This window comes from Bufo bufo, chromosome 3 (assembly GCF_905171765.1).
Source record: "Bufo bufo chromosome 3, aBufBuf1.1, whole genome shotgun sequence".
Taxonomy (NCBI): domain Eukaryota; kingdom Metazoa; phylum Chordata; class Amphibia; order Anura; family Bufonidae; genus Bufo; species Bufo bufo.
In genome coordinates, this window is record NC_053391.1 from 535,342,037 (window position 1) to 535,414,125 (window position 72,089).

A 72,089-nucleotide genomic window follows, 5' to 3' on the forward strand; every position below is an offset into this window, starting at 1 on the left:
AGATGAACAGTTTCCTGGAAAGTGGATTGGTCGTCGTGGGCCACTTGAATGGCCCCCAAGGTCTCCCGATCTGACCCCCTTAGAATTTTATCTTTGGGGTCATCTGAAGGCAATTGTCTATGCTGTGAAGATACGAGATGTGCAGCACCTGAAACTACAGATACTGGAAGCCTGTGCTAGCATTTCTCCTGCAGTGTTGCTATCAGTGTGTGAAGAGTGGGAGAAGAGGGTTGCATTGACAATCCAACACAATCGGCAGCACATTGAACACATTTTATAAGTGGTCAGAAACTTGTAAATAACTCATGAAAGAATAAAGTTACGTTAAAACCAAGCACACCATTGTTTTTCTTGTGAAATTCCCAATAAGTTTGATGTGTCACATGACCCTCTTCCTATTGAAAAAACAAAAGTTGGATTCAAAATGGCCAACTTCAAAATGGCCGCCATGGTCACCACCCATCTTGAAAAGTTTCCCCCTCACATATACTAATGTGCCACAAACAGGAAGTTAATATCACCAACCATTCCCATTTTATTAAGGTTTATCCATATAATTGGCCCACCCTGTACACAGGTCACTCGCATGACCTTGATTCTATGTGGGGTCGAGGACCTCATCATCCTCCACATCATCTTCCACCCAGTCTTCACCCCTGCCCTCCTTGTCGGTCTGCGCACTTTCGAAAGCCCCAGCAGTCGTCATCATTCGAGACGTGCTACGATGGTCCTCCCATGTACTCATCTTGAAACATAAGTGGTTGGGCATCGGTGCACTCAATCTCTTCCACTTCTGGGGCAGGGCTAGGTGGATGGCCCTAGGAAACCCTGCTAACAGAGTAATCAAAAAGCAGAAGAGACTGCTGCATGACTTGGGGCTCAGACTGCTTGGCTGATTTGCAAGGGGGTGAGGTGAAAGACTGATCTTTCAGCAAGAGACTGGGTGGGAGACAATGTGAAGGAACTGGAGGCACTGTCATCAACCCAATCTACTATCACCTGTAATTGTTCTGGCCTCGCCATTCGTAGAGCCGCATTAGGCCAGACCAAGTACCGCTGCAGGTTCTGTCACCTACTCGAAACTGAGGAAGGTGTTTTACTTGTGCGTGTAGCTGGCACAGATCGACCACGTCCTCTCCCTGCAACAGGAGCTCCACAAGCAGCACCACGACCGGGGCCATGTCCCTTATTTCACGCTCTTCTCATTTTCTCAAATTTAGGATCTTGCCCAAAATGGGTGTTTTTCTAATAGCAGAATAGAACCACAGTATCTATAGGGTGTATCGCACACGTACAGATGCAGACTAGGCTGCAATTTGAGATTTTTGCCCAAAATGGGTGTTTTTCTAAAAGCAGAATAGTCCAAAAAAAAGACCGCGCAGCTCAAACTCTTCCCATAGGAGCGTGGATGAATAAGGTAGGTGGATGGTATCTTTAGATGCACTCAATCACTGGATTTGAGGTTCCCTTCACATTCAGATCTCTCACCTCCTGGATGTTAAATTAGAGGACTGAACATAGTGAGGTACCACAACACTTCATTAAACAATTTGTTTTATTATACTCACATAGATAAATAAGTATCATGCATATAAAAGTATAAAATGATGCTCAGAATCGCATGCCCGACCTTGGTTTCGCCTTCGCTTGCTTCGTCAGGGGCTGCTCTGAATACAATTGTTCTCCCCACCCTTTTATACTCAGGTGAGCACTAATTAAATAGACCATTTAAACAATCCCTGAAGTGCAACTCCAAAAATCTCCATAAAATCGGCAATACAAACAAATCTTCTATAAAGTCATCCCCAATCTAAACAAGTAAGATTTGTTTGTTTAAAATCTTTCCCCTCTTTACAATGGCAGACCTGGTTCTGTGCAGGAATTGTTGTGCTTTTATTTCAGGTTCCACTCTTCAGAGGTTTGGATACTGTCTGATCTGTAGACAGCTCTCCATAATGCAGCAGGAAATTACCTTTTTGAAATAGGAGATTTGTAAATTAACCATTAAACAAACTCAGGCTGAGAACATTGCAATGCCACTGCCACAGAGGGCCCCTAGAAATGGAAGATGGGTTACTGTAGGTTCTGGTAGACTGAGAATTGTGGCTAGAAGACATGTCTCACAGTCTGTGGCTCTCCATAATTCATTTGCAGCACTTTCAGAGTGTAAGAGCAACATGGAGGATGGCTCAAGCACAGTGGGTGAGAAACAATCATCTCCCATGCCTAAAGTATGTAAGACTGCAGCCAAAGACAAAAAGGAGAAGGTGAGGATTGATAGTAAGCAGCTGTTGGTGGGCAATTCCATCATAAGAGGTGTGAAGTTTGAGGAGAATGGTGTTGTGAGATGTCTCCCTGGTGCTACCGCTAGCAGGGACAGACGACGGATCCTTAATATTGTTAGGCAAGCAAAGCAGGAAAGGGAAGTGGATGTTATTGTCCATCTTGGGACAAACGATCTGGCTTGAAATGAGGTTTCAAAGGTGAAAGAAGCTTTTCACACACTTGGAAAGGATATATGGTTTCATTCTCTGCAGTTTTGCCTGTGCATAACGTTCTGCATGACAGGAAGATGTGCATTAAGGAATTCAATGTATAGCTTGGTGAATGGTGTCTGAACCAAGGGTTTGGCTTTGTGTCTCATGTTATCTCTTGTTGGAATGGAAAATAACTGTACAAGAAAGATGGTTTGCATATTTCTCTCTAGGGAACTAATGTCCTCGGTGAACAGTTCCAAGTATTTGCTAAGGAGCATTTAAACTAGTAAAGGGGGGCAAAAGAGTGATAATCCAGCAGTCCAACTGCCCCCCAGAACAATGCCAGAAGATGCTAGTAGCACAAAGGTTAAGAAATGACAAGCTCAGATTCTTGTCTACAAATACTCACAGTTTAAGGAATAAGATCAATGAACTTGAGGCTATGATGGCATCTGAGAATATAAATGTAGTGGCTGTTACTGAGACGTGGTTCAAGGGGAGTAATGACTGGGATATATCAATACCAGGGTTCTCTCTATACAGGAAAGACAGAGAAGGCAAGAAGGGGGAGGGATGGCCCTGTATGTGAAAGATAGCATAAAATCGAATTTGATACAAGTTAGCGAGAACAATTTAGAGTCAGTTTGGGTTACCTTGCAGCTTGATAATCATAAAGTCACTCGTGTAGGTGTGATATATAGACCACCTAGCCAAGTCAAATAATTAGATGATCTACTAGTTGAGGAAATAGCTAAAATGACATTGAAGGGGGAAGTTATCATTATGGGAGATTTCAATCTTCCAGATATAAACTGGAAAACCAAAATAGCTAGTTCTGCCAGGAGTACAAATATTCTAAATTCCCTACTGGGATTATCTCCACAGCAAGTAGTTGAGGAGCCAACCCGGAAGTAGGCCATTTTAGATTTAGTATTCACAAATGGGAATTTGGTATATGATATTACTGTAGGGGAAAGCTTGGGATCTAGTGATCACCAGTCAGTGTGGTTTACTACAGGGAGTGCAGAATTATTAGGCAAATGAGTATTTTGACCACATCATCCTCTTTATGCATGTTGTCTTACTCCAAGCTGTATAGGCTTGAAAGCCTACTACCAATTAAGCATAATAGGTGATGTGCATCTCTGTAATGAGAAGGGGTGTGGTCTAATGACATCAACACTCTATATTAGGTGTGCATAATTATTAGGCAACTTCCTTTCCTTTGGCAAAATGGGTCAAAAGGACTTGACAGGCTCAGAAAAGTCAAAAATAGTGAGATATCTTGCAGAGGGATGCAGCACTCTTAAAATTGCAAAACTTCTGAAGCGTGATCATCGAACAATCAAGCGTTTCATTCAAAATAGTCAACAGGGTCGCAAGAAGCGTGTGGAAAAACCAAGGCGCAAAATAACTGCCCATGAACTGAGAAAAGTCAAGCGTGCAGCTGCCAAGATGCCACTTGCCACCAGTTTGGCCATATTTCAGAGCTGCAACATCACTGGAGTGCCCAAAAGCACAAGGTGTGCAATACTCAGAGACATGGCCAAGGTAAGAAAGGCTGAAAGACGACCACCACTGAACAAGACACACAAGCTGAAACGTCAAGACTGGGCCAAGAAGTATCTCAAGACTGATTTTTCTAAGGTTTTATGGACTGATGAAATGAGAGTGAGTCTTGATGGGCCAGATGGATGGGCCCGTGGCTGGATTGGTAAAGGGCAGAGAGCTCCAGTCCGACTCAGACGCCAGCAAGGTGGAGGTGGAGTACTGGTTTGGGCTGGTATCATCAAAGATGAGCTTGTGGGGCCTTTTCGGGTTGAGGATGGAGTCATACTCAACTCCCAGTCCTACTGCCAGTTTCTGGAAGACACCTTCTTCAAGCAGTGGGACAGGAAGAAGTCTGCATCCTTCAAGAAAAACATGATTTTCATGCAGGACAATGCTCCATCACACGCGTCCAAGTACTCCACAGCGTGGCTGGCAAGAAAGGATATAAAAGAAGAAAATCTAATGACATGGCCTCCTTGTTCACCTGATCTGAACCCCATTGAGAACCTGTGGTCCATCATCAAATGTGAGATTTACAAGGAGGGAAAACAGTACACCTCTCTGAACAGTGTCTGGGAGGCTGTGGTTGCTACTGCACGCAATGTTGATGGTGAACAGATCAAAACACTGACAGAATCCATGGATGGCAGGCTTTTGAGTGTCCTTGCAAAGAAAGGTGGCTATATTGGTCACTGATTTGTTTTTGTTTTGTTTTTGAATGTCAGAAATGTATATTTGTGAATGTTGAGATGTTATATTGGTTTCACTGGTAAAAATAAATAATTGAAATGGGTATATATTTGTTTTTTGTTAAGTTGCCTAATAATTATTCACAGTAATAGTCACCTGCACACACAGATATCCCCCTAAAATAGCTAAAACTAAAAACAAACTAAAAACTACTTCCAAAAATATTCAGCTTTGATATTAATGAGTTTTTTGGGTTCATTGAGAACATGGTTGTTGTTCAATAATAAAATTAATCCTCAAAAATACAACTTGCCTAATAATTCTGCACTCCCTGTATAAGTACAGTGACTGAGTCACACCACACAAAAACAAAAGTTTTAGATTTTAGAAAAACTGACTTTTCTAAAATTAGATTAGTGGTATACGAGTCCCTATCAGATTGGAATAGCTTCATTGGAGTCCAGGAGAAATGGGACTACTTAAAAGTGGCACTATTGAAGGAAACAGAAAATTGCATTAGGCTTGTCAGTAAAAGCAAAAAAAGGAAGAGACCACTGTGGTACTCAGCATAAGTGGCCAAAATCATTAAAAACAAAAAGATAGCATTTAGGAATTCTAAAAAAAAAAAAACGAGGATGACAGGCAAATTTATAAGATTAGGCAGAGAGAGGCCAAACAAGTTATAAGAGCTTCTAAAGCACAGGCAGAAGAGAAATTAGCTCAGTCAGGGAAAAAAGGCCGTAAGACATTCTTCAGATACATAAATGAAAAAAGGAAACTAAAACAAGGATTACCAAATTAAAAACAAAAGAAGGAAGGTATATGGAAGAAGATAAATCACTAGCTGACTGCCTCAATGAATACTTCTGTTCAGTTTTTACAAAGGAAAATGAAGGAAAAGGACCTCAGTTAGGAAAGAAGACTAATGAATCTTTTGATGCATGTGTCTTTACAGAGGAAGAGGTTCTAAGTTAGCTGTCTAAAATTAATACAACTAAGTCACAGGGGCCTGATGGGATACACCCAAAGCTATTAAAAGAGCTCAGCGGTGAACTAGCAAAACCATTAACAGATTTATTTAACCAATCACTGGCAACAGGAGTCGTCCCAGAAGATTGAAAATTAGCAAATGTTGTGTCCATTCACAAGAAAGGTAGTAGGTAGGAATCGGGCAACTATAGGCCAGTTAGCCTGACATCAATAGTGGGGAAATTAATGGAAACCATACTTAAGGAGAGGATTGTGGAACATCTAAAATCCCATGGATTGAAAGATGAAAAACATGGTATAATAGAAGAAAATCTAATGACATGGCCTCCTTGTTCACCTGATCTGAACCCCATTGAGAACCTGTGGTCCATCATCAAATGTGAGATTTACATTTGAGTATTCATTGAGGCAGTTTACTTCAGGGAGATCATGTCAAACTAATCTTATAGATTATTTTGATTGGGTGACTAAAATAATAGATGGAGGAGGTGCAGTAGACATCGCTTATCTAGACTTTAGAAAGGCTTTTGATACTGTCCCACATAGAAGGCTTATCAATAAATTGCAGTCTTTGGGCTTGGACTCCCATATTGTTGAATGGATTAGGCTGAGGGACAGGCAACAGAGGGTTGTAGTCAATGGAGGATATTCAGACCATGGTCTTGTTACCAGTGGGGTACCTCAGGGATCTGTTCTGGGACCCATATTGTTTAATATCTTTATCAGCGAAATTGCAGAAGGCCTCGATGGTAAGGTGTGTCTTTTTGCTGATGACACAAAGATTTGTAACAGGGTTGATGTTCCTGGAGGGATACACCAAATGGAAAAGGATTTAGGAAAACTAGAGGAATGGTCAAAAAGATGGCAACTAAAATTTTATGTTGATAAGTGCAAGATAATGCACCGGGGGCGTAAAAACCCAAGAGCAGAATATAAAATCAGTGATACAGTCCTAACCTCAGTATCTGAGGAAAGGGATTTAGGGGTCATTAATTCAGAAGACTTAAAGGTAGGCAGACAATGTCATAGAGCAGCAGGAAATGCTAGCAGAATGCTTGGGTGTATAGGGAGAGGAATTACCAGTAGAAAGAGGGAGGTGCTCATGCCGCTCTACAGAGCACTAGTGAGACCTCATTTGGAGTATTGTGCTCAGCACTGGAGATCATATCTCCAGAAGGATATTGATACTTTGGAGAGAGTTCAGAGAAGAGCTACTAAACGGGTACATGGATTGCAGGATAAAACTTACCAGGGAAGATTAAAGGACCTTAACATGTATATCTTGGAAGAAAGACGAGACAGAGGGGATATGATAGAAACTTTTAAATACATAAAGGGAATCAACAAGGTAAAAGAGGAGAGAATATTTAAAAGAAGAAAAACTGCTACAAGAGGACATAGTTTTAAATTAGAGGGGCAAAGGTTTAAAAGTAATATCAGGAAGTATTACTTTACTGAGAGAGTAGTGAATGCATGGAATAGCCTTCCTGCAGAAGTGGTAGCTGCAAATACAGTGAAGGAGTTTAAGCATGCATGGGATAGGCATAAGGCCATCCTTCATATAAGATAGGGCCAGGGGCTATCCATAGTATTCAGTATATTGGGCAGACTAGATGGGCCAAATGGTTCTTATATGCCGACACATTCTATGTTTCTATATTCTAATATGACAAATAGATTATTTTTCTCCTATCTCAGAATTTACATAGTAGCAAAAAAACGCATTCCTCTTCTCCAGCCCTGTTCACATACAAAAACGCACATAATCTCAACCATGTTCATAAAACCGAAATTTTTGTAAAAGATCTTAACACCCCTTCAGACATATCTTGATATTAGCTTGCAATACAAATAAAGCCGCATTCCTCTTCTTTAGCATTATTCACATAAAAACCGCACATAATTTTCAACCATGTTGATGGAACCGTAGTTATTTTGGGTGTCTTCCATTACCCCTTCAAACATGTCTTGATATCAAATTCTATATTTAACCCATCGGATTGCAGTATACCCAGACGGTAAATACATTCGACCTCTTTTTTATTTATTTTTTTGGTCGGATCCTCCCCTCTCCAATTCATCTGAACCCTTTCCAAGCCCACAAACTTTAAACCCTGTGGGTTTTTATTATGTGCTTTCTTAAAGTGAGCTGAGACACTATGTGTGTCAACTCCTTTTTTGATGTTTCTTAGATGCTCCTGTAAACGAGTTTTCAACTTCCTAAAAGTCCGTCCAACATACTGGAGGCCACATGGGCACTCCAGCATGTAGATGACCCCCATAATTTCACAAGTTAATTCTCCTTGCACAGTGTAGGTTACTCCCTTGCTGTTTGAAGTCAACTCTTCAGTTCTAATTTGTCTGTTTTCTCTTGTGCGCATCTTGCAAACCGCACAGAAACCGCACCAAGTGAATCAATGTTTTTTACTTTTTTGTTGATGTGTAGGCAAACACCAATTTGTCTTTAATATTTGGTGCTTTTTTATATATTAGAGTTGGCTTATCTGGAATTAACCCTCCAAGAACCGGGTCATTCTTTAAAACCGCCCATTTTTTTCTTACTGCATCTTTTATCAAGCTGGCACTATCATTAAACTAAGTGATAAACACCAGCCTCATTTTCTCATTATTTTTCTTGGAGGTAAGGTTGTCACCTTCCTGTTCTTTTATCTTTTGTCTACTTTATTTTGCAACTGCATCTTTACACTCTCTCAAGCGACTTTCTTTATAGCCTTTTTCTAAAAATCTTTTCTCAATCAGTTCACTTTGCCTCTAGTAGTCATTAACTCGTGGTCTTAATATAGGTGTTAACATCTGTGGGCTTGAAATAGGTAGTGGTCTTAAAACTACCCCCCTCTAGGGAGATCGTGAGGTCTAAGAAGTCAACAGAGGTTGCACTTACATTACTGGTAAACTGGAAATTCCATCTGTTATCATTTAAATAAAGAAAAAAAAAATCCAAATCATGTGCATTTCCTCTCCATACAAGCAAGCAATCGTCTATATATCTTTTACAATTATTTGTATATTTGTGTTAGGAATTTTAATAGCAGAATAGAACCACAGTATCTAAAGAGTATATCTCACACGTACAGATCCAGACTAGGCCGCAATTTAACATTTTTGCCCAAAATGGGTGTTTTATTAATAGCAGAATAGAACCACAGTATCTAAAGGGTGTATCTCAAAATGACATATGCAGCAAAGGCTGCAAAAATATTTTTTTTGCCCAAAATGGGTGTTTTTCTAATAGCAGAATAGAACCACAGTATCTAAAGTGTGTATCTCACACGTACAGATGCAGACTAGGCCGCAATTAAAGATTATTGCCCAAAAGGGTGTTTTATTAATAGCAGAATAGAACCACAGTACCTAAAGTATGTATCTCAACGTACAGATGCAGACTAGGCCGCAATTAAAGATTTTTGCCCAAAATGGGTGTTTTATTAATAGAAAAATAGAACCACAGTATGTAAAGGGTGTATCTCACATGTACAGATCCAGACTAGGCCGCAATTAAATATTTTTGCCCAAAAGGGGTGTTTTATTAATAGCAGAACAGAACCACAGTATCTAAAGGGTGTATCTCACAATGACATATGCAGCAAAGGCTGCAAAATTATGTTTTTTGCCCAAAATGGGTGTTTTTTTTTAAATAGCTGAATAGAACCACAGTATCAAAAGGGTGTATCTCACAATGACATTGCAGCAAAGGCTGCAAAATTATGTTTTTTGCCCAAAATGGGTGTTTTTTTTAAATAGCAGAATAGAACCACAGTATCAAAAGGGTGTATCTCACAATGATATATGCAGCAAAGGCTGCAAAATTATGTTTTTTGCACAAAATGGGTGTTTTTTAAAACCCAGAAAATTATAGCTGTATTTCTAGCTTAAATTGCACACTGACTGATGCGGCAGAGGCCAAAAATGAAGGTTATTGCCAAAAATGGGTGTTTTTTCAAAGCCAGAAAATTATTTAAGTATTTCAAACTTGTATTTAACAATAACAGATGCAGCAAGGGCTGCAATATTAAGTATTTTGCCCAAAAAGGGTGTTTTTTTACTAACAGAATATGATAGCTGTATATAACGCTTGAATTTCACACGTGCAGATGCAGCAAGGGATGTAAAATTGTGTATTTTGCCCAAAAAGGTTGTTTTTGAAGACCTAGAAATTTATAGCTGTATTTCTAGCTTAAATCACACACTGACTAATACGGCAGAGGCCCAAGATGAAGGTTATTGCCAAAAATGGGTGTTTTTTTAAAGCCAGAAATTTATTGAAGTATTTCAAACTTGTTTTTAACAATAACAGATGCAGCAAGGGATACAATATTAAGTAAAAGAGGGTGTTTTTATACTAACAGAATATGACAGCAGTATATAACGCTTGAATTTCACATGTGCAGATGCAGCAAGGGCTGTAAATGTGTGTATTTTGCCCAAAAAGGGTGTTTTTTAAAACCCAAAAATTATAGCTGTATTTCTAGCTTAAATTGCACACTGACTAAGGCCTTATGCACACGACCGTTGTTTTATTCCGTGTACGTTGAAAACTCAGCTAATGCACAGTTTGTCATCCACGTCCGTGATCCGTGGTTCCAGTAAGTCAAAAAAATATAACCTGTCCTATTATTTTTGCAGGAAAACGGTTCGCGGAGCCATTCAAGTCAATGGGACCGCTAAAAAACACGGTGGCACACAAGATTGTCATCCGCGTCCGAGTGTCCGCGTCCGTTTTTTTCCTATCATTTGCATGGCAAACCTGTCTTAGATTTTTTTTTTACTTTCCTTCATGTCTGGTGATCCTCCAAAAATAAAGGAAGACACACACAAACAAAAACGGAAACGGATCACGGAACGGAACCCCATTATGTGGAACGGAATACAACAACGGTCGTGTGCATGAGGCCTAATTCTGCAAAGGCACCAGATGTAGGATATTGACAAAAAAGGGTGTTTTTTTAAAACCAGATTATTATTGCAGTATTTCAAGCTTGGATTTGAATGTCACAAAAGCACAGATGCAGTGCTAGTGCACTGAGCTTGCATAAAATGGCCGCCGCTGCCCACCTAACTAACAGATGGATAAAAGTTATTTTTCTCTGTCACTGGGCTCAGGGCAGGGTAAAAAGATTGTGCACTGCACCCACACAACTAAATCTATGTAGATCGCTGAGTTCAATTGGAGTTCTGATAACAGATTCTGCCTATTCTCTCCCTCACAGCAGCAGCATGCTCTCCCTACACTAAGCACAGCAGAGTGATGTGCAGCGCTACGTGACTCCAGCTTATATAGAGGCTGGGTCACATGCTGCACTGGCCAATCACAGCCATGCCATTAGTAGGCATTGCTGTGATGGCTTCTAAGGGCACACAGTTAAACACTTGTTGATTGGCTGCTCTGCAGCCTTTCAAAAAGCGCCAAGAAAGTGCCGAACACCGAACCCGATCCCGAACTTTTACTGAAATGTTTGGGTTCGGGTCCGGGGTCCAAAAATCCTAAAGTTCGATACGATTTGCTCAACCCAAAATATGATCACTGCCGCTCATCACTATCCAGTTGTCATGAAAATTGGTATATAACCCCCTTTAGCCTCCTATTTTTTTATATTTTATTTTTTATGACATTTTTTTTATTTTTCCTCCCCCTTCCCCAAGCTCTCGAACGCAATAACAGCAGTAGTAAATGAATTTTGAGTGACACTGACATACATGGCTATGGGTAAACAAACATTTGACAGTGTTTTAAAAACACACCACCTCGGCACATTTGTAATGCTTTTACATATTCCAAAGGTAACATAAATGGTATTATGCGATAAATAAAAACATAAAAAATTTGGCTTGGGGGACTAAGTGTCCAAAAATTATGCCTTGACAGGGTCAGAATGTCTGCCCATATGACCCGCATAAGTGTTGATTGATTGTCGGAAGAAAAATTGGTTTATTACGAACGAGCCTAAAACTATCCTCCCTTTTAATTGGGTCTGCCCATATGACCCGCATAAGTGTTGATTGATTGTCGGAAGAAAAATTGGTTTATTACGAACGAGCCTAAAACTATCCTCCCTTTTAATTGGGAGCTTTGCAGTGTGGATGTGGAAAGGGTACGGATATCATGGCATGCCATCACAACAGTAGCGGCAGCAGAAGCAGCATAACACAGAGCATACAAGGCTTTAAAATGACTGTCTAGGGGTAATAGAGAAATAGAAGTGGGGCACTCTCTAAAAGTAAAGGGATCTTTAATATACGTGAAATACAATAAATTGACAATATGGAATAAAATTCAATAATATTTAAAATAGCGGAGGATAAATGTCAGTAGTACAAGTTCAGCAATGGATAAAACCTAAAATAATAAAATATAAGATAAAAGAATATATAGATCCCAATAAATATAAGACAATAAATTTGAATATATAAGAATCAAAAAAATTCGGATAAATAATCTTAAGAATATTATTTTCCACTGATGGTGAATAGATGCTTTTTCCACATATGCTGTATAAATATTCGGATAAATAATCTCAAGAATATTATTTTCCACTGATGGTGAATGGATACGTTTTCCACATATGCTGTATGAGTGGATAAATGAATAGTCGTTTATATCTTGGTGATAATAAGCTTGTGACCAGTCTCTTATACACATAAGCAAATGAATAGTCAATACGTGATTTTCATCATGTAAAAAGTCGCTGACTACCTAATATTATATTCGATTTGCGGACAGTCTTGGTAGTGGCCAGAGCTCCAAGTAATTGTAGCTTTCAATAGTTTAAACAGACAATGTTACAGCTGCTTGCTAGCACAGCGGCGTCCCGCTGTATTTGATTAAGAAGCGATCGCTTATATCGGATATGCGTTGTCTTACCAGAAGGTGTTATCACTGGACGAATAAGCCCTCGACTCGGTGTGTTTTTTCTTTAGAATTTCGGTCTCAAGGACTGTATGTTCAAATTTGAATTTTCCCGCCAGTTGAATTGTTTGCTGCACATGGTTTTGTCTCTTCCATATAGTAGTGCTTTCTTTGGCAATTCTTTATCATAAAGTCTAGACCTCCTGAATGTCGCAGTATCCTTGCTTTCCTTAGTGGGGGGATTAGCACCAGACGCGTTTCGGGGATTTCAGACAATGACCCCTTCCTCAGTGGTTGACATCCCCCTGCTAAATGGTCCACTTTTATAGTGAATAAGCAGTGTAAAAAAGACTGGTCTGGAATGCAAACTTCTTAAAAAGACTGGTCTGGAATGCAAACTTTTTAAGGATTGGGATCCATACATATTATTTCTACCTAAGACAATGACCCCTTCCTCAGTGGTCGACATCCCCCTGCTAAATGGTCCACTTTTATAGTGAATAAGCAGTGTAAAAAAGACTGGTCTGGAATGCAAACTTCTTAAAAAGACTGGTCTGGAATGCAAACTTTTTAAGGATTGGGATCCATACATATTATTTCTACCTAAGACAATGACCCCTTCCTCAGTGGTTGACATCCCCCTGCTAAATAGTCCACTTTTATAGTGAATAAGCAGTGTAAAAAAGACTGGTCTGGAATGCAAACTTCTTAAAAAGACTGGTCTGGAATGCAAACTTTTTAAGGATTGGGATCCATACATATTATTTCTACCTAAAAACGTTAAAAAAAGTCCTTTTGTACTTTGTCAATTGCCGTGAATCTCATACATGAAGGGTCTTGATTGTGTACTATCTTAAAATGATATGATAGAGAATGATTTTCAAAGCCCTTCTTTATATATCGTCGATATATCTTTGCCAGAGCACCAGGCTCGTCCCCAGTTTGGGTTGAATGTTTTCATGTTCCCACTGTGCCATAAATAAATTGGCATAACTGGGGGCGAACCTGGTGCCCATGGCTGTTCCCTGGGTCTGTATGTTAAAATTCTTCTGCAAAATTAAAATAGTTATGGGTAAGAATAAAATCAATGGCATCCACTACATATTTAATTTGTATTTGACTCAGGGTGCCATCTAACGTCAAATACAGGACCAGGCTCGTCCCCCAGTTATGCCAATTTATTTATGGCACAGTGGGAACATGAAAACATTCAACCCAAACTGGGGACGAGCCTGGTGCTCTGGCAAAGATATATCGACGATATATAAAGAAGGGCTTTGAAAATCATTCTCTATCATATCATTTTAAGATAGTACACAATCAAGACCCTTCATGTATGAGATTCACGGCAATTGACAAAGTACAAAAGGATTGGAGAGGTGGGAATCATGTAGAGTAAATGTTGCGTTTAGAAACAAAGCAAATTTTTGAACTAAATACATTACAACCATCAGGTCTAAACGCAGACTTTGAATTATTCGGTTTCCTATAGGATGGGCGCCATCTGTCGATGATCAACTGGACGATATTTCAAATTCGTCCAGTTTTTCCTCTACATTTGGCCCTCATCCAACCACTCTACATAAGAAATACCCACAGAATGCTTCTATGTTATAAATCATTGAAAAAAGCTTGACTCTGTTTGAAGTGTTAAATTTCTAAAAAACGCACCGGAAACGCTTTTAAGATGCATGCGATACCGGTGCGTTTTTTACATTTTTTACATTTTGTACATTTTGTACATTATGTGATTTTAAAGGGAATGTGGAATAACTATATGAAAGATTTTTTATGCTCTCTTATGTAACTTACTTGCATCTGGAGAAACACCCAAAAAAAACATTTTGATAATGCCCTCTATGCTTACATTTCTCTTAACCATTGCAAGAGGCTTTAAAATGAATCCCTCTGAAAAATCCTTTGGAAATATCAAATTTCCAAAAAAAAATAAAAAATAAAAATTTAAATAGAAACGCACCGGAAACGCAATAAAACCGCATGCGATACTGATGCGTTTTTTATACTATGTGATTCTAAAGGAGATGGTGAACCACTGTATGAAAGATTTCTTGTGTAACTCATTGCCATCATAATTTTTTTTACGTTTTTAGGTAGAAATAATATGTATGGATCCCAATCCTTAAAAAGTTTGCATTCCAGACCAGTCTTTTTAAGAAGTTTGCATTCCAGACCAGTCTTTTTTACACTGCTTATTCACTATAAAAGTGGACCATTTAGCAGGGGGATGTCAACCACTGAGGAAGGGGTCATTGTCTTAGGTAGAAATAATATGTATGGATCCTAATCCTTAAAAAGTTTGCATTCCAGACCAGTCTTTTTAAGAAGTTTGCATTCCAGACCAGTCTTTTTAAGAAGTTTGCATTCCAGACCAGTCTTTTTTACACTGCTTATTCACTATAAAAGTGGACCATTTAGCAGGGGGATGTCAACCACTGAGGAAGGGGTCATTGTCTGAAATCTCCGAAACGCGTCTGGTGCTAATCCCCCCACTAAGGAAAGCAAGGATACTGCGACATTCAGGAGGTCTGGACTTTATGATGAAGAATTGCCAAAGAAAGCACTACTATATGGAAGAGACAAAACCATGTGCAGCAAACAATTCAACTGGCGGGAAAATTCAAATTTGAACATACAGTCCTTGAGACCGAAATTCTAAAGAAAAAACACACCGAGTCGAGGGCTTATTCGTCCAGTGATAACACCTTCTGGTAAGACAACGCATATCCGATATAAGCGTTCGCTTCTTAATCAAATACAGCGGGACGCCGCTGTGCTAGCAAGCAGCTGTAACATTGTCTGTTTAAACTATTGAAAGCTACAATTACTTGGAGCTCTGGCCACTACCAAGACTGTCCGCAAATCGAATATAATATTAGGTAGTCAGCGACTTTTTACATGATGAAAATCACGTATTGACTATTCATTTGCTTATGTGTATAAGAGACTGGTCACAAGCTTATTATCACCAAGATATAAACGACTATTCATTTATCCACTCATACAGCATATGTGGAAAACGTATCCATTCACCATCAGTGGAAAATAATATTCTTGAGATTATTTATCCGAATATTTATACAGCATATGTGGAAAAAGCATCTATTCACCATCAGTGGAAAATAATATTCTTAAGATTATTTATCCAAATTTTTTTGATTCTTATATATTCAAATTTATTGTCTTATATTTATTGGGATCTATATATTCTTTTATCTTATATTTTATTATTTTGTTTTTTATCCATTGCTGAACTTGTACTACTGACATTTATCCTCCGCTATTTTAAATATTATTGAATTTTATTGCATATTGTCAATTTATTGTATTTCACGTATATTAAAGATCCCTTTACTTTTAGAGAGTGCCCCACTTCTATTTCTTTATTACACTTACCATTATCAGACTGGGTGTTGTCTGTTAGTGGGAGCACCTCTGTTGGATCTCCACCTCATTCGAGTGCGACATTACTCTGTATTTATTTATACTGTCTAGGGGTAGTAGTAATAGAAATAACAGTTGCAGTAGTGGCAGATGTGTTAACTGTGGTGGCAGTAGGGGATTAGCGATTTGGGCGACTGCAACAGCAGCCATATGGTACAGGTTGGCAGGCATCAGCATGATGGAAGAAAAAGCTGCCTTATGGAAGATGATGATTGGCAGGCCGCAGCAGTGGCATGATGGCTTTGGTAGCATGATCGATGAAGCAGCAGCAGCCGTACAGCACATGATGGAAATCAGGTAACATCAGTGGCAGGATGGCAGAGGTGGCATGATGGAGGAGGCAGCAGCAGCCGTACAGAACATGATGATAGACAAGTTGCAGAAATGACATGATAGAGGCAGGCAGCAACAGTGGCAAGATGTTGCACTGCCAGCAGGGCCAGATCTACAGTTGCAAGAAAAATATGTGAACCCTTTGGAATGCTATGGATTTATGCACAAATTGGTCATAAAATGTGATCTGATCTTCATCTAAGTCACAACAATATACAATCACAGTCTACTTAAACTAATAACACACATAGAATTAAATATTACCATGTTTTTATTGAACACACCATGTAAATATTCACAGTGCAGGTGAAAAAAGTATGTGAACCCCTAGACTAATGACATCTCCAAGAGCTAATTGGAGTGAGTTGTCAGCCAACTGGAGTCCAATACATGAGATGAGATTGGAGGTGTTAGTTACAGCTGCCCTGCCCTATAAAAAACACACACCAGTTCTGGGTTTGCTTTTAACAAGAAGCATTGCCTAATGTGAATGATGCCTCGCGCTAAAGAGCTCTCAGAAGACCTACGATTAAGAATTGTTGACTTGTGTATTCGGTGGTAGTGATGACGTAGGGACGTCACGCCCGCCTCTCCTCCCCACTGCTCGGCTGCCTCATTGACCGCTGATTTTGGCGTCTCTCGCCCCTTTTCCCTTCCTGCTGCCTCCTTTGTCTCCTTGCCTGGACCGCGGAGCGTGGATCCGAACGAGCGGTGATGGTGTTCCTGCTCCCTCCTTCTGTCTCCTGCTGCCTGGTGCCTCCTGAGCCAGTCTCTGTGTGATTACTGGTCTTTGCCCGTGTTCTGGGCTGATACTTCGGTTCCTCTGGATGGTTCCTTTTGCTGTGTGCTGCGCGTCCCATGGTGACATCGGAGCCTGAGTGGCTGCTCCTCTGGCTGTTCCTCTCCGGTCCTCCGTTCGATTCTTCACCTGTCTGCAGCTTGCGATCCTCCTGAGTGTGCCCCCTCGTTTTCTCCAGCTGGGCATCTTTACAGTGAAGTGAAGACTGGTGAGATTGTTCCTGTATTTCTCCTCCCATTAATATTAACTAACTGAGTAACTAACTGAGTAACTGAGCAACCAACTAATTAAACTAATTCTCTAACCAGCTAAATTATTAACCAGTTAATTAAAAGGACATTAAGGCAGTCTCAACCTATACTCTATATGGGATATTGTACCCATAGGAATTGAGGTACTCTGTGGATAAATCTGCTCGTGGGGGTAGAGAGAGAGAGAGGGAGGCGCCTGGTGAGGAAAATATTATAGAGGATAGAGAGAAGGGGGAAAAAAAGGGAAAAAAAAATGAGAAAAAAGGAGTGAAGGAGGAGGGAGGGGGAAAAAAAGTAGAAAGAAAGATACTAAAAGAAAAAAAAAAGGAAGAAAAAAAGATAAAGTGAAAAAAAAAAAAGGAAATGGCACCTAAGGCTAGTAGGCGTTCTGTGGACCTTTCTGGTCAGAAACCGTCCGCCAAACCCTCTGAAGGAGGGAAAATAGACCAATTTCTGAGGTCCCCAAGGGTCAATACCAGAGGCGGGCAAAAGGATAGTAGCTCTAAAAAGAACTCTGAAGTGATGGAACTTGAATTACAAAAAGCTTCTGGGTACCCCCAAGGGGAGGAGGGAATAGACAGAGAAGATGTGACCAACCTCAACCCCTCACCGTTAAAAGAAATTCTATTGACAGTAAAACAGAATGGGGACCTAATACAGGCTATTACAACCCAGCTTTGTGCAATTCAAGTCGATGTGGGATTGATTAGGGATGAGCTGTCTAAAATACGAGACAGAGTTAATAAGGTGGAGAGCTCTATGGTTACTATGCAGAATGAATACAAATAAATAAATACTGAGATGTCCATGTTGAAAAAATACTGAGATGTCCACCTTAAAAAAAAGGTGGTGGATCTGGAAGACAGATCACGAAGGTACAATGTAAGAATCATGGGGATCCCAGAGGGCGCAGAAGATAAGAACCCTACTCAATTCATACAGACGATGATTCTTGAAAATTTTGGGAGGGAATACTTCTCGCTTTTAGTAGAAAGAGCCCATCGTGTCCCAGGCGGTAAATTAATTCCTGGGAGACAACCACGGACACTCCTTGCTAAAATGCTGGTTTCAAGAGACAGAGATATAGTACTAAGACGGGAGAGGGAATGTCCCCCTGTACTTTATGATGGAAATAGACTGGCCTTTTTCCCAGATTTTTTAAAAGATGTCCAAGAAAAGAGGTGCTTGTTTATCACTGTTAAAAAGAGATTAAGAGAAAGGGATATCAAGTATTCACTTGTCTTCCCAGCCAAACTCCAGATTATTTTTAACAATACAACTTTATTTTTTGATACGCCGGATAAAGCTGCGGAGTGGCTTGAACGAAACGATATGTGATCTAACTGCTTAAGGCTTTGTTGGGAACAATAGAACAATAGTTTGCAGATGATGTCTTTTACCTTTGCATTTCTCTTTTTAATTAGCGGGGAGGCTGTCGAGTGGAGGGGTGGGGGGATGGTCATAGGCGAGAGATCTGCTGCTTTATGCGGTGGATTATATGGATTGGGGGGTTGGATGGGGGCTTTGATGTGTCTAGTGTGGGGAAGAGATGTGTTTTTTTTTATTTATTATTATAATTCTTTATAATGTCAATCAGAATTCTTACTTGGAATGTCAGGGGCCTGGGGGATAGAAAAAAGAGACAAGCGGTTTTTAACCTGATGCGTTTACACCTCCCAGCCATTGTATGTTTGACAGAAACACATCTCACTGGGGAGACCTCCAGGGTGGCCACCATGGGATGGGCTGCGCACACGTATCATTCTACCTTTTCTAGACATTCTAGGGGAGTGACTGTCTTTATTCATAGAACTATTGATTTTACGTGCGAGGCAACCTCTGTTGACCACCAGGGGATATTTGTCTTTCTATATTGTAAGCTGGTGGGGAAGATGTGTATTTTGGCCTTTGTCTATATTCCATCTCCATTTTCTTTTTCAGTACTTAATTCTCTGCTAAAATGTATAGATAAATGGCCAGAATGTCCTACATTGATAATGGGAGACTTTAACTGCGTTATAAATCCCGCGGTCGACAGGGTCTCTATGGGTGTCAAGGGGGACGCCCCTGTTCAGGGGTCCCCCTTGGCACGCTTTTGCTTGGAGGCTGGGTTCGAGGATGTTTGGGGAAGTTTGGGACAGGGGAGAAGAGTTTTCTCATGCATTAGTAAATTTGGTAGATCTATGTCTAGAATAGACCATGCTCTGATTAATAAAAAAATATGTGCGATATGTAAAACGAATGTATGAGACCTGGTCACTCTCGGACCATCTCCCCCTACTCCTCAAATTCTGCCTGACCCATGATAAACAAATAGGGGGGTCTCCATTTAGACTCAACACCTATTGGTTATCAGTAATAAAGAATCATGAAATAATACAAAAGGAAATTAACCAATTCTGGGAGGCTAATTATACTTCAGCAAAAACCCAAGTAGTATGGGACACCTTCAAGGCCTACATGAGGGGAATAATGGTTAGTAATATCGCCAACCTGAGAAAGGAGTATGGGGAAAAGGAGGACAACTTAAAAGAACAAGCTTCCTCAGCTACACAAATCGTTTTATATAAATAGCACAGAGGAAAATAGGGAAAGTATGCAGAAGACCACATACGCATACTAAATTTTTTTGCTGGAGAAGGCCCAACAGAGTCTATTCTTTAAGCATCAAAAATATTTTAGTTGAATTTGCAATGCGATTAATGCAGGTTATATTAATCGCATTGCGAATTCAACTTACCACACTCTGCGTCAACTACGTAATTTTCCATGGGATTTTCCATGGGAGCTTTGCCATGGATCCCCCTCTGGCATGCCACAGTCCAGGTGTTAGTCCCCTTGAAACAACTTTTCCACCACTATTGTGGCCAGAAAGTCCCTGCCTATTAAAGTCTATGGCGGTTCGCCTGGTTCGCCCGTTCGCGAACATTCGAGGAAGTTCGCGTTTGCCGTTCGCGAACAGAAAATTTTATGTTCGCGACATCTCTAGATATAAACTGGTTGAAGACAATTTTGATGCCATTAGATCCGGTGTCCCAAAAGGAGTCTTTTATTACCCAGCTAGATGTTGTTAACACTTTTCAATACCTAGGTATGATGATATCTCCCAAGGTTGAAAATTGTGTTCAACTCAATCTGATCCCATTGATAATGAAAATTAGGGCAAAAATAGGGATTTGGTTGAGACTCCCCTTATCTAGGGCTGATCGAGTATCACTGGTCAAGATGGTGATTCTACCCCAAATCCTCTATGTTCTTAGGAAAACACCTATCTGGATAGAGGATAAATATTTTAAACTTATGGAAAGAATAATCAATGACCTAGTTTGGGGAAGGAAATGTGTGCGACTCAAATTGGAATATCTATATAAACCTTTGGAGCAGGGGGGTCTAAACCTCCCTTACTTCAAAGGTTATTTTATTGCTGCTCAGCTATGGACGTGCCATGAATGGCAAAATAGTACCTTTTAAGTAGGTTAGTGAGAAGCTCCTTGCATAATTACATATTTACGCTTTTGGAATCCGGGCTACTGATTAATAGAGACCAGGGCCATAAAGAGACTACAAAATCACTACTGAAAATGTGAGCTATCACTAGAGGATGGTTGGGGGTAAAGGGATCACTTACATTCACGCCTCTTTGGCACAATATTCACTTACAGACCCTAGAGGGTATAGCAATGGATCAATTTTGGCAAAATAATGGGATTCTTTATATCACACAGGTTGTTAAGAATAGAGAGATTAAGTCGTTTGTGGAATTATTACATAACATAGCGAATCTTTCTTGGCTTAGGTATTTTCAGCTTCGGTCGGCACTTTTTAGTTTGAATGATAAATCACTGTTACAAATAGATAATACTTCTCCGCTAAATGGGTGGTTAGGGAAGATATCACAAAGAATGAAGATCTCAAATATATATAAATTACTACTTAAGTCAAAGGGCCCGGGACAAAGGGCCTGGGAGATAGATTGTCCAAATATACAATCGGTAGGGTGGGGAAGCATTTTTTCTAACTTTTACTTACTATCATACAACTTTAATCATGTTTTAATATAGTTCAATATTTATCACAGATTTTATGTTACCCCCATTTGGTTAAACAAGTGTGGATTAAGAGATACCTCCAAATGCCCTCAATGTGATACTGTAGGTGCGGATTATCTGCACATGATCTGGGCATGCCCAGAACTTGGAGTTTACTGGAATGGCATTATTAATCTCCTTACCCATAAATTAAAAATATGGATTCCTCTTGAGTCACAACAGTTTTTACTGAATGATTTCTCATCACTAGGTAGCCATAAATATCAAAAGATCCTGTTAGGCAGAATACTATTACTGGCCAGAGTTCTGATTAGTCGAAGTTGGTTTGCACGCCATCCTCCAGAGGTACCAAACTTTAGGGTTTTTCGACACCCGGACCCAAACCCGAACATTTACGTAAAAGTTTGGGTTCGGGTTCGGTGTTCAGCGATTTTTATGGCGCTTTTTGAAAGGCTGCAAAGCAACCAATCAACAAGCGTCATACTACTTGTCCCAAAAGGCCATCACAGCCATGCCTACTATTGGCATGGCTGTGATTGGCCAACGGCAGCATGTAACCCAGCCTCTATTTAAGCTGGAGTCATGTAGCACAGCCCGTCACTCTGCTCGGATTAGTGTAGGGAGAGGCTGCAGCTGCTGTGAGGGAGAGATCACGGAGAAATCTTATCAAGAACTGGTTTATGTACTCAGCGATCTACAGAAAAAGTGTTTTGTGTATGCAGTGCATAATTTTTTTAAGCCTGCCCTGAGCCAACTACTGCTGAAAACAAACTTTTTTTTCTTCAGTTAGTCAATATCAATACATGATCGGCAGCCATTTTATGCAACGATAGTGCACCAGCATAGGCTATCTGCAAGTCCAGAAATACAGCTTTGGCATACTGGGGTGAAAAAACCCTCTAATATACTGCACATCTGGGATTAGACAAGCATAAGTGACTGTCACATTTAGGACACAAATACAGCTTTTTGGTTTGGGTGAAAAAAAACCTCTAATATACTGCACATATGGGATTACACGTGCATAAGTGACTGTCACATTTAGGACAGAAATACAGCTTTGGCATACTAGGGTGAAAAAAGCCTCTGATATACTGCACATCTGGGATTAGACAAGCATAAGTGACTGTCACATTTAGGACAGAAATACAGCTTTTTGGTTAGGGTGAAAAAAAAACCTCTAATATACTGCACATATGGGATTACACGTGCATAAGTGACTGTCACATTTAGGACAGAAATAAAGCTTTTTGGTTAGGGTGAAAAAAGCCTCTAATATACTGCACATCTGAGATTAGACAGGCATAAGGGACTGTCACATTTCGGACAGAAATACAGCTTTTTGGTTAGGGTGAAAAAACCCTCTAATATACTGCACATCTGGGATTACACAAGCATTTGTGACTGTCACATTTAGGACAGAAATACAGCTTTTTGGTTAGGGTGAAGAAACCCTCTAATATACTGCACATCTGGGATTTCACGTGCATAAGTCACTGTCACATTTAGGACAGAAATAAAGCTTTTTGGTTAGGGTGAAAAAAGCCTCTAATATACTGCACATCTCGGATTACACGTGCATAAGTGACTGTCACATTTAGGACAGAAATACAGCTTTGGCATACTGGGGTGAAAAAAGCCTCTGATATACTGCACATCTGGGATTAGACAAGCATAAGTGACTGTCACATTTTGGACAGAAATACAGCTTTTTGGTTAGGGTGAAAAAACCCTCTAATACACTTCACATCTGGAATTACACGTGCATAAATTAATGTCACATTTAGGACAGAAATACAGCTTTTTGGTTAGGGTGGAAAAAACCCTCTAATATACTGCACATCTGAAATTAGACAAGCACAAGTGACACATTTAGGACAGAAATACAGCTTTTTGGTTAGGGTGAAAAAACCCTCTAATATACTGCACATCTGGGATTAGACAAGCATACGTGACTGTCACATTTAGGACAGAAATACAGCTTTTTGGTTAGGGTGAAAAAAAACCTCTAATATACTGCGCATATGGGATTACACGTGCATAAGTGACTGTCACATTTAGGACAGAAATAAAGCTTTTTGGTTAGGGTGAAAAAAGCCTCTAATATACTGCACATCTCGGGTTACACGTGCATAAGTGACTGTCACATTTAGGACAGAAATACAGCTTTGGCATACTGGGGTGAAAAAAGCCTCTGATATACTGCACATCTGGGATTAGACAAGCATAAGTGACTGTCACATTTAGGACAGAAATACAGCTTTGGCATACTAGGGTGAAAAAAGCCTCTGATATACTGCACATCTGGGATTAGACAAGCATAAGTGACTGTCACATTTAGGACAGAAATACAGCTTTTTGGTTAGGGTGAAAAAACCTTCTAATATACTGCACATCTGGGATTACACGTGCATAAGTGACTGTCACATTTAGGACAGAAATACAGCTTTTTGGTTAGGGTGAAAAAACCCTCTAATATACTGCACATATAGGATTAGACAAGCATAAGTGACTGTCACATTTAGGACAGAAATACAGCTTTTTGGTTAGGGTGAAAAAACCCTCTAATATACTGCACATCTGGGATTAGACAAGCATTTGTGACTGTTACATTTAGGACAAAAATACAGCTTTTTTTAGGGTGAAAAAACCCTCTAATATACTGCACATCTGGGATTAGACAAGCATACGTGACTGTCACATTTAGGACAGAAATACAGCTTTTTGGTTAGGGTGAAAAAACCCTCTAATATACTGCACATCTGGGATTAGACAAGCATAAGTGACTGTCACATTTAGGACAGAAATACAGCTTTTTGGTTAGGGTGAAAAAACCTTCTAATATACTGCACATCTGGGATTACACGTGCATAAGTGACTGTCACATTTAGGACAGAAATACAGCTTTGAAAAAACCCTCTAATATACTGCACATATGGGATTAGACAAGCATAAGTGACTGTCACATTTAGGACAGAAATACAGCTTTTTGGTTAGGGTGAAAAAACCCTCTAATATACTGCACATCTGGGATTAGACAAGCATTTGTGACTGTTACATTTAGGACAGAAATACAGCTTTTTTTTAGGGTGAAAAAACCCTCTAATATACTACACATCTGGGATTAGACAAGCATACGTGACTGTCACATTTAGGACAGAAATACAGCTTTTTGGTTAGGGTGAAAAAACCCTCTAATATACTGCACATCTGGGATTAGACAGGCATAAGGGACTGTCACATTTCGGACAGAAATACAGCTTTTTGGTTAGTGTGAAAAAACCCTCTAATATACTGCACATCTGGGATTACACAAGCATTTGTGACTGTCACATTTAGGACAGAAATACAGCTTTTTGGTTAGGGTGAAGAAACCCTCTAATATACTGCACATCTGGGATTTCACGTGCATAAGTCACTGTCACATTTAGGACAGAAATAAAGCTTTTTGGTTAGGGTGTAAAAAGCCTCTAATATACTGCACATCTCGGATTACACGTGCATAAGTGACTGTCACATTTAGGACAGAAATACAGCTTTTGCATACTGGGGTGAAAAAAGCCTCTGATATACTGCACATCTGGGATTAGACAAGCATAAGTGACTGTCACATTTTGGACAGAAATACAGCTTTTTGGTTAGGGTGAAAAAACCCTCTAATACACTGCACATCTGGAATTACACGTGCATAAGTCACTGTCACATTTAGGACAGAAATAAAGCTTTTTGGTTAGGGTGAAAAAAGCCTCTAATATACTGCACATCTGAAATTAGACAAGCACAAGTGACACATTTAGGACAGAAATACAGCTTTTTGGTTAGGGTGAAAAAACCCTCTAATATACTGCACATCTGGGATTAGACAAGCATACGTGACTGTCACATTTAGGACAGAAATACAGCTTTTTGGTTAGGGTGAAAAAACCCTCTAATATACTGCACATCTGGGATTAGACAAGCATGAGTGACTGTCACATTTAGGACAGAAATACAGCTTTTTGGTTAGGGTGAAAAAACCCTCTAATATACTGCACATATGGGATTAGACAAGCATAAGTGACTGTCACATTTAGGACAGAAATACAGCTTTTTGGTTAGGGTGAAAAAACCCTCTAATATACTGCACATCTGGGATTAGACAAGCATTTGTGACTGTTACATTTAGGACAGAAATACAGCTTTTTTTTAGGGTGAAAAAACCCTCTAATATACTGCACATCTGGGATTAGACAAGCATACGTGACTGTCACATTTAGGACAGAAAAACAGCTTTTTGGTTAGGGTGAAAAAACCCTCTAATATACTGCACATCTGGGATTAGACAAGCATAAGTGACTGTCACATTTAGGACAGAAATACAGCTTTTTGTTTAGGGTGAAAAAACCTTCTAATATACTGCACATCTGGGATTACACGTGCATAAGTGACTGTCACATTTAGGACAGAAATACAGCTTTTTGGTTAGGGTGAAAAAACCCTCTAATATACTGCACATCTGCGATTAGACAAGCATGAGTGACTGTCACATTTAGGACAGAAATACAGCTTTTTGGTTAGGGTGAAAAATTTGACAAAAACACAGAAATATAGTGGCAATACTGGAGGAGCGGCTCAACCCCTAACACTGTAGCGTGTTTTACATTGGGGGAGCAGCCCCACCGCATGTGGACCGCAGCAAACGACTATCCCCAGCAAAAAATGCATACGGTGGAGGACTTCGGTGCGGTCCACATGCACCACAAGGGCATCCTACACAAAACGGAGCATTGTGCGGATGTAAATACAATCATATAAATCACAGAAAAAATGCACCAAACGGATATGCCACTGACTATACTGGCTAGTCATAAATGCAGATATTAAAAGCTGAGACTTTCGCCAATATATTCCTGTCAGGAAAATATCGGAGCCCTTCATGCACCACGTCACGGTCACTCAGCATGGCAAAGGGTCCTACCACTACGCTAACTATGGTGTGAACACGGTCTGAAGGTGATGTAATCCAGCTCGCAGCCAGGCTTCCACACAAACGCCTAGAAGGACAACTAGTGCAATGTGAACAAAGCCAAGACTGCAAGCCACACCCATATCAGACCCTGTGATGGAGGTCACCAGGTGCAAAAGAGTGTTTGAATGCCAGGTAACAGCACATACACTACATGTAAAACAAGACAAAAACACAGAAATATAGTGGCAATACTGGAGGAGCGGCTCAACCCCTAACACTGTAGCGTGTTTTACATCACCTTCAGACCGTGTTCACACCATAGTTAGCGTAGTGGTAGGACCCTTTGCCATGCTGAGTGACCGTGATGTGGTGCATGAAGGGCTCCGATATTTTCCTGACAGGAATATATTGGCGAAAGTCTCAGCTTTTAATATCTGCATTTATGACTAGCCAGTATAGTCAGTGGCATATCCGTTTGGTGCATTTTTTCTGTGATTTATATGATTGAATTCACATCCGCACAATGCTCCGTTTTGTGTAGGATGCCCTTGTGGTGCATGTGGACCGCGCCGACATCCTCCACCGTATGCATTTTTTGCTGGGGATAGTCATTTGCTGCGGTCCACATGCGGTGGGGCTGCTCCCCCAATGTAAAACACGCTACAGTGTTAGGGGTTGAGCCGCTCCTCCAGTATTGCCACTATATTTCTGTGTTTTTGTCTTGTTTTACATGTAGTGTATGTGCCGTTACCTGGCATTCAAACACTCTTTTGCACCTGGTGATCTCCATCACAGGGTCTGATATGGGTGTGGCTTGCAGTCTTGGCTTTGTTCACATTGCACTAGTTGTCCTGCTAGGCGTTTGTGTGGAAGCCTGGCTGCGAGCTGGATTACATCACCTTCAGACCGTGTTCACCCCATAGTTAGCGTAGTGGTAGGACCCTTTGCCATGCTGAGTGACCGTGACGTGGTGCATGAAGGGCTCCGATATTTTCCTGACAGGAATATATTGGCGAAAGTCTCAGTGTCACAACCAGACAGCGGAGAAGCTCTGACAGGAGCTTTCCAGATCCTCCTCCTTGAGTTTCTTTGTTTTGGTTAAGTTCCTCATCTCGTTAGTCTATCTCAGCTGTCATGCAGTTGGACTGATTGCTTCCCTTTAAGTTCCTCCCCAATATGCAGTAGTGTGCGGCTTATACAACTTCCTGGAGTGTGTGTGCATGCTGTTTCTATTCCTCAGTCCTCTGCAAGATAAGTGCTGTTCCTTTGTTTGTGACACTCAGCTTTTAATATCTGCATTTATGATTAGCCAGTATAGTCAGTGGCATATCCGTTTGGTGCATTTTTTCTGTAATTTATAGGGTGAAAAACCCCTCTAATATACTGCACATCTGGGATTAGACAGGCATAAGGGACTGTCACATTTCGGACAGAAATACAGCTTTTTGGTTAGGGTGAAAAAACCCTCTAATATACTGCACATCTGGGATTACACATGCATAAATCAGTCACATTTAGGACAGAAATACAGATTTTTGGTTAGGGGAAAAAAAAACTATAATATACTGCACATCTGGGATTACACGTGAATAAGTGACTGTCACATTTAGGACAGAAATACAGCTTTTTGGTTAGGGTGAAAAAACCCTCTAATTTACTGCACATCTGGGATTAGACAAGCATTTGTGACTGTTACATTTAGGACAGAAATACAGCTTTTTGGTTAGGGTCAAAAAACCCTCTAATATACTGCACATCTGGGATTTCACGTGCATAAGTCACTGTCACATTTAGGACAGAAATACAGCTTTTTGGTTAGGGTGAAAAAACCCTCTAATATACTGCACATATGGGATTAGACAAGCATAAGTGACTGTCACATTTAGGACAGAAATACAGCTTTTTGGTTAGGGTGAAAAAACCCTCTAATATACTGCACATCTGGGATTACACATGCATAAGTCAGTCACATTTATGACAGAAATACAGCTTTTTGGTTAGGGAAAAAAAACTATAATATACTGCACATCTGGGATTACACGTGAATAAGTGACTGTCACATTTAGGACAGAAATACAGCTTTTTGGTTAGGGTGAAAAAACCCTCTAATATACTGCACATCTGGGATTAGGCAAGCATAAGTGACTGTCACATTTAGGACAGAAATACAGCTTTTTGGTTAGGGTGAAAAAACCCTCTAATATACTGCACATCTGGGATTAGACAAGCATAAGTGACTGTCACATTTAGGACAGAAATACAGCTTTTTGGTTAGGGTGAAAAAACCCTCTAATATACTGCACATCTGGGATTACACGTGCATAAGTGACTGTCACATTTAGGACAGAAATACAGCTTTTTGGTTAGGGTGAGAAAACCCTCTAATATACTGCACATCTGGGATTACACGTGCATAAGTCACTGTCACATTTAGGACAGAAATTGTCACCGCCAGTTCTGTGAGAACTGGCAGACGTTCTTCTCTACCTCTTGTATGATGTTCTTTGTTTTGGTTTCACTTTCTCATCTCCTTTCCTTCTGCCAGGTGTCACTTATTTAGACTAATCGTCTTCCTTTATATTCCCTCCCATACTGCCTCACTTTGCGGTTTATACTACTTCCTGGATGAAGTGTTCACTGCTGGAGGCTGCTTCTGCTGTTTGCTCAGATAAGTCCTTTACTTTATTGTTTTTCCTTGCTGGCTTGATTCTATGTGAACCTGACTCCGTCCGTATTAGGTGGACAAGCATAAGTGACCCTTCCAACACCAGACAAGGAGAGGAAGCCACTTAAAGGGGAAGTGCACACACAAGCATGGAAAGCTACACGTTGCCGCAGGCAACTGCAAGTGTAGCAACAGTATCACAGCGCACACCATAGGCCGTGACACTTAGTTTGGGATCAAGCCAGTCGCTTGTTTATTCATAAGTTCCAGCTATCTGCAAACTTCACCCGTGACATTATAAACCGCCATAACCGTCTTAAGCATGGATCCGGTTTCAGCCTTGATTCACCGCATGCAAGGTCTTTCGCTGGAGGTAGCAGATCTCCGTAAAACTGTGTGTCAGTTTCAGGTGACCGGTTCTGCTGGCGTTCATGGAGTTTGTTCCGAGCCTAAGATCTCGCTACCGGATACGTTCTCTGGGGGTAGTGAGAATTTTGTTCGCTTTAGAGAGGCTTGCAAACTCCATTTTCGCCTACTTCCCCATTCCTCTGGTGATGAGGAGCAGAGGGTGGGGATCATCATCTCGCTGCTCAGGGATAAAGCTCAGTCTTGGGCCTTTTCGCTGCCGGTGGGGGCACAGCCCCTCCAATCGGTGGATGAATTTTTTGTAGCCCTAGGGCAGATATATGATGACCCGGATCATATTGCTCTGGCTGAATCTAAACTGCGTTTTTTATGTCAGGGTAAACACACCGCAGAGATATATTGTTATGAATTTCAGAGATGGGCAGCTGATACTGGTTGGAATGATGCTGCACTCCGAAGTCAATTTTGCCATGGTCTTTCGAAAAGATTGAAAGATGCATTCGCTTTTCATGAGAGACCAGCGTCGTTAGAGTCAGCCATGTATCTAGCTGTTCGTATTGACAGGCGTCTTAGAGAGAGAGAGGAGACTACTCTTTCCTGTCATATTCAGCCCAAGGACAGTGGGGCTGTCTCATTCACGGCGCAGGGGTCTCAGTCTGTCTCAATCCCCTCTGAGGAGGAGGCCATGCAGCTGGGTTTGCTTGCCTCTGATAGTAGAGGATTCAGCTCTCAGAGGAGGGTTTGTTTCCGTTGTGGGGGTATAAATCAATTAGCTAATGTTTACCCCTCTAGGAGATTCATGAAGTTTTCTGAGGGTAATAAAAACAAAACAAAAAAAAAACTCTAAAACCTTTACATTTGCTACTATTGGCAAGGTTGATGCAGAAATTGAAGGTTTGCTGTTTGCTTGTAGTTCCCGTTTTCTCCTACCTGCAAGGGTGGCGCTAGACAGCAAGAACATTGTTTGTGAGATTTTTGTAGATAGTGGAGCAACTGTCAATCTCATTGATAATCAATTTGCAACAACGCATGGGTTCCAGGTATGCACTTTGGAAAAGGATAGACCTGTTTTTGCTATCGATTCTGCTCCACTTTCTCAAAGATCGTTAAAGGGCATAGTTTACAATATCCGTTTGACTGTGGGCGACGCTCATGTTGAGGTTATGTCATGTTTCGTCTTAAGCGGATTACCTACTCCTCTAGTGTTGGGGCTACCCTGGCTGACTAAACATAACCCCACCATTGATTGGCAAGCAAGGCAAATAAATGGTTGGAGTGAGTTTTGCAGAGAAAATTGCATCACGGCATCTCTTTCAGAGGTTTCTACCAAGACTGTGCCATCTTTTCTCTCTGAATTTTCAGATGTGTTTTCCGAGAGTGGTGTCTAGGAGTTGCCCCCTCACCGGGAGTACGACTGCCCTATTAATCTCATCCCAGGCGCCAAGCAGCCAAAATCACGACTATATAATCTATCCCAACCTGAAAGGGTTGCTATGCGTACTTATATCTCTGAGAGCCTGAGAAAGGGACACATCCGACCCTCGAAGTCACCTGTTGCCGCTGTTTTTTTTTGTTAAGAAAAAAGATGCTTCTTTAAGACCTTGTCTGGATTTCAGGGAGCTGAATCTTATCACAATTCTGGTGGCCGGCTCTTCGTAAGACGGTTGAGGGTTTTGTGGCAGCCTGCGAGACCTGCGCTCGTGCCAAGGTCCCTCATTCACGGCCATCGGGTTCTCTCCTCCCGTTACCCATTCCTTCCCGTCCTTGGACGCATCTGTCCATGGACTTCATTACGGACCTGCCTCGTTCCTCGGGGAAGACTGTGATTCTGGTGGTAGTGGACCGTTTTAGCAAAATGGCACATTTCATTCCCTTTCCTGGGTTACTCAATGCTAAAACGCTGGTGCAAGCGTTTGTTGATCATATTGTTAAATTGCATGGCATTCCTTCAGACATCGTTTCTGTTCTCGCTTGGGGGTTCGGTTGTCGTTCTCTTCTGCTTTTCACCCGCAGTCGAATGGTCAGACCGAACGCGTCGATCAGAATCTAGAGACATATCTGCGCTGTTTTGTGACGGAGAATCAGGAGGATTGGTATTTGCTTTAAATAACCGTCGCCAGGAATTCTCTGGAGAGGGGTCTTCTGGTCTATCTGATGAGGAAAGATTTTTTTTGTCTTTGTCATTTATTTGGCAAAAGATTCAGGGTAATCTGAAGAGGATGAGTGAGAGATATAAGCGTGTGGCGGATAAGAGACGTGTGCCTGGTCCGGACCTGAATGTGGGTGATCTGGTGTAGTTGTCTACAAAGAATATCAAACTGAAAGTTCCCTCCTGGAAGTTGGGTCCTAAGTTTATTGGGCCTTATAAGATCTTGTCCGTCATCAATCCTGTTGCCTTCCGTCTTGATCTTCCTCAGACTTGGAAGATCCATAATGTTTTTCACAAGTCCCTATTAAAACCTTATGTCCAACCCACTGTACCCTCCTCTTTGCCTCCTCCTCTGTTTATTGTTGATGGTAATCTTGAATTTCAGGTCTCTAGGTTTGTTGATTCTCGCATTATCAGCGGTTCTCTTCGGTACCTCGTTCATTGGGAGGGTTATGGTCCTGAAGAGAGGATGTGGGTCCCAGTGGTGGACATTAAGGCCACTCGTCTCATCAGGGCTTTCCATAGGTCTCATCCTGAGAAGGTGGGCTCTGAGTGTCCGGAGTCCACCCGTAGAGGGAGGGGTACTGTCACCGCCAGTTCTGTGAGAAGGTCTGGCAGACGTTCTTCTCTACCTCTTGTATGATGTTCTTTGTTTTGGTTTCACTTTCTCATCTCCTTTCCTTCTGCCAGGTGTCACTCATTTAGACTAATCGTCTTCCTTTATATTCCCTCCCATACTGCCTCACTTTGCAGTTTATACTACTTCCTGGATGAAGTGTTCACTGCTGGAGGCTGCTTCTGCTGTTTGCTCAGATAAGTCCTTTACTTTATTGTGTTTCCTTGCTGGCTTGATTCTAGGTGACCCTGACTCCGTCCGTATTAAGTGCAGGGAGCCGGTGGTCGTGTCCCCTCACTATTATAGGGTTTTCAGGTGTCAAACAGACTTAGGTACGTGGGCATGCAATCGTCTACCATCGAGACCCTTGCATGTGTATAGCAGTCAGAGAGAGCTCTTAGGGTTTTATAGGGCTCACCTATAAGCTCCTTAGTTTGGGATCAAGCCAGTCGCTCTTTTATTCAAAACTTCCAGCTATTTGCAAACTTCACCCGTGACAGAAATACAGCTTTTTGGTTAGGGTGAAAAAACCCTCTAATATACTACACATCTGGGATTAGACAAGCATAAGTGACTGTCACATTTAGGCCATAAATACGGCTTTGGCATACTGGGGTAAAAAAAGCCTCTGATATACTGCACATCTGGGATTACACGTGCATAAGTCACTGTCACATTTAGGACAGAAATACAGCTTTTTGGTTAGGGTGAAAAAAACCTCTAATATACTGCACATCTGGGATTAGACAAGCATAAGTGACTGTCACATTTAGGACAGAAATACAGCTTTTTGGTTAGGGTGAAAAAACCCTCTAATATACTGCACATCCGGGATTAGACAAGCATAAGTGACTGTCACATTTAGGCCATAAATACGGCTTTTTGGTTATTGGGGTGAAAAAAACCTCTAATATATTGCACATCTGGGATTACACGTGCATAAGTGACTGTCACATTTTGGCCATAAATACGGCTTTGGCATACTAAGGTGAAAAAAGCCTCTGATATACTGCACATCTAGGATTAGACATGCATTAGTGACTGTCACATTTAGGCCAGAAATACAGCTTTTTGGTTACTGGGGTGAAAAAAGCTTTTAATATACTGCACATCTATGATTAGACAAGCATCAGTGACTGTCACATTTAGGCCAGAAATACGGCTTTTTGGTTACTGGGGTGAAAAAACCCTCTGATATACTGCACATCTGGGATAAGACGTGCATAAGTGAGTGTCACATTTAGGCCACAAATACTGCTGTCATATAGAGTTTAAAAAAATATATATAGAGTGCAATACCCTACATCAGGGTTTATATTGGCGGTTAATTTTTTTTAACATACTTAACCACTTTTTACTTTGCTTTGTGAACGCTAACTATGAGGCAAACATCTAATAAGGGACGCGGTCATGGTCGTGGTGGTGGTGTTGGTGAAGCCTCTGGTGCAGGGAGAGGACGTGGCCGTTCTGCCACAGCTACACGTCCTACTGAAACTACTAACTCAGGTTTCAGTAGCCGCCAGAATCTAGAATCTACAGCGATATTTGGTCAGGCCTAATGCCGTTCTAAGGATGGTAAGGCCTGAGCAAGTACAGGCGCTAGTCAATTGGGTGGCCGACAGTGGATCCAGCACGTTCACATTATCTCCCACCCAGTCTTCTGCAGAAAGCGCACAGGTGGCGCCTGAAACCCATGCCCATCAGTCTGTCACATCACTTCCATGCATATCGGGGAACCTGTCTGAGCTTCAAGTCATGCAGCAGTCTCTTATGCTGTTTGAAGACTCTGCTGGCAGGGTTTCCCAAGGGCGTCCACCTAGCCCTTCCCCAGGGGTGGAAAACATAGAATGCACTGATGCACAACCACTTATTTTTCCTGATGAGGACATGGGAATACCACCTCAGCATGTCTCTGATGATGACGAAACACAGGTGCCAACTGCTGCGTCTTTCTGCAGTGTGCAGACCGAAAAGGAGGTCAGGGAGGAAGACTGGGTGGAGGACGATGCAGGGGATGATGAGGTCCTAGACCCCACATGGAATAAAGGTTGTGCCACTGACTTTCAGAGTTTGGAGAAAGAGGCAGTGGTGAGACCGAGTCAACAGTGTAGCAAAAGCGGGAGCAGGGTGCAAAAGCAGAGCAGCCGTCGCCAAAACAGTTCGCCTGCTACTGGCCACCGTCAACAGGGACCAAGCACACCAAAGGCAGCTTCAAGGAGTTCCCTGGCATGACACTTCTTCACACAATGTGCTGACGACAAGACCCGAGTGGTTTGCACGCTGTGCCATCAGAGCCTCAAGCGAGGCATTAACATTCTGAACCTTAGCACAACCTGCATGACCAGGCATATACATTCGAGACACGGGCTGCTGTGGAGTAAGCACCTTCAAAACCAAGAAAGGGCTCAGGCCCCTCCTGCTCCCTCTTCTGCTGCTGCCTCGGCCTCTTCCTCCGCCTCTGGAGGAAGGTTGGCACCTGCCGCCCAGCAAACAGAGGATGTGCCACCAACAACACCACCTCCGTCACCAAGCATCTCCACCATGTCACACGGAAGCGTTCAGCTCTCCATCTCACAAACCTTTGAGAGAAAGCGTAAATTCCTACCTAGCCACCCTCGATCCCTGGCCCTGAATGCCAGCATTTATAAACTGCTGGCCTTTGAAATGCTGTCATTCAGGCTGGTGGAGACGGACAGCTTCAAACCGCTCATGTAGCTTGCTGTCCCAAAGTACATCGCTCCCAGCCGCCACTACTTCTCCAGGAGAGCCGTTCCCTCCCTGCACAACCAAGTATCAGATAAAGTCAAGTGTGCACTGCGCAACACCATCTGTGTCAAGGTCCACCAAACCACAGATACATGGACCAGTAAGCACGGCCAGGGACGCTATATCTCCCTAACTGCACACTGGGTAAATGTAGTGGCGGCTGGGCCCCAGACGGAGAGCTGTTTGGCGCATGTCCTTCCACCGCCAATGATCGCAGGGCATCATTCTTTGCCTCCTGTTGCCTCCTCTTCCTACTTGGCTTCCTTCCCCACTTCTAACACCTCCTCATCCGGTCAGCGACAGACCTTCACCACCAACTTCAGCACAGCCAGGGATAAACGTCAGCAGGCCGTTCTGAAACTGATGTGTTTGGGGGACAGGCCCCACACCGCGCAGGAGTTGTGGCGGGGTATAGAACAACAGACCGACGAGTGGTTGCTGCCAGTGAGCCTCAAGCCCGGCCTGGTGGTGTGCGATAATGGGCGAAATCTCATTGCAGTTCTGGGACTAGCCGGTTTGACGCACATCCCTTGCATGGCGCATGTGCTGAATTTGGTGGGGCAGAAATTCCTTCACAACTACCCCGACATGTCAGAGCTGTTGCATAAAGTGCGGGCCGTCTGTGCGCGCTTCCGGCTTTCTCATCCTGCCGCCGCTCGGCTGTCTGCTCTACAGCGTAACTTCGGCCTTCCCGCTCACCACATCATATGCGACGTGCCCACCAGGTGGAACTCCACCTTGCACATGCTGGAGAGACTGTGCGAGCAGCAGCAGGCCATATTGGAGTTTCAGCTGCAGCACGCAGGGGTGGGTGGCACTGCGGAACAGCACCACCTCACCACCAATGACTAGGCCTCCATGCGAGACCTGTGTGCCCTGTTGCGCTGTTTCGAGTACTCCACCAACATGGCCAGTGGTGATGACGCCGTTATCAGCGTTACAATACCACATCTATATCTCCTTGAGAAAACACTTAGGGCGATGATGGAAGAGGATGTGGCCTAAGACGAGGAGGAGAAAGAGGGATCATCTCTAACACTTTCATGCCAGTCTTTTAGTAGTGGCACAGAAAGAGGATTTTTGCAACAGCAGAGGCCAGGTACAAATTTGGCCAGCCAGGGCCCACTACTGGAGGAGGAGGAGGAGGAGGAAGATGGGGATGAAGCATGTTCACAGCGGCGTGGCATCCAACGCAGCTCGGGCCCATCACTGGTGCGTGGCTGGGGGCATATTGAGGACACAGATGATACACCTCCCACAGAGGACAGCTTGTCCTTACCTCTGGGCAGCCTGGCACACATGACGACTACATGTTGCAGTGCCTGCGCAACGACTGCGGAGTTGCCCACAGGCGGCTGCGTCTGTCTGTCAACTACTGCGGAGTGTGCTGACTACTGGGTGGCCACCCTGCTGGATCCCCATTACAAAGACAATGTGCCGTCCTTAATTCCCTCACTGGAGCGTGATCGGAAGATGCGCGACTACAGGCGCACGCTGGTAGACGCGCTCCTGAGAGCATTCCCGACTGACGCCATGGGACAAGTGGAAGCACAAGGCGAAGGCAGGGGAGGAGGAAGAGGTCGCACACGCAGCTGTGTTAGCGCCAGCACCTCAGAAGGCAGGGTTAGCATAGCCGACATATGGAAAGGCTTTGTCACCTCGCCGCAACAACCGGCCCCAACTGCTGATATGGAGCGTGTTAGCAGGAGGCAGCATTTGAACAACATGGTGGAACAGTACCTGTGCATACGACTACACGTACTGACTAATGGTTCTGCCCCATTCAACTTCTGGGTCTCCAAATTGTTCACATGGCCAGAGCTTGCCCTTATTTTCAATTGTTTGGTGACATTTTACCAATTTGGCGTATAAGAACCCCTGCTGTGCCTGGGTGACAGGGGCCTAAATCTCTCAAAATCCTCTGTTGTATTGCAGGGTGACAAGAACCCCCTTTTGCCATGAATGAACCCCTGCTGTGCCTGGGTGACAGGGGCCTAAATCTCTCAAAGTAGTCTGTTCTATTGCTGGGTGACATGAACCCCCTTTTGCTGTGAATGAACCCCTGCTGTGCCTGGGTGACAGGGGCCTAAATCTCTCAAAATCCTCTGTTCTATTGCTGGGTGACATGATCCCCCTATTGCTGTGAATGAACCCCTGCTGTGCCTGGGTGACAGGGGCCTAAATCTCTCAAAATCCTCTGTTCTATTGCTGGGTGACAAGATCCCCCTTTTGCTGTGAATGAACCCCTGCTGTGCCTGGGTGACAGGGGCCTAAATCTCTCAAAATCCTCTGTTCTATTGCTGGGTGACATGAACCCCCTTTTGCCGTGAATGAACCCCTGCTCTGCATTGCTGACAGGGAACTAAATTTAGTGAAAACATCTGTTGCTGAACGGAAGATGCGCAACTACAAGAGCACGCTGATGATAGCATTCCCACCTGACAGCAGGGGCACTGTGGAAGCACAAGGCAAAGGCAGAGGAGGAGGAAGAGGTCGCCAACGCATCTGGGGCACCACCAACACCTGAGAAGGCAGGGTTAGCATGGCAAAAATGTGTCACGGGGGGGGAAGTTGGAAAGGGGGTTAGGGGTAAAGTGGTATTATTTACACTAAGCTTGAAGTTCCTTTGTGTATTGTTTTGTATATCAATAAAGGTGTTGACATTGAAGAAAAAAAAGAATTGTTGACTTGCATAAAGCTGGAAAGGGTTATAAAAGTATCTCCAAAAGCCTTGCTGTTGATCAGTCCACGGTAAGACAAATTGTCTATAAATGAAGAAAGTTCAGCACTGCTGCTACTTCCCCTAGGAGTGGCCGTCCTGTAAAGATGACTGCAAGAGCACAGCGCAGACTGCTCATTGAGGTGAAGAAAAATCCTAGAGTGTCAGCTAAAGACTTACAAAAGTCTCTGGCATATGCTAACATCCATGTTAGCGAATCTACGATACATAAAACACTAAACAAGAATGGATTTCATGGAAGGATACCACAGAGGAAGCCACTGCTGTCCAAAAAAAACATTCTGGCACGTTTACAGCTTGCACAAGAGCACCTGGATGTTACACAGCAGTACTGGCAAAATATTCTGTGGATAGATGAAACCAAAGTTGAGTTGTTTGGAAGAAACACACAACACTATGTGTGGAGAAAAAGAGGCACAGCACACCAACATCAAAACCTCATTCCAACTGTGAAGTATGGTGGTGGGGGCATCATGGTTTGGGGCTGCTTTGCTGTGTCAGGGCCTAGATGGATTGCTATCATCGAAGGAAAAATGAATTCCCAAGTTTATAAAGACATTTTGCAGGAGAACTGTCCAACAGCTGAAGGCCATCTGTCCAACAGCTGAAGCTAAACAGAAGATGAGTGTTGAAACAGAACAACGACCCAAAGCATAGAAGTAAATCAGCAACAGAATGGCTTAAACAGAATACTTCTATTTAGTCTGGACTCACACTTCTTACCATGCGGTTGATATTCTCTGCCTGGAGTTGGAAGAGCTGGTGTGTGGTCCTCATCTGAGTTCCTGCTCATCCATTTTCTATTAAAGATAAGTATACTTCTCTTGGTATTTTGTTGCTCCCATTTGCTCGTTGTTTACTAGGCCTCAGGGAGATGCTGGTTCTTTCATCTGGGAAGGAACCAGTAGTCTCAGACCCGATCACTAATCCTAGGGATTTTCAGGGTTACTAGGGCCTAGGTTTACGGTGTATGAATATTCCCACCTTCAGGGTCTATTCATACTGACAGGAGTCAGGGCTAGGTTTAGGGTTTCCTTAGGTGGTCACCATTTCCTTTTCCCTAGCCTTCAGGCCTAGTTCCTGGTCATTTTCCTTCTGCTCTCATTCTGGTGTTCCTCCCCTCCCCCTACACTGTGACACATTTACAGCTTTTTGCTGCTCATACAGATGCTCGAGCATGTGCAATCTTGAATTTAGCAAATTGCGGATTAAGCGGTAAGACGGCAGGTCATTCTGTGGCTGCAGGTCCAGGAGAGTGTTCTTTGCCATGTAAGAGTGGCTGAAGCGCTTGGATGGTCTCCTGGATATTGCAAGCACCTTGTGCAGGCCAGTGAACTTTTTTTTAGAAAGCGTTGCACCACTAGGTTGATTATGTGCACCATGCAGGGAGCATGTGTTATTTAGTCCAGGTTCAGAGGGTGGCCATAATGTTGCGTCCACTACCTCTGGCCACCTTGCCCAGTTGGAGTCAGCAGGATGACAGCCAGGGGGATGTTTGCTGCTTGATGTACTCTAGCAACTGCTCGCCAGTGTGGGCACTCTCGACCAGGCCTATCAGTTCCAACAAGGCGTGGCAATGATTGACTTGACACATGTGATAGGAAGGAGGGTTAATGCGAGCGTCCATGTGCCCTGCTATTTTCGGGGATTCGCCAGCATCCATGAAAGAGGAGGCAGAGAAGTTCCTGGTGTGGGAGCCAGGCCGACACAATTGAGTGGGGGACAAAAGGTCCTGACCTGATTGCTGAGGTGCTGCCTCACTGCTGCCAGAAAAAAACAGTGACCCAGTGGGCCGTGAAATACATGTAGTGTCCTTGCCCATAAGGTCTGCTCCAGGTGTTTACCATGGCATGAACCTTGCCACACAGCAAGAATCGCAGGGAGAGGCCCATGTTCTCCGACATGTGACAGCACAAGGCAAGGAAGGCTTTTTGGGAGAAATAATGCTAGCTAGGATTCTTCCAGCGAGGCTCAGCACTCGCCATAAGCTCCCTAAAGGCAGCTGGGAGTGTAGAGTTGTTTCCTGGCCACACATTCTGTTAACGATGGCTGACAATGAAGCAGAGGAGGATCAGGAAAAATGGATGATAACGATATGAAAGGCACCTTTCTACCCATGGATATGATATGGCTGCCGCAAGGGGGAATGGTGGAGCTTATGTTGCAGTAGTTGGCTGCCACCTCTGTTTGCCCAAAGGATGGGCTGATGGCGCTTTATGTGGTTTAATAGAGCAGTGGTGATGTTTGTGTTTGCCTGCTAATGTCTTAATTTGCTCTTACATAGCTTGCACAAGGCAATGTTTTTGTCTTTTGGCTGCCTGGAGAAAAATGCCAGTTGGGAAATATTTGGGCAGCTGAGAAAGAGGCAGTAAGCGCAGCTTAGATCTGGCATATTTTGGGCCTAGCCCACCCCTAGCATTAGCAGCATTCCCAGATCCTGAAGCAGATGTGGCTGTCTGTTCTTTGGGAGCTACGTGGCCTCTGCTCTTTATTGCTTCCGTCATCATTTTCCTCCCTTGATGTTGCTTCCTACTCAGCTTAGCGATTCAGCTCCTGAGTCCAGTCCAGCACACAATTTTCAATGAAGTCCTCACCCTCACTGCCGCTTCTATCAGACTGTGGAATATTATGATGGGTTCCTTGGTCCCCTCACCTCCCAACTGTGTGGCAATACGATTGATGCATGACATTCAATTTCATGTTAACACTCACAGGAAATATTTAATTGTCAACCACACAACACTATTTTACTGCACATGTCAGCTGGAAAAACCACGAGGGAGAAATAAAAAGGAGGATGGATAGGTGTATGCAGTGTCTTGCAGAAAACAATCTTACAGTCACAATCAAGCTTCTATGCTAGTGTCAGGGATAGTTTAAGGAAAGGCTAGAAAGAATAATAACTGTGTAGAATAGGGGAAGATAGGGAAAGCTTTCAGCCAGGGAGTTATAAGTGAGGAGGTGAGGCTTGGTATGCTAGGTAGTGCCTTCTAGGAGAGCTGCAGCCTCTGCAGAACTTCAAAAGCAGATGCCTGCAAGAACATTTTTTTCCCATTTGAACAGAAATACAGCTCCTTTTTTTTTTTATTTCCAAACCTGAGTTTAAGTGTTGGTCTGGGGGTCATAAGCTCAATACAACTTTACAACACATGTTTTACAATCCAGTGGGTAGCGTTTTAAATCTCAAAACACCTGCAATAATAGTCCGAAATCTGGGACAGAGCATCTGTAGACATTTCATTTTTATAGTAATTACTAGTCCAAAATCTGTGAAAGGACATGTGCAAACAGTTTTTTTTTTACCAAAAAAGCAATACAAGTGTGCATTATGTGTTCTACAATATAGAGGGTATAGTTTTAACTGTCAATGATAACAAAATAAATGGTAGTCATAGTCATCTGTCTTCTGTCATAGTCATCTGTAACATTGTATTTCCAGACATTTCAAGGGTTTTTTGTTTTGAAAAAAAGTGTTTTGCAATACAGAGGGTAGCCTTTTAAGTCTCAGTAAAAACATTTTTTAAATGATAGTCATGAATCTAGGACAGAGCATCTGCAGTTCAAGAGTTTTTGTTTTTTTAAATACTTTTTGTGCTTCCTGGGATAATTAGGAAGTAATGACATGCATGGCATTACAAAATGACATGCATGGTACTCATGGATCTAATCTCTGGTACAAAAGTTAATACTTTCAATGTGTCCAACAGCATATAACTATTGCATTGTCGTTAGACTACAATAACCGCCCTTTTCCACCTACATACTTATTTAATTATTATATGGATTAATAAGGCCTCAACTAGATAATAGGGTTATTTTGGATTAATAACGCTGCACCTACATAATAGGGTTATGCAAAATAAGTATGTAGGTGGAAAATGGTGCTTATTGTAGTCTAATGACAATGCAATACTGAATATGGATTAATAACGGCACACCTACATAATAGGGTTATTTGATTTGAGTCAACAGCAAATAAGACACAATTTTTTAGTAAAATGTGCCAGAAAAAAAACATAAATACATTGATAAATGTGGGGCACTTCCTTTCTTTGCTAATCTTTGTACAAACCGGATTCCAAAAAAGTTGGGACACTAAACTAATTGTGAATAAAAACTGAATGCAATGATGTGGAGATGGCAAATTTCAATATTTTATTTGTAATAGAACGTAGATGACAGATCAAACGTTTAATCCAAGTAAATGTATAATTTTAAAGGAAAAATACGTTGATTCCAATTTTCACGGTGTCAACAAATCCCAAAAAAGTTGGGACAAGTAGCAATAAGAGGCTGGAAAAAGTAAATTTGAGCATAACGAAGAGCTGGAAGACCAATTAACACTAATTAGGTCAATTGGCAACATGATTGGGTATAAAAAGAGCTTCTCAGAGTGGCTCTACCCAAGATGGGTAGAGGATCACCAATTCCCACAATGTTGCGCAGAAAGATAGTGGAGCAATATCAGAAAGGTGTTACCCAGCGAAAAATTGCAAAGACTTTGCATCTATCATCATCAACTGTGCATAACATCATCCGAAGATTCAGAGAATCTGGAACAATTTCTGTGCGTAAGGGTCAAGGCCATAAAACCATACTGGATGCCCGTGATCTCCGGGCCCTTAAACGACACTGCACCACAAACAGGAATGCTACTGTAAAGGAAATCACAGAATGGGCTCAGGAATACTTCCAGAATCCATTGTCAGTGAACACAATCCACCGTGCCATCCGCCGTTGCCAGCTGAAACTCTACAGTGCAAAGAAGAAGCCATTTCTAAGCAAGATCCACAAGCTCAGGCGTTTTCACTGGGCCAGGGATCATTTAAAATGGAGTGTGGCAAAATGGAAGACTGTTCTGTGGTCAGACGAGTCACGATTCAAAGTTCTTTTTGGAAATCTGGGACGCCATGTCATCCGGACCAAAGAGGACAAGGACAACCCAAGTTGTTATCAACGCTCAGTTCAGAAGCCTGCATCTCTGATGGTATGGGGTTGCATGAGTGCGTGTGGCATGGGCAGCTTGCATGTCTGGAAAGGCACCATCAATGCAGAAAAATATATTCAGGTTCTAGAACAACATATGCTCCCATCCAGAAGTCATCTCTTTCAAGGAAGACCCTGCATTTTTCAACAAGATAATGCCAGACCACATTCTGCATCAATCACAACATCATGGCTGCGTAGGAGAAGGATCCAGGTACTGAAATGGCCAGTCTGCAGTCCAGATCTTTCACCTATAGAGAACATTTGGCGCTTCATAAAGAGGAAGGTGCAACAAAGAAGGCCCAAGACGATTGAACAGTTAGAGGCCTGTATTAGACAAGAATGGGAGAGCATTCCTATTTCTAAACTTGAGAAACTGGTCTCCTCGGTCCCCAGACGTCTGTTGAGTGTTGTAAGAAGAAGGGGAGATGCCACACAGTGGTGAAAATGGCCTTGTCCCAACTTTTTGGGGATTTGTTGACACCATGAAATTCTGATTCAACATATTTTTCCCTTAAAATGGTACATTTTCTCAGTTTAAACTTTTGTTCTGTGATTTATGTTCTATTCTGAATAAAATATTAGAAGTTGGCACCTCCACATCATTGCATTCAGTTTTTATTCACGATTTGTATAGTGTCCCAACTTTTTTGGAATCCGGTTTGTAGTTGCATACTGTATTTCTCCTTTTAACTACATCCTATAGTTTTCCATAAAGTTTGAACATTTTGCTTAAACTCTTCTTAGCATCTCTCCCTTTGATTCTGACTAACAATTTTTTGAAAAATCTGGAATGCATTTTTAGTTTTGTCCCACAAATCCAATTTTTTAGAAGAATATTTCAGCCCAGGTTATTTATCATATCCATCATCGATAATGGATTAACTTTATGGATTTTTCCATGGAAGACAATAGGTTGTTAAATATGGACCTGTATTATAGAAAGCATGGAACATGGATTGATATTCTCTCCAAATACATTAATACACTGCTCAAAAAAATAAAGGGAACACAAAAATAACACATCCTTGATCTCAATTAATTAAATATTCTTCTGAAATACTTTGTTCTTTACATAGTTGAATGTGCTGACAACAAAATCACACAAAAATCAAATAATGAAAATCAAATTTTTCAACCCATGGAGGTCTGGATTTGGAGTCACACTCAAAATTAAAGTGGAAAAACACACTACAGGCTGATCCAACTTTGATGTAATGTCCTTAAAACAAGTCAAAATGAGGCTCAGTAGTGTGTGTGGCCTCCACGTGCCTGTATGACCTCCCTACAACGCCTGTGCATGCTCCTGATGAGGTGGCGGACGGTCTCCTGAGGGATCTCCTCCCAGACCTGGCCTAAAGCATCTTCCAACTCCTGGACAGTCTGTGGTGCAACGTGATGTTGGTGGATAGAGCAAGACATGATGTCCCAGATGTTCTCAATTGGATTCAGGTCTGGGGAACGGGCGGGCCAGTCCATAGCATCAATGCCTTCGTCTTGCAGGAACTCCAGCCACATGAGGTCTAGCATTGTCTTGCATTAGGAGGAACCCAGGGCCAATCGCACCAGCATATGGTCTCACAAGGGGTCTGAGGATCTCATCTCGGTACCTAATGGCAGTCAGGCTGCCTCTAGCGAGCACATGGAGGGCTGTGCGGCCCTCCAAAGAAATGCCACCCCACACCATTACTGACCCAATGCCAAACCGGTCATGCTGGAGGATGTTGCAGGCAGCAGAACGTTCTCCGCGGCGTCTCTAGACTGTGTCACGTCTGTCACATGTGCTCAGTGTGAACCTGCTTTCATCTGTGAGGAGCACAGGGCGCCAGTGGCGAATTTGCCAATCTTGGTGTTCTCTGGCAAATGCCAAACGTCCTGCACGGTGTTGGGCTGTAAGCAAAACCCCCACCTGTGAACGTCGGGCCCTCATATCACCCTCATGGAGTCTGTTTCTGACCGTTTGAGCAGACACATGCACATTTGTGGCCTGCTGGAGGTCATTTTGCAGGGCTCTGGCAGTGCTCCTCCTGTTCCACCTTGCACAAAGGTGGAGGTAGCGGTCCTGCTGCTGGGTTGTTGCCATCCTACGGCCTCCTCCACATCTCCTGATGTACTGGCCTGTCTCCTGGTAGCGCCTCCATGCTCTGGACACTACGCTGACACAGACACAGCAAACCTTCTTGCCACAGCTCGCATTGATGTGCCATCCTGGATAAGCTGCACTACCTGAGCAACTTGTGTGGGTTGTAGACTCCGTCTCATGCTACCACTAGAGTGAATGCACTGCCAGCATTCAAAAGTGACCAAAACATCAGCCAGGAAGCATAGGAACTGAGAAGTGGTCTGTGGTTACCACCTGCAGAACCACTCCTTTATTGGGGGTGTCTTGCTAATTGCCTATAATTTCCACCTGTTGTCTATCCCATTTGCACAACAGCATGTGAAATTTATTGTCACTCAGTGTTGCTTTCTAAGTGGACAGTTTGATTTCACAGAAGTGTGATTGACTTGGAGTTACATTGTGTTGTTTAAGTGTTCCCTTTATTTTTTTGAGCAGTGTATATAGATCCATATTTTTAGACTTCATTAATTATAGGTACATAGTGTAAATACAAGCTTAAACTTGACTCTCATTGGCTTTTGTTTTAATTTGCTGCAGCTGTTTATCTAGTGCATTAAGTGTCCAGGTAAAAGTCACAGTGGGTCCTGCTTGTAGAAATTACACTTGTTAGAAGGCCTTTAAATAAAAATATTTCAATACTTATAGTACTGTATGTTCTGAGAATTGTTGAGCTAATATAGTATTAATAGGAATTGCATAATGCTTAAAGCACAAAGTCTACCATTCTTAGTATCAATGTTAGCCTCAAATGTTCAATGTTCTGCCCTTGTACCTAGTATTGTCATTGTGTTCATTATAATTATCCTTCTAACATTCTTTGTATGACCTCCAACAAAAATACTAATAAACTATTGTCCGTAGCTGGACAAGGACAAGAATTCAGAATGATTCTTTTCATATGTCATTATTAATAAAAACTCTGTTGGAACAAAGACACGGGCCTCATAATACATTTAATGTACTTTCTTGTAGTTTGTGCATTAGAAAATCTAATCGCCAACAAATTTACTCACCACTTTAAAAAGTCAATAAAGTTGCAAATTATTGTGTAAATCAGGTGCGTAGCTAAAGGCTCATGCGCCCTGGTGCAAGAGTTCAGCTACTCCTGGGTGGACCTCTTCTGAGTTTGGGCACCAAAGCAGCCTCTTCCTCTGCTTCTCCTATAGCTACGCCCCTGTTTGCAACTTTTTATTGCCATGAAACTGTTATAAAAACTTTAATGAATCTGCTTTTTTTTATTTTTGAATATAGAATTAATGGCACCTAAAAGTTGCCTAATGTCAAAACACACATACACTACATACTGTAGCTGCTTATTAACCCATTCACTACCAGTGTTGTACATGTATGGCGCTAGAGCGATGGGCAAACATGGCCCCTACTCGCACGTGCAATAGGTGTCAAGGCTAGCACCTGTGGTCTGCTGAGGCTCGCGGCTAATTACTACGACTGGTAATAATGCTGATCGCAGCAATTAAAGCCTTTAGATGCTGTGATAAAGTGAAATCACGGTATCTAAAGGGTGAAAAAACCCAGAAGCTTGCGTTTCCGAGCATCTTACCAGCATCCTCCGCAGCCGATGAAGATGATGATAATTGATTTAAGTATGCTAGGTCTCGCTGTAGAGACCTAGCAGATTTTAACTGCAATTCGTATTTTGGCCAGCAGGTGGCAGGCCAAAGAAAGAAATGAGCAATTCTGAAATTTAAAAGGACGTTAAAAATCCATGAATGTTCAAAATTAAAAACAAAAAATTGGAAATTTTTAGGCTCAAAGATGAGCTTCAAAATCATAACAAAAAGTAAAAAAAAACTGTTTAAAAATATATAAAAACATTTTTTTAAATTTAAAAGTTTAAATCGCCCTCCCTTTCCTATAGTAAAAAAATAAATACATAAATAACAAAAAAATATCACCGTGACAAAAAATGCCGTACTATTAATCCCTTCAAGACCAAGCTAGTTTGTACCTTCAGGACCAAGCCACATTTTGCAAATCTGACATGTTTCACTTTATGTGATAATAACTTTAGAACAGCTTTTCTTATCCAAGCCATTCTGAGATTGTTTTCTCGTGACACGTTGTACTTCATGTTAGTGATAAATTAGAGTCAATATTTTTTTCTTTCATTCATAAAAAAATCCCAAATTTACAGAAATTTTTGAAAAATTAGCAATTTTCTAAATTTGAATTCTTCCGATAGTGGTACCTCACAAAATAGTTATTATTTTACATTCTCCATATGTCTACTTCATGTTTGGATCATTTTGTAAATTGCATTTTCTTTTTTTGGAAAGTTAGAAGGCTTAGAAGCTCAGAAGAAAATCGTGACATTTTTCAGAAAATTTCCAAAACCCACTTTTTAAGGACCAGTTAAGGTCTGAAGTCACTTTGTGAGGCTTACATAATAGAAACCACCCATAAATGGGCAGATTTTAGAAAATACGCCCCTCAAGGTCTTCAAAACTGATTTTACAAACTTTGTTAGCCCTTTAAGTGTTCCACCAGAATTAAAGGAAAATGGAGGTGAATTTTTTAAATATTTTTTATTTTTTTGCAGATTTTTTCATTTAGATCAATTTTTCTTACAACCCAGCATGGGTTAACAGCAAAATAAACCTCAATATTTGTTACCCTGATTCTTAAGTTTACAGAAGTACCCCATATTTGTTCATAAAGTTCTATATGGGTGCACAGCAGGGCTCAAAATGGGAGGAACACCGTGTGGCTTTTGGAAGGCAGATTTTGCTGGAATAATTTTCAGGCACCATGTCGCATTTGAAGACACCCTGAGGCGTCTCAACAGTGAAAAAAAACCAAAAGTGACCCCATTATGGAAAATACCCCCCAATGAATTTTTCAAGGGGTGCACTGAGCACTTTGGCCCAATAGCCGTTTCATAGAATTTAGAAACACTTGAAAGCGAAAATTAAAAATGTAATATTTTACAAGAATATCTCACTTTAGGACCACATTATTCATTTTAACAAGGGCTTTCAGGAGGAAATGCACCCCATAATCTGTCACCCATTTTATCCTGAAAACGGCAACCCCATATGTGGTTGTAAAGTGCTGTATTAGAACAGAGTGGGACTCAGAATGGGAGGAACACCGTGTGGCTTTTGGTGGGCAGAGTTTGCTGGAATAATTTCCAGGCACCATGTTGCATTTGAAGACCCTGAGGCATCCGGACAGTGAAAACCACAAAAACGAGGCTCTAGGGGTGCCAGAACATAAATGGGAAATTGAAGAAATGTCCCATTTAATAAAATAACATCCTTCAATGTATTTATCTATTTTTTTATTTATTTTTTGGGGGGGGGGGGGGCTATTGGATTCCCAAATGGAAAAATGCTAGGCTAAAAATATCTTCCCATGGATTAATTAAGAAATTTATGAGTGGAGGTGTGATAAACTTGAAAACACTCTCCAATGCAGATGCCCGGTTTAGAGGGGCAGGTCTGACAGTAGTGAGTGGTGTCTTTCCTAATCCATATAACTGTGCAAACTCGACAACTTTTTTGGGGTCGCCTTTTTTTTCTGTGGGGGAAGTACTCCAGGGAAATGCTGCCCATGTATTATTCTTGAGACTTCAGAAGCACTGCTGATTGAAATACTGCCCTCTCCTTCCTGAACGTCAAAAATATTTTTTTAAATAATTTTTTCCTGAAATTCCAAGAAGGTCCCCCCATGACCAGCTGCTCTATGGATGACAAAGGCATTATATAGTAAAACTTGGGTTAGGTGCACAGCTAATTTTTTGTACCACACCTTTGATTTTCTTAAGGCACTGTAGGGCTGTAGTACCTGGTCTAAAAAATCCACTCGCCCATGAACTGGTTGTAATCCTGGATACACACAGGCTTGGTGGTCTGCTCTGTGTTTCCTCGGACTGGGACTAGGGTGGACTGATTTGCATGTATGGTAGTTAACGCAAGAACATCCCCTTTGCTCTTGTATTTTAGCAACATCAAGTTTTCTGGGCTACAGCCCTGCTTTCCCCGCAACGCACTGTCTGGTCTATGAAGAATTTAGGGAGCCCTTTTTGGTTTCATCTAATTGTGCCACATGTGCCTATGCCTATAGCAGCAAGGCACTTCAGGAGAGGGACACTATTGTAAAAGTTGTCCAAATATAGATGGTATCTGTGATCGAACAGGGGGTGGACTAAATCCCATACTATATTCCCACTTATACCCAGAATCGGGGGACAATCGGGTGGCTCAATTTTGGAATCTTTTTCCCTCGTAAATATAAAAGCGCAATGTATACCCGGACGCACTTTCACAGGCCGTATGCAACTTCACGCCATATCTAGCCCTTTTATTGGGCAGGTACTGGCGGAAATGTAATCGGCCTTTGAAGTGGATCAATGATTTGTCCACTGAGAGGCATTTTTGGGGATGTATATACTTGACCAAATTTGGAATTGTAGTGGTCAACCACTGGCGTAGAGTCTGTAATAACTGAGGGCGCTTGGGGGTGGGCATTCATTATTATTGTTGAAGTGTAGAAATCTTTGAATAGCTTTGAAACGGGCCCGGGACATGGCAAGACAGTAAATAGGGGTGTGATAAAAAATATCTTTGTTCTAATACGAACGTATTATTTTTTATAATGCCCATGCTTTGGAGAAGTCCCCAAAACTTTTTCATTTCAGTCGTATCAGTAGGGGTCCATTTGTAGAGCTTTGAAATATAACTGTCTGAATGGGAGGCAATAAATTGCTCTGCATATGAAACCTGTGGTGGATCCATGAAAAGTCACTTGTATGGGGCTGCGACTGCGCACTGCCCCTAGGATGCCTACAAGGGGGGTTCATCATTAGAGCAATCATTTGAGGAAGATGAAACTAAAAATGTCACTTCAACTCCACTGTTGGAGTCAGTGTCCTCAAAAAGCACGGCATATGCCTCTTCAGCAGTGAAAAGCCATTTAGTCATTTTAAACTGTAAACTAACGTAGATTTTAGTCTTTTTTTTAATTGAAGAGCAAACTAATGAATGGTGCCAATCAAGCACAAGACACAAGTATGTACACACAGGAGGATGGCACATGTAGTGACAGGGTTAATTTTATTAAATTTTTTTATGTAACTTGGGAGCATGTGACAGGTGTCTTGACGGATGGACAGATTGGATTGACATGTGTCTTGATGGATGGACAGGCTGGATTGACTGGTGTCTTGACGAACGGACAGGCAGGAGTGACAGGTGTCTTGACGGACTGACAGGATGGATTGACAGGTGTCTTGATGGACAGACAGGCTGAATTGACAGGTGTCTTGAAGAATGTACAGGCTGGAGTGACAGGTGTCTTGACGGACAGACAGGCTGGAGTGACAGATGTCTTGACGGACGGACAGGTGGAAGTGGTATAGTAAGGACCAGCACTCGCTTCAGTAATAATTTCAAATAGATTTAATGGTGACCATTAAATCTATTTGAAATTATTACTGAAGCGAGTGCTGGTCCTTACTATACCATTATCTGTGGATCTTCCTCCCGGGACGCGCGCACCGCACCGCTGAAAGCAGAAGTGCCGCTTGTATCTTCTCTTGGACAGGTGGAAGTGACAGGGATCTTAACATATGAACAGGCTGGAGTGACAGGTGTCTTAACAGATGGACAGACTGGATTGACAGGTGTCTTGACGGACAGGATGGAGTGACAGGTGTCTTGATGGACGGACAGGTGGAAGTGACAGGTGTCTTGATGGACAGACAGGACTTGACAGATCAGACACTGAATGGGCTTAATTATGTGTGAGGCAGGGGATGAGAAACAGAACTGATGATGACTAGTGTTGATCACAAATATTCGAATTGCAAATTTTTATCGCAAATATAGATACTTCAAAAATGTGCAAATATTTAGAATATAGTGATATACACTCACCTAAAGAATTATTAGGAACACCTGTTCTATTTCTCATTAATGCAATTATCTAGTCAACCAATCACATGGCAGTTGCTTCAATGCATTTAGGGGGTTGGTCTTGGTCAAGACAATCTCCTGAACTCCAAACTGAATGTCAGAATGGGAAAGAAAGGTGATTTAAGCAATTTTGAGCATGGCATGGTTGTTGGTGCCAGACGGGTCGGTCTGAGTATTTCACAATCTGCTCAGTTACTGGGATTTTCACGCACAACCATTTCTAGAGTTTACAAAGAATGGTGTGAAAGGGAAAAACATCCAGTATGCGGCAGTCCTGTGGGCAAAAATGCCTTGTGGATGCTAGAGGTCAGAGGAGAATGGGCTGACTGATTCAAGCTGATAGAAGAGCAACGTTGACTGAAATAAAAACTCGTTACAACAGAGGTATGCAGCAAAGCATTTGTTAAGCCACAACACGCACAACCTTGAGGCGGATGGGCTACAACAGCAGAAGACCCCACCGGGTACCACTCATCTCCACTACAAATAGGAAAAAGAGGCTACAATTTGCACAAGCTCACCAAAATTGGACTGTTGAAGACTGGAAAAATGTTGCCTGGTCTGATGAGTCTCGATTTCTGTTGAGACATTCAAATGGTAGAGTCCGATATTGGCGCAAACAGAATGAGAACATGTATCCATCATGCCTTGTTACCACTGTGCAGGCTGGTGGTGATGGTGTAATGGTGTGGGGGATGTTTTTTGGGCACACTTTAGGCCCCTTAGTGCCAATTGGGCATAGTTTAAATGCCGCGGGCTACCTGAGCATTGTTTCTGACCATGTCCATCCCTTCATGACCACCATGTACCCATCCTCTGATGTCTACTTCCAGCAGGATAATGCACCATGTCACAAAGCTCGAATCATTTCAAATTGGTTTCTTGAACATGACAATGAGTTCACTGTACTAAAATGGCCCCCACAGTCACCAGATCTCAACCCAATAGAGCATCTTTGGGATGTGGTGGAATGGGAGCTTCGTGCCCTGGATGTGCATCCCTCAAATCTCCATCAACTGCAAGATGCTATCCTATCAATATGGGCCAACATTTCTAAAGAATGCTATCAGCACCTTGTTGAATCAATGCCACGTAGAATTAAGGCAGTTCTGAAGGCAAAAGGGGGTCCAACACCGTATTAGTATGGTGTTCCTAATAATTCTTTAGGTAAGTGTATATTCGTCATTTCGAATATTCAAGATTTTTTATTGCGAATTTTCGTAATGTGAAATTTCGTAATGCGAATTTTTATCGTGAATTTTTCAATTGCCGAGTAAAAACATGATTCCTCCCTGCTTCTTGCTTGTGGGCCAATGACTCATTAGCCCACAAGCAACAAGCAGTGAGGAATCATGTCTTTAAATGGGAAAAATTATGAATATTCTAAAAAACAAATATATAGCACTATATTGAATATAATAGTTTTTTCGAATATTCGTAATATTCTAAAACAAGAAAATATAGCGAATATAAAAAAAACTAATATAAGTGCTATAATCTTCTCATCTGAAATTCAGATTGGAAAAAAATGTCAACTATTGAAAAAAAAGATTATAGCATTATATTAGCTAAATTGCTCTATATTCGTATTTTTTTCGAATATTTGCTATATTGCTATATATTCTTGTTTTAGAATATTACGAATATTCGAAATAACGAATATACTAGTTTTTCTGAATATTCGTAAAAAATTAATATATTCAATATAGTACTATGACTCATTGGCCCACAAGTGAGGAATCATGTTTTTGCTCAGCAATTAAAAAATCTGCAATAAAAATTAGCATTACGAAAATTCGCATATTACTCGATCATTACCTTGTCGATTTTTCGAGTAAAAAAATTGTAGAATATAACGAATATTCAAATTCGCGAATATTTGGCGAATATTCTACAAAATATTCGTGAAATATCACAAATTCGAATATGACCCCTGCCGCTCATCACTAATGATGACAGGTGACAGGCTGAGGTACAGAACTGATCTGTGTCACTGATTGGGGCACAGAAGAGCGGCGTTTTGGCACTGAATGGCTTAAAACACTGTGGTAAGTGGATTCGTACAAGTAACTCCTTCTCTGATGCTTCCCTGACAGGAATTGGGACGATCAGAGAAGGAGGGAAAAGACAGTTCCCCCCTAACGTCAATGCGCTGTGATTGGTCCATTACTGTGATTCGCTCCTGCCCGGCGTCACTGGTTGCCTAGCAACTTCCCCGTGCTGGCTTCACTGAACTGTCAGCGCATTGCTCCGTGTGCTGACAGTGTAATCGCATCACGTACATGCACGTGGGAATGCGGTAAGGCACCATCATTCCCCCACGTACATGTAAGTGATAATGCAGGAAGGGCTTAAAATATAAAAATATTTTTCCAATACGGCGAATGGCTTAACAGAAAAAAGGGTCAAAATGGCCAAAATTGCAATTTTTTCATTAATTCTCTTACCAAAAAAATTTAATAAAATGTGATCAAAAAATCTCACACACTTCAAAATGTTATCAATAAAAACTACAGATTGTCCCACACAAAATTATCCCCCACACAGCTCAGTAGATATAACTATAAAAAAAGTTATGGTGGTCAGAATATGGTGATGTAAAAAAAAGGTTTTTTTCAAAGTTTAAATTTGATTTTACACTGTTAAGACATAAAAAACCTATACATATGTGCTATCTTAGTTTTGCCACAAAGAGAATCGCCGTGGGAGAAAAACCCGTAAAACGGTCCACCCTATTTGGAATTTTTCCCCACTTCCCAAAATATTGTATGCATATGTATTGTATAATAAATGGTGGCATTAGAAATTACAACTTGTCCTGCAAAAAATAAGCTCTCATACAGCTATGTGAACGGAAAAATAAGTTACGGCTCAAGGAAGAAAGTGAAGAAAAATTAAAATGCAAAAACGAAAAAACCTTCAGTATCCTAAGGTTTAATCTTTCTTAAAAATCATTTAATAAATATTGCCTAGGGCTCATTCACACGAGCATGTTTATGGATACACATCCGTTTCACAATTTTGGAGAACGGATGCAGACCTATTAATTTCAATGGTGCTGCAAAAGATGCTGCAGTGTGTGCTGTCCACATCCATACTTCCATTCCGCGGCCCTGCGAAAAAGATAGAGCATGTCCTATTCCTGTTTGCAGACAAGAATAGGTATTTCTATCATAGGGCTGGCCGTGTGTGCTCTGCAAAATGCGGAAAGCACATGGCTTGTATCCGTGCTTTGCTGATGCGCAATCTGCGGACCTCAAAACATGTACAGTCGTCTGAATGAGCCCTTACCTGCAGTATATAACATGTGCAATCTGCAGCTCCCCAGGGCCGATCATTTACCAGGTCTATAGGAATGCCGATTAGTGTGGTGTAAAGATGAGCAAATTTCTCAAATTGGATTTGGCCAGTTCTACGAATTTCTTCGAAAAGATTCAATTCCATCTGAATTTATTTGTGGCAAATCGCGTTAAAAAACAGCTATTTCCTGGTGGCAGAGAGCCTGTATAGTGGTGTAGAACACTGTGCCTTGCAGTAACATGCTTAGGGAGTCTGCTGTGATAGTGAAACAATACTGTGAGTCTGTATGACATGCACATGACAGGCATTGCTCTTAGAATCACTGCACACATCACTTATTTGGGCAGTTATGGGGCCAAAACTGACCAAATAACTCAGGTCGATGTTAGCGCCAGGTAAAAAGTACCATGCAGAGGCCCAAGATCCTACTGTGGCCTGAAAGAGCACACTTCTTTTACACCGTCGTCAGCTGATTCAACATAGATGGATACAGAACCTATTCTATTATACACTCAGACAAGTAGAGCCTTCCCCCCTGACAGAGTGGAGATGGTGTCAGCAATAAGTTTGTGTTGACATCACTGATTATTTTGCCCTTCCTCTGATCCGTCAGAACAATAACACCCAAAAAACGGATCCTGTCTGTTGAACATCCACCTTCACTCGGTCAGCATTTGGTCAGTAATTTATCAGTATTGCTAAAGCAAAAAAAAAAAACAGGAGTGGATCTAAAACAGAGATAACACGTGAATGGAATATTTGCATGTCTTCTGTGTTTTGTACCCACTCCTACTTTTGCCTACCAAATCAAAAGCCAATTCTGATAGGACCATACAGGCCTTACAGCTGCTACACAGACAGAATCTGTTGTGTGTCTCATTTTTCCTTTCTTCTGATGGATCAGAAGAAGGGTCAAATAAATAATGAGGTCAACCAGGCCAAAAGTAGTGGCCCAGTCAAGGAGTGGAGAGGGAGGGAAAACAGCTTGAGAAGTCCACAGAGTGGCCCAATGACATAGTGTTGAGGTAGTAGAAGCATAAGAAGCCACAGAGTGGCCCAGTAACATAATGGGGAGGTGGCAGCAGCAACAGCATGAAGAGACCACAGAGTGTTACATAGTGTTTAGGTGGCAGCAGCAGGAGGAGGTCACAGAGTGGCAAGGTGACATAGTGTGGAGGTGGCAGCAGCAGCATAAGGAGGCCACAGAGTGGCACAATAACAGAGTGTGGAGGTGGAAGCAGCATGAGGAGACAACAGAGTGGCCCAGAGACAGAGTTGTGAGTTGGCAGCAGCAAGAGGAGACCACAGAGTGGCAAGTTGACATAGTGTGGAGGTGGCTGCAGCAGCAGCATGAAGAGGCCACTGAGTGACCCAGTGACATAGTGTTAATTTAGCAGCAGCATGGGGAGACCACAGAGTGGCAAGGTGACATAGGGTGGAGGTGGCAGCAGCAGCATGAGGAGGCCACAGAGTGGCCCAGTAACATAGTGCTGATTTAGCAGCAGCATGAAGAGACCACAGAGTGGCAAGGTGAAATAGTGTGGATGTGGCAGCAAAAGCATGATTAGACCTAAGTGGTGAGGTGGCAGCAGCATTAGGAGACCACAGAATGACTCGGTGACAGAGTGGGGAGCTGGGTGGCACTAACAGTACCCGCTGAAGATGATGGGTGTAAGAAGGAGCACTTGGGATCAGATGTGTGACATCAGGCGGGTGGCAGCATCAGAATAGTAGCTGAGGAAAGTAGCCAGAAGAAACCAATCTCTTTTGTCAAGGTTTGGTGAGGCAGCATGGATGATCTAATCTGATGCATCAGGCATTGGTGGGTGGAAATCCTGGCTGATCCATGCCTCATTCATCTAGACAAAGGTCAGTCTCTCCACATTTTGAGTGAACAGGCGAGTTCTCCTTGGGGTAAGTATGGGCCCCGTTGCACTAAATACCCGCTCTGATGCCACACTACTGGCCAGGCAAGACAGCTTTTCCAGGGCAAACTCGGCCAGTTGCGGCCACAAATCCAGTTTGGCTGCCCAGTAGTCCAGGAAAATCTTCAATGTGGGGTAGCAGGGTGCTGTCCAAGTCTGCCACCACCTGCTGGTTCAGGTTCTGCCCCAGGTCTATCTGCTGCTGCTTGTGAGTAGTTTTTTTCACTAGGCTGGTTAAGAAAGCTGATCATCGGTAGCGAGGTTCCAACAAGACAGAGAGCCAGAAGTCATCCCTCTCCCAAATGGTGACCATTCAGCTGTCACTACCCAAGCAAGTGAACATGTAGCCATTTGAGCAAATGACTTGCAGGGACTCCCTGTCTCCATCTCCACTGCTTACTGCCATGGTGTGGCTGGGTCATATGCCTCATCTTCATCATCTCCCTCTTGCTCCTCTGGCTGCTCCTGCTTCTCCTCTCCTATCACCTGTGTAGAAAAAACACCCATTTCGCTACACATTGCTTGTGCTCCAATGTCCTCCTCCTCCACCAGTTAAATCCTAAGAGGGCTCATGTGGCAGTGAGATGTAGGTGCCACGTCTCCAGTCCCCTGAACAGCCAGATTTACAAGCATCTGTTCCAGGATATGAAGCAGTGGAATGACGTTGTTCATCCTGCAGTCCTGGTGACTGACAAATAATGTGGCATCCTCGAAGGGCCTGAGCAAACGGCAGGTGTCACGCGTGAGCTGTCACTGGATGACATTGAATTTACACAGGGGAGTACTCCTGTTAGTTTGGAGCATCAAGAAATCATTTATGGCCTTTTACTGTTCGTATAGTCGGTCCAACATATGGAGGGTGGAATTCCAACGGGTGGAAACGTTGTATATCAGCCTATGTTGCGGGATGCCATTCTGCCGCTGCAGAGGGTGTGCTTGGCGGTGTACAAGTGGCTGAAGTGCATGCAAAGTTTCCTGGCCATTTTTAGGATGTCTTGCAGATGGGTGAAAGACTTCAGCAACAGCTTGACAACCAAATTTAACACATGCGCCATCCAGGGCGCATGGCTCAGCTCTCCTTGACGCAGCGCCGACCCCATATCCCAGGCAAACAAGGTGTAGAACAGCATGACACCGCCGTGCCCTGCACATGTGGTATGCTGGAGGAACACTGTGAATTGTCCCTGCAGTGGAGGCTGAGGACACGGTGGTGAATGAGGAGGCAGAGGCAGACATTGTCGCAGGACCAACGGCGTTAGAATGTGGAGGCGGGAGTGGCGTCACCTGGCAAAGTTGCTAGTTTGGCTGGGCAGGAAACACATTTACCCAGTGGGCCGTAAAGGACATATATTGTCCTTGACCGTAGTTACATCTCCACATGTCGGCTCAAGGACTGGCCCACCTTCTGTTCTACATATTTGTGCACGGCTAATACTGCCTTTTTGGCAAAATAAAGATGGCTTGGGACTGTCCACCTCAGCTCGGCACAAGCCATCAGTTCTCTGAAAGGTGCAGAGTCCACCACTTGGAAAGGGAGGGAGTGCAGCACCAGCAACTTGGACAGGAGCATGTTCAGCTTCTGTTGGATGAGTGCCGGCATACTGTTGTTTCTTGGCAATAGCTTCGGTGATCGATTGCTGGCGAAATGACTAACAAGGAGTAAGAGGGCAAGGAGCAGGAGCATCAGGATCGGTAAATATTGGGAAGGACAGACAGCTCCCTTAGGCTGAGGTGGTGGAGCCTTGACTGCCTGAAATCGAGTGTGTGTGACTGGGTGATGCAGTGGTTGCTGTTGCAGGGTGGACCACTACTTTGGAGCCATGGTTCTCCCAGGCCACTTTTTGGTGATACTGCATATGTTGACACAGGGTCATTATGCCAACATTGGCACCCTGGCCACGCTTCACCTTATGCCCACAGATTCGGCAAATGGCCATGTTCACCTCCTCCGGTGGCTTAAAAAAAACTGCCACACCGCCGAGTAGGTGATTTTTCCCCCAACACTCCGCACTTACAGACTGATATGGCCGCTGCCTCCGTGAACCCCTGCACTACAACTTTCCTGGCAGGTAGGCTCCTGCGAGGTCGGTGGTCTACCCCGGGCACATTTGGATAAAGACCTCCCACTGCTGCCACCCTTCTGACTCCCAGCCACGCTACCGATTTGCTGGCTCCACCGCTGCCTCAAGCACAAGTTGCCACCCTCTTCCCTGATGATGACAAATCCCTTTCATCACCCAGCTCTCAATTGCGATCGGCGACATCATCATCGAGTACTGTCTGCACATCACTGATGTCCTCCTCAACAGTCTCTGAGCCAGGAGCCTGAACGCTCGCAACAGCATCCACGCCACTCTGCTCATCACTACTTGCCTGCCTACCGGAGGAAGCGGCGGATGTCTCCTCCAGATCTTGGCTTGGCAGTAGCTGCTGAATCCACAGCATATAATACTTCTCTGGATGAGGGAACATAAAAGGACAGAGGCAGGTTGAGGACAGGTGAGGGCACAGGGCCTTCTCCCGGGCCATGCCAAATAAGGGTTGTGTCTGACGAACCCACCGACTCTTGGCTGGGGGTGTCTGATGTCACTTAGGCTGAAGTTTCAACCATTCAAGAACCGCTGGGTTGCTGGTCAAGACACGACCGCTAGATGACACCGGGAGATCAGGCCTCTGGAAGTGACCCCTGCTGCCACTCCCCCTTACTGTGCTGCAACCTGTGCCTGCGCCAGAAACATTTAGGCCTCTGCCCCTCCCCTTTGCAGGGCCTGTCACTTCTCTGTCTGTCATACTGTTAGTTCAAATAAATAAATAAAAAGGAAATTAATAAACCCCAAAAAAGGCTTTAGAACATATAACTGCACCACTGAACTGCAAATAATACTTTTTTGTTTTCCACTAATACACGCAAAAAAAGGCTGTAATTTTCTCACTTCACTACACAACTAGGGTTGAGCGAACTCGAACTGTAAAGTTCGGGTTCATACTGAACTTTAGGATTTTTGGACCCCGTACCCGAACCCAAACATTTCAGTAAAAGTTTGGGTTCGAGTTCGGTGTTCGGCGATTTCTTGGCGCTTTTTGAAAGGCTGCAGAGCACCCAATCAACAAGCGTTTAACTAGGTGAGCTTAGAAGCCATCACAGCCATGCCTACTAATGGCATGGCTGTGATTGGCCAGTGCAGCATGTGACCCAGCCTCTATAAAAGCTGAAGTCACGTAGCGCTTCACATCACTCTGCTGTGCTTAGTGTAGGGAGAGGATGCTGCTGTGAGGGAGAGAATAGGACAGAATCTGTTATCAGAACTCCAAATGAACTCAGCGATCTACATAGATTTAGTAGTGGGGGTGCAGTGCACAATCTTTTTACCCTGCCCTGAGCCCAGTGACAGAGAAAAATAACTTTAATCCGTCTGTTAGTTAGGTGGGCGGCGGCAGCCATTTTATGCAAGCTCAGTGCACCAGCACTGCATCTGTGCTTTTGTGACATTCAAATCCAAGCTTGAAATACTGCAATAATAATCTGGTTTTAAAAAAACACCCTTTTTTGGCAATATTCTACATCTGGTGCCTTTGCGGGATAAGTCAGTCTGCAATTTAAGCTAGAAATACAGCAATAATTATCTGAATTTTTAATTTTGTGGGCAAAATACGCAATTTTACAGCCCTAGCTGCATCTGCACGTGTGAAATTCAAGCGTTATATACAGCTTTCATATTCTGTTAGTAAAAAAACACACCCTTTTTTGGCAAAATACAGTCCTGATCAAAAGTTTAAGACCACTTGAAAATTGGCAAAAAAAATCATATTTACATTGTTGGATCTTAACAAGGTTCCAAGTAGAGCTTCAACATGCAACAAGAAGAAATGAGAGTGAGACAAATTTTTTTTTGAGAATTCAATTAATTGAAAATAACGATTAAACTGAAACAGGCTGTTTTTCAGCTGATCCAAATTTTAGGACCACATGCCTTTAAAAGGCCAAATCTGTGCAAAGATGTGGATTCATTGTCATTTTCTGTCAGGTAGTCACACGTTGTGATGGCAAAGGCAAAAAAACTCTCTCTTTTTGAACATGGTCGGGTTGTTGAACTGCATAAGCAGGGTCTCTCACAGCTCGCCATCGCTGCTGAGGTGAGACGCAGTAAGACAGTCATTTGGAATTTCTTAAATGATCCTGAGGGTTATGGAACAAAAAAGTCAAGGCCGAAGGATCCAAATGGCTGTCCGTCAAGACACTGGACGATCCTCTAGCCAAATTAAGGCCCTTACCGGTGCTGACTGCAGCCCCATAACCATCAGGCGACATCTGAGACTGAAGGGCTTCAAAAACAAAAAACGTCTTCAAAGACCTCGTCTCCTTGAACGCCACAGAACTGCTCGTTTGGACTTTGCAAGAGAGCACCAAACATGGGACATTCAAAGGTGAAAAAAAGTTTTATTCTCTGATGAGAAAAAATATAACCTTGATGGTCCTGATGGTTTCCAACATTACTGGCATGACAAGCAGATCCCACCTGAGATGTTTTCTACGCGCCACAGTGGAGGGGGTGCCATAATGGTCTGGGATGCTTTTTCCTTCAGTGGAACAATGGAGCTTCAGGAAGTGCAGGGGCGTCAAACGGCCGCTGGTTATGTCCAGATGTTGCAGAGAGCATTCCTCATGACTGAGGGCCCTCGTCTGTGTGGTAACGACTGTGTTTTTCAACAGGACAACGCTACAGTACACAATGCCCGCAGGACAAGGGACTTCTTCCAAGAGAATAACATCACTCTTTTGGCCCATCCTGCGTGTTCCCCTGATCTAAATCTAATTGAGAACCTTTGGGGATGGATGGCAAGGGAAGTTTACTAAAATGGACAACAGTTCCAGACAGTAGATGGCCTTCGTGTGGCCGTCTTCACCACTTGGAGAAATGTTCCCACTCACCTCATGGAAACGCTTGCATCAAGCATGCCGAAACAAATTTTAGAAGTGATAAACAATAACGGCGGAGCTACTCATTACTGAGTTCATGTTTGGAAGTTGGATTTCTGTTTTGGGGGGGTTTAGTTTTTCTTTTTGGAGGTGTGGTCCTAAACGTTTGATCAGCTAAATAACAGCCTGTTTCAGTTTATTCGTTGTTTTCATTAATTTGAATGCTCAAAAAATGTTTTGTCTCACTCACATTTCTTCTTGTTGCATGTTGAAGCTCTACTTGGAACCTTGTTAAGATCCAGCCATGCTAAATATGATTTTTTTTGCCATTTTTCAAGTGGTCTTAAACTTTTGATCAGGACTTTACTTAATATTGCAGCCCTTGCTGCATCTGGGATTGTTAAAAACAAGTTTGAAATACTTCAATAATTTTCTGCCGCATTTGTCAGTGTGCAATTTAAGCTAGAAATACAGCCTTTGCTGCATGTGTCATTGTGAGATACACCCTTTAGATACTGTGGTTCTATTCTGCTATTAATAAAACACCCATTTAGGGCAAGATCCTAAATTTGAGAAATATGAGGAGAGCGTCCCAGGTCGTGGTGCTGCTGGTGGAGCTCCTGTTGCAGGGAGAGGACGTGGTCGATCTGTGCCAGCTACACGCACAAGTTAAACACCTTCCTGTCGCAAGAAGGCGACAGAACCTGCAGCAGTATTTGGTCGGGCCTAATGCGACTCTAAGAATGGTGAGGCCAGAACAAGTACAGGAGATAGTAGATTGGGTTGCTGACAGTGCCTCCAGTTCCTTAACATTGTCTCCCACCCAGTCACCTGTGAAAGATCAGAATTGGCACCTGCAGCCGATGTCCACCAGTCTTTCACCTCACCCCTTGCAAATCAGCCAAGCAGTCTGAGCCCCAAGTCATGCAGCAGTCTCTTCTGCTTTTTGATTACTCTGTTAGCAGGGTTTCCCAGGGCCATAAATCTATCCCTGCAACAGTGGAAGAGATAGAGTGCACCGAAGCCCAACCACTTATGTTTCAAGATGAGTACATGGGAGGAACATTGCAGCACGTCTTGGATGATGACAAAACACAGGTGCCAACTGCTGGGGCTTTCGAAAGTGTGCAGACCGACAAGGAGGGCAGGGGTGAAGACTGGGTGGAAGATGATGTGGAGGACGATGAGGTCCTCGACCCCACATGGAATCAAGGTCATGCAAGTGACCTGTGTAGTTTGGAGGAAGAGGCGGTGGTCGCACAGAGCCACCAGCACAGCAGAAGAGGGAGCAGGGTGAAAAAGCAGAGCGGCCATCCCCTAGACAGTACGCCTTCTACTGCCCACCGCAGAAAGGGACCGAGCACACCAAATCCAGCTCCAAGGAGTTCCCTGGCATGGCAGTTCTTCAGACAATGTGCTGACGACAAGACACAAGTTTTTTGCACGCTGTGCAATCAGAACCTAAAGCGAGGCATAAACAAAGCAAAGCACAAGCTGCAGTGGAGTAGACACCTCAAAAACCAAGAAAGGTCTCTGTCTCCTCCTGCTTCCTCTTCTGCTGCAGTCGCGGCCTCTTCATCCACCTCTGGAGTGACATGCCACCTGCCACCCCGCAAACGGAGGATCTGCCAGCAACACCACCATCTGGGTCACCATGCATCTCTACAATGTCCCACGGAAGCGTTCAGCTCTCTATCCCCCAAACACTGGAGCGGAAGAGGAAATACCCCCCTGCCCGCCCGCGATCCCTGGCCCTGAATGCCAGCATTTTAAAATTACTGGCCTTTGAAATACTGTCATTCCGTCTGGTGGAGATGGAGAGTTTTAAAGGCCTTATTGTGGTGGCTGTCCCACAGTACATCGTGCCCAGCCGCCACTAATTTTCCAGGTGAGCCATTCCTTCCCTGCACAACCAAGTTGGGGCAAAATCAGGTGTGCACTGCGCAACGCCATCTGTGGCAAGGTGCACCTCACTACAGATACGCGGACCAGTAAGCACGGTTAGGGACGTTATATCTCCATAACAGCAAACTGGGTAAATGCAGTGGCGGCGGGGCCTGAGGCGGATAGCAGTTTGGCGCATGTCCTTCCACCACCGAGGATTGCAGGGCGCTTCAGTTTGCCTCCTGTTGCTTCCTCCTCCTACTCCGCTTCCTCATCCTCTACCGGCTCCTCATCTGGTCAGCGTAACACCTTCACCACCAAATTCAGCACAGCCAGGGGCAAACGACAGCTAGCAGTTTTAAAACTTATCTGTTTGGGGGACAAACCCCACACCGCGCAGGAGCTGTGGACAGGCCGTGAACAACAGACTGATGAGTGGTTAGTGCCAGTGAGCCTCAAGCCCGGCCTGGTGGTGTGCGATAATGGGTGAAATCTCGTAGCAGCTCTGGGACTAGCCGGTTTGACGCACATCCCTTGCCTGGCGCATGTGCTGAATTTGGTGGTGCAGAGATTTCTTAAAAATTACCCCGATATGTCAGAGCTGCTGCATAAATTGCGGGCCATCTGTGTGCGCTTTAGGCGTTCTCTGATGCCGCTCACCTGTCAGCGCTGCAGCGTAACTTCGGCCTTTTCGCTCACCGCCTCATATGCAACTTGCCCACAAGGTGGAACTCCACCTTGCACATGCTGGCCCGACTGTGCGAGCAGCAGCAGGCGATAGTGGAGTTTCAGTTGCAGCACGTATGGGTGAGTCGCTCTGCGGAACAGCACCACTTCACCATCAATGATTGGGCCTCCATGCGAGACCTAAGTTCCTTGTTTCAAGTACTCCACCAACATGGCCAGTGCTGATAACGCCGTTCTCAGCGTTACTATCAAACTTCTATGCCTCCTTGGAAAAACGCTGGAGGAGGAGGAAGAGGGATAATTTCGTAGTGTTTCTGTCCAGTCATTTACAAGTGGCTCCGAGGGTGGGTTCTTGCACCCACAAATGCCAGGTACACAATTGTCCAGCCAGGGCAGAGTTCTGGAGGATGACGAGTTGGAGGATGAGGAGGAGATGCCTCTGGGCAGTCTGGCACACATGAGCGATTACATGCTGCAGTGTCTCTGCAACGACCGTTGAGTTGCCCACATTCTAACTTGTGCTGATTACTGGGTGGCCACGCTGCTGGATCCCCATTACAAGGACAACGTACCATCCTTAATTCCGTCACTGGAGCGTGATCGTAAGATGCGGCGAGTACAAGCGCACGCTGGTAGACGCGCTGCTGGTGGCATTCCCACCTGACAGCGGGGGCACAGTGGAAGCACAAGGCGAAGGCAGAGGAGGAGGGAGAGGTCGCCAACGCAACTGGGGCACCGCCAGCACCTCAGAAGGCGGGGTTAGCATGGCTGAAATGTGGAAAAGCTTTGTCAGCACACCACAACAACCAGCACCACCAGCTGATATGGAATGTCTTAGCAGGAGGCAGCATTTCACCAACATGGTGGAGCAGTATTTGTGCACATGCCTACAAGTACTGAATGATGGGTCTGCATCCTTCAACTTCTGGGTCTCCAAATTGGGCACATGGCCTGAGCTTGCACTTTACACCTTGGAGGTGCTGGCCTGCCCTGCAGCCAGTGTATTATCTGAACGTGTGTTTAGCAAGGCCGGGGGCGTTATCACAGACAAGCGCAGCCGCCTGTCCACAGCCTATGTGGACAAGCTCACATTCATTAAAATGAACCAGGCATTGATCCCGCAGGACTTGTCCGTACCTTGTGCAGAATAGACATGTATACCGGCCTTAACCAGCCATTGTTATACTACAGCGCAATTCCTCATTGTTGTATTTTGGATATTTCATACTGTTTTGGAGTGTACCCTAATAAAAAAATAATAATCATTAAAAAAAAACTGTGTTGGCTACCTCGTCCTCCTCCACCGCTGCTTCCACCTACACCCCTACGTCCACTGCCTTCTCAAACTCCTACTCCATTTGTACGTATTTTATTTTATATCATTTCACTAATTTGTCTGTTACATTTTAGGGTGAAATTCAGCAATTTTTGGGTGTGATATACCACTGCTCTACCTAGTAGACAGGTAAAAAAAAAAAAAAAAAAATTTGTCTGTTAAATTTTCTGGTGAAATTCACCAATTTTTGGGTGTGATATACCACTGCTCTACCTAGTAGACAGGTAAAAAAAAAACACTAATTTGTGTGTTAAATTTTAGGGTGAAATTCACAAATTTTTGGTTGTGATATACTACTGCTATACGCACAGTAGTAGAATGGAAAATCCCAGCAGACGTGACTTGAATGCTAATAGAATTTTATTGTCATATAACAATATGTCCCATATTTTAGGACGCGTTTCGGCTAGACTGCCTTTTTCAACAAGTAGATTGTGGGTAACAGATATATATATATACACACATCAATGATTGAGAATAGGAAACCTCCCAGTGACGTTGACGCCCAAAAGAGGCGGTACATGCATGGTAACATAGTAACATAGACAATCCAGAATCAATCAATCAATCAATCAAGAAAATGGCACAGGTATCAGAACACATATTAATAGTTATTAAATGTTATTAAATACCAGCACAGCAGAGAAAATCATTCATTAGGTGGTCGATGTCTAAAAAATAATAATGATACATAAATTAATATTTGGTGATAAACAGAAAATGCACAGGTAAACAGAACCAGATCTCAGATATGCATAATTTCATAATCTCTGTTGAGACCCCTTGGATGTAGGGTATCTAGGGTATTAATCCAATAGGCCTCCCGACGCAGTAATAGTTTTTTAATGTCACCTCCCCGCCTGGGTCTGGTGACCCGCTCTATGACCTGAAACTTCAATTGAGCAATTGTATGGTTATATTTCTCAAAATGGTAAATTGGTAAAAGTAAATTCTTGGTCCTAATAGTAGACTTATGCTTTCCAATGCGATCTCTAATGCTCTGCATTGTTTCCTCAATATATAGCAACCCACATGGACATCCTACACCTAAGGGGTCTCAACAGAGATTATGAAATTATTAAAGCAGGTGCTAGCCTGCCCTGCAGCCAGTGTATTGTCTGAACATGTGTGTTTAGCACGACTGGAGGGGGTTATCACAGGTCATATTTCCCAATGTTTTGGGGTGTCCCCTAATAAAAAATTTTTTTTAAAATATTTAAAACCAAAAATCAGTGTAGGCTACCTCCTCCTCATCCACCGCCGCTTCCACCTACACCGCCACATCAACCACCTCCTCAACCTCCTACTCCATATGGACCTTGTCCTCCTAGATCAAGATTTGTATTTTTACATATTTTATGTTATTTAAAGTAATTTCCCTATCCACTTTTGTTTGCAGAGCACTTGCCATGCTCTTACCCACATTCTTATGGCATTTGCAGCCCTTTAGCCCTTTTTACAGCCATTTTAGTGCTTAAAAGTTTGGGTCCCCATTGACTTCAATGGGGTTCGGGGTCAAGTTTGGGTCCCGAACTCGAACTTTTTTGTGAAGTTCGGCCGAACCCGTCGAACACGAGCATCCAGGTGTCCTCTCAACTATATACACAACGGCTAATAAGCCCCCTTTTTTCCCACTAATACACCCCAAAAAAGGCTTTAGAACATATAACTGCACTGCTGAACGGCAAATAATACTTTTTGTTTTCCACTAATACACGCCAAAAAAGGCTGTAGTTTTCTCACTTCACTACACAACGGCTAATAAGCCCTCTTTTTTTTTGTTGCACTAATACACCCCAAAAAAGGCTTTAAAACATATAACTGCACCACTGATCAGCAAATAAGCCCTTATTTTTTTCCACTTATACACGCCAACAAAGGCTTTAGAAAATATAACTGCACCGCTGAATGGCAAATAAGCCCTTATTGTTTTCCACTAAACACCACAAAAAAGGCTTTAGAACATATAACTGCATCGCTGAACTGCAAAATGGCCCTTACTTTTTTCCACTAATACAGCACAAAAAAGGCTTTAGAATATATAACTGCACCGCTGAACGGCAAATAATACTTTTGGTTTTCCACTAATACACGTCAAAAAAATCTGTAATTTTCTCACTTCACCACACAACGGCTAATAAGCCCTTTTTTTTTTTGCACTAATACACCCCAAAAAAGGCTTTAGAACATATAAATGCACCGCTGAACGGCAAAAAGGCCCTTATTTTTTTCCACTTATAAATGCTAAAAAAGGCTTTAGAACATATAAATGCACTGCACAAAGGCTAATAAGACGTAGAAACATTTCCTAGTAATACAGCCTGTTAATGGCTGTATCACACAGCACTTTCACCCCAATAACAAGAAAGGTTTGCTGAAATTACAGTGGTATCATTTTTGCAAACTTGAAAGTAGCAGTATAATGGCAATTTGCATCCCAAGTCAGTGCAGTAAGGTGTAATAGGTTTGTTCCTATTACCCAGGCTGTACAGTCGTGGCCAAAAGTTTTGAGAATGACACAAATATTAGTTTTCACAAAGTTTGCTGCTAAACTGCTTTTAGATCTTTGTTTCAGTTGTTTCTGTGATGTAGTGAAATATAATTACACGCACTTCATACGCTTCAAAGGCTTTTATCGACAATTACATAACATTTATGCAAAGAGTCAGTATTTACAGTGTTGGCCCTTCTTTTTCAGGACCTCTGCAATTCGACTGGGCATGCTCTCAATCAACTTCTGGACCAATTCCTGACTGATAGCAACCCATTCTTTCATATTCACTTCTTGGAGTTTGTCAAAATTAGTGGGTTTTTGTTTGTCCACCCACCTCTTGAGGATTGACCACAAATTCTCAATGGGATTAAGATCTGGGGAGTTTCCAGGCCATAGACCCAAAATGTCAACGTTTTGGTCCCCGAGCCACTTAGTTATCACTTTTGCCTTATGGCACGGTGCTCCATCGTGCTGGAAAATGCATTGTTCTTCACCAAACTGTTGTTGGATTGTTGGAAGAAGTTGCTGTTGGAGGGTATTTTGGTACCATTCTTTATTCATGGCTGTGTTTTTGGGCAAAATTGTGAGTGAGCCCACTCCCTTGGATGAGAAGCAACCCCACACATGAATGGTCTCAGGATGCTTTACTGTTGGCATGACACAGGACTGATGGTAGCGCTCACCTTTTCTTCTCCGGACAAGCCTTTTTCCAGATGCCCCAAACAATCGGAAAGAGGCTTCATCGGAGAATATGACTTTGCCCCAGTCCTCAGCAGTCCATTCACCAAACTTTCTGCAGAAAATCAATCTGTCCCTGATGGGTTTTTTTGGAGAGAAGTGGCTTCTTTGCTGCCCTTCTTGACACCAGGCCATCTTCCAAAAGTCTTCGCCTCACTGTGCGTGCAGATGCGCTCACACCTGCCTGCTGCCATTCCTGAGCAAGCTCTTCACTGTTTGCACTCCGATCCCGCAGCTGAATCCTCTTTAGGAGACGATCCTGGCGCTTGCTGGACTTTCTTGGACGCCCTGAAGCCTTCTTAACAAAAATTGAACCTCTTTCCTTGAAGTTGTTGATGATCCTATAAATTGTTGATTGAGGTGCAATCTTAGTAGCCACAATATCCTTGCCTGTGAAGCCATTTTTATGCAATGCAATGATGGCTGCACGCGTTTCTTTGCAGGTCACCATGGTTAACAATGGAAGAACAATGATTTCAAGCATCACCCTCCTTTTAACATGTCAAGTCTTTCATTTTAACCCAATCAGCCTGACATAATGATCTCCAGCCTTGTGCTCGTCAACATTCTCACCTGAGTTAACAAGACGATTACTGAAATGATCTCAGCAGGTCCTTTAATGACAGCAATGAAATGCAGTGGAAAGTTTTTTTTTGGATTAAGTTAATTTTCATGGCAAAGAAGGACTATGCAATTCATCTGATCACTCTTTATAACATTCTGGAGTATATGCAAATTGCCATTATAAAAACTTAAGCAGCAACTTTTCCAATTTCCAATATTTATGTAATTCTCAAAACTTTTGGCCACGACTGTACACTACCCTATTGGACCCTGTTCTCATTTTATAGTGTGGAATAATTCCTCCCTATCATTTCCCTATTTTTTCTTCTATTCAGCAAAATGAGTCTTGATTGCTGATTGGCTGCATGCATGGCATTGTGGGTGATCCCTAGTTCCTAGAGTTCTTTGCTCCATGTCCTAACATACGCAGAAGCCTTTTTAGGAAAAAATTTGATTCGTTACCACGATGCGTGAGGAAATTCAGCTTCGGTGCAAATCAAATTTTGCCTCAAATTCAGATCGAATTCCACTTTGTCAACTTCGATTCGCTCATCTCTAATTACAGTAATACCACATTTCCATTTTTTTTCTTTTAATACTGAAAAAAATTATTATATGTTATATCTTTTTGTGGTGCGGAACGTATCTTGCACATCGCAGACCCATTGAAGAAAATGGGTCCACATCTGCAAACTGCCTGCACTCGGCTGGTACCTGTGCATTGTGGACCACTATTTGGGGAAAGCCACCTCAGATGCCGTGGTTACAAAAGACCATGGCATCTGTCTGCGATCAGCATTATCGTCAATCACATACATTAGCCCTGGGTCTCTTTAAAACAGCAGACATACAGAACAGAATCTAAACAAACCTGTCTCAGAAAACTACACTTTGAGGTGCACATTACCACAGTAGATATAGATAGATATAGAGATGTAAATAGATACTAGAGATGTAAATAGATACGGTAAACAATGATAGATATCTCCCCATCCTCACACACATATTATATACACATATGTATGTATTGTATATACAGTATCACATTGTGGGAAAAACAGTAACCTTCATTCAATGCTGGGAAAGTAGGATTGCTATCCTTATGTTCATTTCTCTTTGTAGTTATTTGGAGGACTGATGAGATGACACCTGAGGTGCTGTTGTCACTATGAATCACAAGTAGGCAGAGATGTCATGTGACCGCACTTCTGAAGATGCTTGCTGCAATGCATGCTGGGATTTTTACTTTCACTTTGCAGCTGCTCCTCCCACACTGCCTCTCATCAACGTGAGCATGCTATGCTGAATGCAGTAGAGAAATTATCTATACACAGTATATCTCTCATGATACAAATACCTTTTGGCTTTAGTTATTGTTTTTATACTTATGGGGGCCAACACCTTTAAGCATAACCCAAGGGCAAGAACAATGTTATTTGTTGGAGGACAGGGTGAGGAGAGAAGACATTTTTTTCTAATCTCATACAAATCCCTTAAAGGGGTTCTCCAAGATTTATATATTGATGACCTATCCTCACGATAGGTCATCAATATCAGATCAAAAGGGGGCTGACTGCCTACACCCCCACCAATCAGCTGTTGGAAGAGAATGCAGCGTTTGTATGAGCCATTGCAGCGACATCCTCATTCTGCCATCCTCATTCACTTCAACAGGAAGGAGCCGTCCCATTGAAGTGAATGGGATGGTGGAGTTGTATTTACACCTATTAGACGCTGCAATGTGGACATTAAGCAGGTAAACAGTGAAGAGAAGGCAGCACCAGTATGAGCCTTCTCTTCAAAGAGCTAATCAGCGGAGGTGCATGGAGTTGAAACCTCACCGATCTGATATTGATGACAAATCCTGAGGATCGATCTTCAAAGTAAAAAGTGGACAACCCCTTTAACTTACTAAATTAAGTATTATTATGAGTTACATTTTATTTATCTGTTTCTTAAATGTTAAGAATAATTTCCTCTTTCCTCTCATATATTTTACAAAAGTGTTTAAAAAAAATCTCAATAAAAAAAAAAATCCATCTGTTTCTTAAGATCTCATTTGAGGCTGCATCCTTGATAGCATTGTGCTTGCTTCATTGAACTGGATATTAGCACAGAACTTCCCTGAGGGTTATCACTTTGAAAAAAACGTATGTAGAAATTCTTCTCAAGAGCATTTAGAATAGGAGCCTTAGGGGTAAGACGAAGGAGGCGAATATATATTTTAATTGGTTGTCCTCAGGGCAAGAATTCATAGAGAAGATTTTGAAATCTTGGCACTTAACCTTTTAAAATGTTAAACCACAAACTTTACACAAAAATACAATTGCATTGTAATTATTTTATGTATCATTAGATTACATATAAATATTCAATGATCTCTAGTTCCTTGTTATATTATCACTTTTCTTATAAGCTTACATAGGAGAAAAGCATAATTTACTAAGTAGAAAGCTTCTCTGCTAAATGCCAATGTCAAAGATTCAGCCAACTAATAATAACTGAAAATAGTTTAACGATATGGTAACAGGCCAGTTATTAGGAAAAAATGTTCATACAAATGCTCATTCCCCATAATTGGCCCGTGATAAGGTTTCCGCCAATCACCTGACAAACAAGCAAAATGTTCATTTATTGGGTGATCACATCTATCATGTAGCACCTAAAATTTAAATTTGTCGGCAATACATCGGCTTGTATAAAGAGGGGATGTTCTGACAACAATATGCAAAGTGACTTGGAGACGAACAATTGTAATAACAATCATTTAGCACCTGATTGACCTGAATATTGTTGATTGACACACATATTTGGCCTGCTGTTGGCTCATGCAAGATCATAAGTCTGTATTTTATAGAGATGTTGACATCTGTGAAGATTGTGAAGAATATATTTCAAATTAAGAAGACATAATGTCTGTTATTATCCATACTACAGTAGGAGCATAAATCAGTGGAGGACTATAAAGGAGAAGTTTTACAAGTTATCTATGATCCCATGCACCACTTTTTCTGACACGTTTCTCACTAAACATGAATTATGTGTCAAAAGTCTCCAACATAGTGCTGTTTTACCCAGTGGTGTGGCATGGGTTGCCAGCACATGGGGCAACCCAAATATTGCACTCCTTTCCCCCAATCTGTGGACATACTTATTTTTGCAGATGATGTAGTAGATGTCAGCTGCAGTCCTATGTAACACCACAGATAACTCAGTGATAACTCTATGAGTAGAGATAGTATAGTAGATGGGTGGGAGGCCCTAGAATTCAGAACACACGCCGTGTAACCTGAAGTCTGAGCCCAGGCTGCAACAGTGTGGACCAAATTCTCAATCCACCCCCCTCCCCAACCCTAATGTGAAACAGATATTTGGGTGGACTTTACATACATCGCTATGAAATATACAGGAGAATACAGCACCACATACATCACAAATCCAGTGACATCTCCTCTGAGGTACTGTACACGCTTTCCTCAACA